This window comes from Carassius carassius, chromosome 37 (genome assembly GCF_963082965.1).
Source record: "Carassius carassius chromosome 37, fCarCar2.1, whole genome shotgun sequence".
Classification (NCBI taxonomy): domain Eukaryota; kingdom Metazoa; phylum Chordata; class Actinopteri; order Cypriniformes; family Cyprinidae; genus Carassius; species Carassius carassius.
This window is the reverse complement of record NC_081791.1, coordinates 10,550,475-10,613,784: the sequence shown is the minus strand read 5'-3', so window position 1 is coordinate 10,613,784 and position 63,310 is coordinate 10,550,475. Positions and strand designations below refer to the sequence as shown.

The 63,310-nt window shown below is 38.0% G+C and overlaps 1 protein-coding gene across 4 annotated transcripts; it reads left to right on the top strand.

Moving 5' to 3' along the window:
* Positions 1-17,092: 17,092 nt before the first annotated feature.
* chl1a (cell adhesion molecule L1-like a) lies at positions 17,093-62,708 on the top strand. 4 transcript variants are annotated; one of them, XM_059527423.1, is made up of 31 exons: positions 17,093-17,219; positions 28,298-28,482; positions 28,672-28,780; positions 29,477-29,667; positions 29,962-30,084; positions 31,775-31,945; positions 33,307-33,333; positions 33,640-33,739; positions 33,847-34,028; positions 34,308-34,442; positions 35,398-35,538; positions 36,014-36,125; positions 37,365-37,531; positions 37,607-37,766; positions 39,270-39,394; positions 40,001-40,102; positions 40,387-40,584; positions 40,888-40,958; positions 41,374-41,596; positions 43,234-43,349; positions 43,587-43,791; positions 44,129-44,251; positions 45,012-45,185; positions 45,696-45,749; positions 45,977-46,015; positions 46,869-46,934; positions 53,743-53,850; positions 54,891-55,049; positions 57,265-57,390; positions 58,197-58,269; positions 62,170-62,708. In XM_059527423.1, the coding sequence occupies exons 2-31, from the start codon at positions 28,401-28,403 to the stop codon at positions 62,369-62,371; spliced, it is 3,864 nt and encodes a 1,287-aa protein (XP_059383406.1). In that variant the 5' UTR covers positions 17,093-17,219; positions 28,298-28,400; the 3' UTR covers positions 62,372-62,708. The 4 variants fall into 4 exon arrangements, with proteins under 4 accessions (XP_059383406.1, XP_059383407.1, XP_059383408.1 ...); XM_059527424.1 differs by lacking the exons at positions 45,696-45,749; positions 45,977-46,015; XM_059527425.1 differs by lacking the exons at positions 45,696-45,749; positions 45,977-46,015; positions 46,869-46,934.
* The last annotated feature ends 602 nt before the right edge of the window (positions 62,709-63,310 follow it).

The following is a 63,310-nucleotide window of genomic DNA, read 5'->3' as shown; positions in this document are numbered from 1 at the left end:
GAGTTTAATTCAGAGTTAACTGATGGCATGTTAAGTCATGTCTCGAGAAACCTCATTTGTTTATTCTAATTAATAACTTTTACAAAAAAAAAACATACCTGTGCACTTGAAGTAACGTAACTGCAAAACAGCTGCTTAGATTTATATGTAGCCTATCCATTAATTTATGTATCTATGTAGGCATATTATTTATTAGTAATCCATGCATTTATAGCAAAATAATAGAATTTACTTAGTGTGTTAATTATGGCCTGGATGGAAGTGCACAGCAGTGATTGTATTGTGAAGGTTGGGGCTCTTATCATGCACATGAGAAAGAGGAGGTCGCTTAGGACAGGGGCTGTGGTTTGTTCTCTGAAGTCTGTCTATTCAGGCTGCTACAGCTTTTCACAGAGAAATAGGTCGAACCTTTTTCATTGTGACCCGGCTTGAACGGATAATTGGCAAATCCATAAATACTCAAATATCTATCTATCTTTCTATGTGTACATATATACAGTATGTGCATTTGAAATCATTTACACTCATCTGGAACAAAATATAATTTATTTTGAAGAATGAAATCGACTCCACCGACTTTCAAAAAAAAAAAAAAATGTTATTTGATATTTTAATGTGTGACAATATTTCAAATTATATGATCATGATTTGAAGTTATACTGGGAATTTTACAGTGCACCAAAAAAATAAAAAATAAAAGTAATAATAAATAAATAAATAAACTGGAGCAATAAAAGGATGAGAAAATGATGATTGAATTTCCATTTTGGGTGAACTAACCCTTTAACTGAATAACCCTCTAAAGACAAGACAGCAATAAACACTCTTACATAGCATACAAAAAAAGAAAAGAAACGGTTCTTATAGAAAATGTGCTTTGACCATCCAAAATGTGAAGAACCAACACTGCATCAAAATACTGACAATTCTTAAAGAGGTACATCAGGTTCAGTCATGATTAATCTCTATCATTATGTCCGGAAGCCTTTCAGCTGCTCTATACTGGAGTCTGATGCACATAAATACCATATAAACCTGTAATCCAATTTATCAACATCTATCTGAACTCCACACATCTCTCTACGTCTGCCGCCACCAGCAGATTTTCTCCTAGGTAATGTCTGTGTTTGGATTCTTGCACCGTCTCGGGGATAAACTTCTTTGTGTGATTCCTGCTGTGGTGAGAATGGATTTGGGGTGATTTTCTAAAAGTCAGTGGGCAGTGGAGACTGTACTGTTCTCAGTAAACACAGAGGTAATCCCATGAGGCACTAGGGCTGAGTGCCCACTTAATGGCCATTTAACATTTAGCCAGTTTCCAAGTGCACAGGCTGTTCATTATAGACCTAACAATCTTTAAGAACATTGATGAATACATATTTTTGACTCTTTTGTAATTAATTTTTTTTAAAAACCAATCCCAACTTATATTTATAACAACAATACTGGAATAAGAAATCTGGAATTGAACTTTTTGTGACATTTGGGTTTACAGAGCTTTGCTATGCAGTTGCTAAGATGTAAGCGTTTTTAGCACATTATTATGAAAATGTTATGGGGTTCAGGGAGGTTTTGAGGGTGTTAGTGGATGTTAGGTGGTTGATTCATGACCCAGTCAAAAGAGCCCACCACCAAGTCTTCTGAGGCCTGTGCCATGTAGCCGGTTTAACGTGCAAGCCAGGTAAGTTTCAGTTTAGCATGAAAGAGGCTCAGTTTTAGACACCATGAAAGTCCTTCAGATTCTGTTGCTCCAAATGAACGGTGACTACACAGAAAAATCATTTCATAGATGAGAATGATATGTCCTCTTGACAAGTATTTTCTATTTGGTGTGTTAGTGCATTAAAATTCTTCACATTTTCCAATCTCTTCCAGTCTTCTGCAGAGGAGAGAATTGAATCGTGATGACTTTCTTGAGAAATGAATCAGAGTTACTCAAGGCTGTGATTGGCTGGTTACTACTGATGTCATACAAAGTTGATGATGAGTGTCATAATGCCAACAAAACGTGATTAGATTGGTTAGATTTTTTTTTCAACTCTAAAGTAAACTTTAGTTTGTTCAGCCACCATCATGGTATAAACCCCTGGTCACTTATACTGTAGTGACCAGATGTCTCCGTTTTCTGGTGACAGTCTAAGTTTTTGGTGTCTAGTCTCCAGTTTACAGCACGTCTAAAACAGCCTGCAAATATACAATTGCTGTGAGGTTCAAAGTTCATTTAATTGTTTTGTGAGGCATTGTAACATAATAAACAGGTAAAACAGATCCATTTTTCTATCCACATAATTATTTATATGGTGAAAAACGGTGTAATATGTGGTATGACATTATCCCGTACATTATGCGGCTAAAATATTTCAACTCAGATCAATATTTTGTCAATTTTGTGGCAAGTACTTATATGATAAGTGGGATCATTTTGGTGCTGTCAATTAAGGTCTATTCTGTTATAACATACAGCGGGGTGTACATTATCTCACTTAAAAAACAACAACAACAAAAAATACATATTCCCCTTTTTTATTTAAAGTTAATAAGTGACATTTCAATTACACAATGACAAGTGAACTAGGAAATTTCCCATATTTCCATTTTAGAAATCTGGTCACCTTAACTTGTACACAATAAAGGTTTCAAAGTTTCAAAGCTCAAAATGTCCTTGTTAGTTAAATTTAATCTAAAAAAAATGTCTTTAATTTGTATAAACCAAAAGAGTTTCCTCTGAGCTACTGTATATGTTTTGTGATGATACACATTAGCAAAGGAAAGTCCTAGTTTGTTGATATTCAGACAGTGCAAGTATTCTATCTTCTTAGTATTTCAGAGTTGGTAAATAGAGGGAGTATTTTTTCAAGCAAAAGCTGGCCTTTACACCCGGCTTTCTCTGAGACAGGTCTGTATAGTGCTGACAGTGTCCTGCTGTGGGGTTCACAGTCAGAGCTCTGTGTCCGCTGGGGCCTATTAGGGAACTCTTCCCCACAGGACAGTGAGTAACAATAAAGAGGTTCTGTATTGTGCATTCTTCAGATGAATATGAATCATCACTGAGTCTCTTTAACAGACTGTTTGTGAAAGGGGTTGTTATCTTAAAGATCTGGTAGAACTAGTGATTTGGCGTGGTCTTCATGTACTCTGCTTTTGAGATTTCGGATGCTTTGGATGTCAATTATATTTTCCTGGCTACTGTTGGGCGTCCAGAAGACTGGTTTTGCAGCATTCTCTCTTCACATCTGAGGCCATAAATCATGTATTCTTTCTAAACTGACTCTAACCTCCTTGTACAGCTTGATGTATCCAAACAATCCCCATTAGTGTTTGTGAATATGAATAACATTAGTGATGTACAAATGTTAATGAATCCATTGAGCTTCATGGAATATCGCATTCATGGGTTGATATTATGTATGGACATATTTCTACACATAATATTTGTTCTTCCATTCAAAGGCGCACATTTTAATGTAGTAAATATGCTCAGAAGCTCCCCTGTATAGCAGTTTGAAGCGCATGGGCATGAGTCCTGTGAAACACAAGTCACAGTAAAAGCTAAAATGACACGATTGCTTCACTAAATGTTTGTTTTTGTTAACACTACTGATTAGGTTTAGGGTAGGGTTTAGTTTAGGTGAAATGTTATTTTCACCTTAAATAACCTTTTAGTGCTACTTACTGGACATTTAATTCTCAAACTGCAGCATGAATAAACTTGGAACATAATAAAATGTTGCATGCACTTTGAAAGTGTTGTGAAACTAGCTATTGTTTACTATCCATTGTACACAGAACTTGCAAAGAAGCATGCTGTTGAAAAAACAACAACAACAAAAACAGCATATGCTGGATAGGTAGGTATATTTTGAAGCATGGCAGCTGGCTTGAGCTGGTTTAAGCTTTTCCTTAGCTGGTCATGAGCTGGTTTAAGTTGGTCATGTGCTGGTCCTAAGCTGGTCCTATTAGCTCCAAACCAGCTCAAACCAGCTGCCATGCTTGCCATGCATGTTATTGGTCATTGTCAGTAGTTGCAATATTGGCCTATCAAGGGGATTGACAGATATTATTTATTTTTAATTTTTTACTCGACAGGACACTCAAAAATAGCTTTTAAATACAGTATGGAAGATAAAACCCATACTAGTCAAAGACTAGTCAATCATCATGACCTGATCATATAGTTTTCATTGTCTGTCCTAAGGTACAAAAAAATACATGTAACCATTAAATATAAATTCCTAAGACTACTAATAGCATTTCATTTATTATACCAACAGCAATTTTTGCTATATCAATCTCTTTGGCGTAAGCATTATACTGATTTTCTGTCATCAAAGTAAGTAGATGGAAATGGGGTCATGACTTCTCCCGCTGACCGTAACTAATGTAATTACCATCTCACATGGTTTCCACTGCTTTCCATGGCACTTCTGAGTAGAGGAAACAATATTCTATAATGATGCCACCCATTGAGCAAGATCTGGGCTGGTCTGTCTCCAAACACACATGCAAATCAAGACTCCCACTCCCAGTGTCCTGTACATTCTTTGCAACCCACTTGGATAACGTCCTCCCCATTGACAGGCACAATGGTCCACATTCCTTCTAAGTGCGTATGGACATGGTTTGCTGGCACTTCTAGTGTACTTCATACCATATCAGTCTGACTCACACAGATCAACAGGAGCTCTCACTGTGTGTCCTGATATAGAATAACTCACTCACACTTCCCTCTGAGGCCTCACATGACAGTCTCAAAATAATACCACTTTTTCCCCTGACTGCCCACCTCCCCATATTGACAATGTTACTCTTCTGCTGGAACATAAATAAGTTTTCCTTTCGTCCATAAGACATACTTCTCTTTTGGTTTGATTCATATGACTCAGTCGAATCCATTGAGGGTAAAGAGACAATAATTTGATAGTCAACCCTCTGGTTCAAATGAAAGTCTGTGGTTTCAGATGGTAGTTATTTCACATATTGCCCAACAGGAGTAACAAAGATGTCAGTTATCACAGAATAGAAAAGTAAAGAACATGGCTGCTACCAAAAGACATTTAAAAATATTTTTCCCTACAAAAGGGGAGCCCAGCAGAAAAAGTTTTCGAACCACTGGCCAACTAAAACATACAATATTGAATTTAATTTAATTCATACAGGCCTACCTCATGTTGCACGTTTGCACTTTTTGAACAAAAAACAATGGCACAATAAAAAAACAAAAAACTTTTCAGGTCTATGTCCAATCCCTCACCTTTTCTAGTCATTTACGGTTAAAATATTTTCCCTTTAATATTTCTTAATATATATATATATATATATATATATATATATATATATATATATATATATCGCAATATAATATTGATATAGCCTGGACAGTGTAAAATATAGTGATATGAATTTTAGCTAATATCATCCACCCCAGTTCACTGGAGGTTATGTTAGGTGTGATCTGCATGGTTTATATTAGATAAAAAGAACTTCACATCACATTGATGTTTTACTGTGTGAAAGGCACCAAATGTTGCTTAGATTTCTGACTTTCGTGAATATTTAATCATTTCAGGTCTGTTCCCCAGATCTGTTCCTTTTATGTCGAGCTGAATAACATTCATATGCTAATGAGGCCAATCTCTTGGGGTCCCTCTTCTCAATCTAATCTCACTAGCACCTCCTGAAGTGTGTGTCGCTCACAGCCCCTTAACACCTGTATTCACTTTTCCCCCACATTAGAGACCATGTTATGTGATGAGAAAAGTCAGCCTATGTCGCGTTTCCACCTAAATTACCCAGAACATTTGTACCAGGAACTTTTTTCACCAGGGACTTTTTCCCCCCAGACCTTTTGCTTGCTGCGTTTCCACCGCGGTTTAAAGTACCGGGAAGATTAGGCAAATAGACTGGTGACGTAGGTCTGCACGCATTTCTCAATACAAAGAATGCTGATTTTGAACGTGCATCCTCGGTAGTTCAGACTTTGTGCATTCGACCCGGGAGTGTGATGTCCGCAATGATGCAAATCCGGTAAATTCTACAAACAGCAGTGTACTTGATAACTTCAGTCAGCTGACCATGGCTTCTGCAATTTTCCTCACTGTATATTTACAATAAAACGAAATAGGATATCAAACACCTCTGCCTCTTTTTGTTTTCATTTAAACATAATAACAGTGGCAGAAATTTACTTAGTTTAGGGATATGTGTATATATATATATACAGCCATTACAATGAAACGAAAAATTATATAAATTTGCCTTTTTTATTTTAATTTTAAACATATAGATAAATTGAATACAGACCAAAGATAACCTGTTAGATTTACCCAAAACGAATTATATTTTATGTTTAACCACTAAAGAGACATCAGAGCCAGCGGCACATATCAGAAGTTCTAGCCGAGGAGAGGCTGCTCTTGGCGGATAGATGATCACTGAGCTCCCGCTGGTCGCGTGGAGCTCACCGTCTCCGAGATCAGCCAATCACATTTTTAAATAGGCGATGTCTTTATAAATAAACCACAGATTTGAGTTTTAAACAACTACATTCTCGCCTGAAATACTTTTAAAATTACATTTCATGACACAATAACAGTAATATTTTGAAAATGATCTGAATAAATGGTGGTTGAACCAATGCTGCGTGAGCTCAACCAATCAGGATGTTTAGCGCCCAAGTCCCACCCTCGAAAGTTCCAGAACTTTGAAAAAGTACCAACTCGTCTGCAGGGACTTTCTGAGGGGCATTTTTTTTTACCCGGAACTTTATTTAGTTCCTGGTTCCTGCGGTGGAAACACACCAAGTACCAGGCCAAAGTCCCTACTTCCTGGGTAAAGTTCCTGCGGTGGAAACGCGGCACTAGTAGAGTTAAACAATAATTAGACAGAAATGTTTGCATACACTTTTTTGTGTGTTCTATTGATTAAAATATTTGAAATGCTTAAATATTTCAAATCAAGCAGGAGTCATTTTACAATGGTTAACATGGTACAAGTGCTGTTCTTTGGCACAATGCAAATAAATAAGCAAGTAAGCAAATAAATAAATACATGAGCAAGCCAAATTAAAATTGAGATTTTTAAGCTAGAATTTAATACTGTTATTCAGCAAGGATGAATTCAATTAAATTAAAGTGAAAGTAAAGACAATCGTAATGTTACAAAATATTTACATTTCAAGTAAGGGCTGTTTTTTTACTATTATTTTTACATTTAGTCATTTTGCAGATGCTTTTATCCAAAGCAACAAAGACAACAACTGTTGCTTGAAAATCATCAGGGATTCAGCATTCCAGATAGGGGTGGGAAGATCATTCCACCAGCCAGGAATGGTGAACGAGAATGTTCTGGAAAGTGATTTTGAGACTCTCTGTGATGGTACCAAGAACTGATCCCTGAGGAACCAAAGTGACAAGTTCATGTTTTTTTTTTTACTTTCTATTTATCAAATAATCTAAAAATGCTATCAAAATGTCCACACAAATATTAGGCAGTAAACTATTTTTGAAAATGGAAAATAGTATATATATTCTGTCACAGGAATAATTGCATTTTAAAATATATTCAAATTGAAATAAATTATTTTAACTGATAATATTTCAAAATGTTACTGATTTTATCATATTTCCATTTCATTTTTATTGTATTTCATCAAATAAATGCATCATAAGATGCAATCATTCAAAAACATAAGAATCCCCAAACACTTCTGAATAATAATGTACATAGCCTATTTCACTTCAAACATGGCTCATCCAAGCTGATGTTTTTGACCTTTTAACCTTTTGATTACAGATATTTCAATATGCTAATATGCATGAAATTCACTTGCTTAATTCAGTACTCAGAAGAGAAGATGAAATTTAATCAACTTCAAATGATCAGTACATCTTTTCCTATACCACAAAATTTTATAAACAGCTTTCTAAAGCTCCTTTTAGTCATTCAAATAAGTATGTCCTGAAGGTATAGATTTAGATGAAAGACTGGACTTATCACAACATTGGCCTTTTCATAGTTAAGCTGCTTGTTAAATCATTTAAAAAAAAATAATTTAGAATTAATTTATTTGGATTTATATTTATTCAATTCCATTTACCATTATAATTATTCTATTCAATTTAACCTTCCTAATAAACACAGCATATTTGTTTTTTTAAATAGCATACCACTGCACTTATGGGAACAACATTACACAAAAAGTGTATTTGTTTCTGCACAGAGCATGCCCCCTCGAAAGATTAAGTAGGTGAAGTGTGGATGTTGTTTGGCAATGCAGTTGCTGGGCTGGGTGTTTTCCTCGACAAGCTGTTACATGTGACAAAAATGATAACACTGTGTGAGGCCTCAGGGATTTCTGATTACTCACCATTCTCATTCTCTCCCACAGCGTCACATTCACGCACGTAGACACACACCCTTCACATTTACAATGCATGCAGGTACACACTGAAACACGCTTGCATTTAGAATAAATTTTGAGACAAAGGTATAGAAATACCTTTTGAGTTGGAGTGTGTAACTCCTATTCTTTTGTTGTCTGAGCAGAATTGTCACTGAACTATGCTTTTCAAAAGCAAGTTTCTGTGTAAAATGAAAGGATGATTCCAGGTGTAGTGATGAAATAAAGCTTCATTCTCATGCTAATTAAGAGGATTTCTTCACTGTTCCCCATCCGACTTCTCAGGTTTGGTCCACATTATTATTTCTAACCATATTTAATATTTGCCTTCTGAAATTAGAAGTAAAAAAATCCATTTAAAAATGTTTTGGCTCATAATTAGTTTGATTCTCTTTATATCAGAGGTTTTGAAATGTATACTGACATCTACTGGCCTGGATCCATGAAGTTTGTTTACTAACAGTTGCCTTTTCACACTAAAGCTTAGTTTTGTTCCTCTTGGTCTATGTTCTTCTCCATATTACAACATTTTTGGATTCAATCTAAACATATTTTGATACAAATAACTAGTTATTAGTAATTTGGACTGTTGCTCGGCATGATTGGTTATGTGATCTCAAAATGGCGATCTGCTCCATGTAAAATCAGTTTTAGAAAGCAACTTTTTATATAAGTTTCCATCTCTTTTGAGTCATGGTGGATGATACAACATTAGACATGATTAACCGATAGAAATTTGAAAAACTCAATGGATTTTTTGTATTATCAACTCTATCGCAGTTTAACACACATGTGACGTTGCTTTGCAGCGTAGGTCATGAAAATGTATAGTTTGTTGTGCTTTTAATCATTGCAGTTTAAAAACTATTCGTCGAAATGCAATCAGCAAAAGACAACCCATTTCGCTACATGCGTGTACTGTCTTTTTCAAAATGCCTGTCTTTGCAAGTATCCTTGTAAACACAGTATTTAAGCTTAAGTGAAAGCAAACAGCTAAGAAAGAAAGCATGTGTAACAGTATATTGGATCCAGGGAGCTCTTAAAGTGACAGCAGTCTAATATATTTTTACAGTCTGTCATTCATGTTAATCAAATAACAAAAGAGAGAAAATGTCTCACTGCTCTTGAGTAAATCATTTTCAATAATCATTGACTCAATCATCAATTTGTAACTCTAATAAGAATAAATATTTGTGATGCGATCTAGGAAAACAAGAAGACAAGATGTTATAGAATAATAATTGAATGAAAGCCTAATTTTGACAAAAAAAATTACATATAACCTATTTTTTTGAATTTCCTGAAAACGTCTAAGCGTGACATCCGACGGGTTTTCCCAGATCACATCACATTTATATAATTTACACATTGAAGAATATTTAATGTTTTTATACATATGATCAATTTATATAGTGTATGTACACACTAAAAAATGTTGGGTTAAAAATAACCCAACCTGTAACCCAACTATGGGTTGGTATAGCACCTTCCCATCTATGGGTTATTTCAACCCAACCCATTGGGTTAAAATCCTGTTGGGTTAAAAGTTACCCAACAGTTGAGTTCATTATTTATATTAATTAACATCAGTATTTTTATTAAAAATGACTGTACAAATGTGTCGATTCATATTCATATCAAAACACACAAATGTGCTAATACAGTTCACAGCTGTGGCCTAATGGTTAGAGTTGGACCTGTAACCCGAAGATCGCAGGTTTGAGTCTCTGTGCTGGCAGGAGTTGTAGGTGGAGGGAGTGAATGAACAGTGCTCTCTTCCACCCTCAATACTCATGGCTGAAGTGCCCTTGAGCAAGGCACTGAACCCCCAGTTGCTCCCCAGGCGCTGGATATATAGCTGTCCACTGCTCCGGGTGTGTGTTCACTTCTCACTGCTGTGTGTGTGCACTTGGATGGGTTAAATGCAGAGCACCAATTCCGAATATGGGTTACCACACATGGCAAATATTACGACTTTCAAATAAAATAAAAAATAAAACAAAAAATAATCATAAAATTAAGTAATAAAAATTAAAAAATATACTGCTGGACCTACTGATGATCAATAAAATAAAAAAAGTTTTTTACTGATTACTAAATACAAAGTTTTTAAGGAGGAGACAGTGTGTAGAAGAAACTATTAAAGACTGTGTGTTACAAAAACTCTCAAATATGAGCAGAGGGCTTTGGGTAGTGGATGTCATATACAAAGAAAAGTTTAAAACACAGATCGACTGCTTGTAGTATTGTCTTCTGTTCCATCTCCTCCCGTTTAAAATAATAAAATCTTGGGAGGAGTTTTCCTTGTCACCAAGCACCAGGACATGTTGATTCTGGCTTGTCTCATGATTCAAGTTCTGCAATATATTAGTGCCAACCTTAAAAGAATAAAAAAAAAAGTTCAGTTAACATGCATTGTGATGATATTTCATTGATACACTCACTTTACAAATGAGTGAATTTAAATGAAGCTATAGTGAATTTAAATTGTTTAAAGTGTTAATTCACCCATAAATGTAAATTCTGTCATCATTTTTTTTTCATAATATCATCTTGGAACGATTTGTATTGTACAACATGTGTCTTATACTAAATAAATAAAGGTGACTTGACTACACAGGGCACTGTAATTTTAAGTGTTGCTTTTACTTACAGGTTGAATGTCAATGAAGGACCGCTTCATTTCTGTGTATGATGTGAACACCATTTTTCACTCCCTCCAGAAAATTTGGCTATATTTGTGGCTAATGTGAGTAAATTTTACAACCCTTTCGCTTTGACTGATTTGGACTTGTAGGGAGGAACAAAAGTACACTGTAAATGAAAGGAAGCTTTGTTGGACGGAATGCAACAATACACTTATTTCACCTCATTTGTCTTTTTTCATAATTTTTGGAAGTCATAGTTCTAAGTAAAATTGAAAACTTATGTATCATTAATTTAAATAGGTTACTTACCTTGAAATGTTTCAGTTAACAGGCAGAAATTGTATTGTTGCAATTTTTCCTTCACGAAAAAGTCCATTGTCTAAAACATAAGTATACACACATTTAGTACAACACATTTAAAAAACATGTCAATCAATCTAGCTTCATAAGAGAAATTGCTGTAATTATAGGGTATTCCAATAGATGCATAACAATATTCAATATGAATAAATCATAAAAACAATTTTACAGTACAATTAATTAGTGCTGGTGCGCTAAGACGAATATGGCTTCTGTTTTACGCTCCCCTCTTAAAGATTGGTTGTAGGAGTAACGTTAACGTTATGTAAATTTGGGGCACTGGTATACATTTTCGCTGAAAGAGCGGATTACCTCACGACTGCGTGCTTTTCTTTTGTCTGGGTTTTGAACTTTTATAACAGAAAATTGCAGGTTCATTCAAACGATTCTCACGGAGTCTGCTGTCTGTCGCATAACTGATGTGTGAGCTCAGCTCGAGCAGCTTTTTTCACTGGTCCGATCCGATAAATGGTCCGTGCGGCTTTTCTAACATTTTTATTAACTTTAAGTAATACTTGTCTAAACATTTTTTTGCAGCTAATCTTTTAGTGTATTAATACTGGCGAACAAACAGGAATAGCATTAACTTACAATCGATCTGATTATCTGGGGGAAACAACGGACTAAAGGGAATTAATACTTTTTTAACGTATAAAAATAGATGGGGTAAATTAGGCTACTAATTTTATGGCTCAATTTTAAGTGATTGTTTAACCTTACCACCTGCATCAGTATCCCCTTCTCTATTCATCTTGCTTACTTGCTTTGTTTTCTTTTTTTCACTTTGGGTCTGCCCTGACACACTGCAGTGCTTCTAGACCTGCTGTTAATGGGGTCTTTCAGCAAACCACCCAGACTAGAACAAACACGCTTTCATTCATGCTTTCCAAAATGTTAATGCGGCTGGTTCCCAACACATTTTCAAGGAGTTCCCATGTCATGTCATGGCTATAATTCCTCACATATGCAGCCATTAGTACAGCCAGCCAGTGGCCAACAAGGCCCTGACATAGATTGGCCCTAGTGGCCCCTGGTAAACAGGCACCTTAATGCATTTGGCAGAGAAAAGGAAATGCAGCTCTATTTCTTAAGTACTTAAAGGTTATATGTGCAAGGGGTTTTAGTATTTGCTTTTATTAGAGAATCACAAAATGTTAATCTTGTGGTTAATCAGCATTAACCCTTTATGGTAGGTTGTAATAAATCAAGTCAAGTCACCTTTATTTATATAGTGCTTTAAAATTAAAATTAAATTAAATTTATGCATTTAGCAGACACTTTTATCCAAAGCGACTTACAGTGCATTCAGGCTATCAATTTTTATCATGTTTTCCCGGGGAATCAAACCCCCAACCTTGCGCTTCATAGGGCAATGCTCTATCACTTGAGCTACAGGGATGCACAAAACCAACACCAAAAAATTGTGTCAAAGCAACCCGAAAAACATTAATTAGGAAAACAGTGTGTCAATAATGCAAAATGACCGTTAAAGACAGTTCATCTTTGAATTCAGTGATGTCATCATCTCAGTTCAGTTTAAATGGTATCTGTGCAATCATTTACAATCACAATTTCCTTCTCTTCCTGGCTAGTCAGAGTAACTACATCACACTGCATTGTTGGAAGGGCTACAATATTATGCTATTTTTTGGTCATTATAGGTATTTTTAAGGTACCTAAGGTATTTCTGGAATTTATATGAAGTTACTATAAATAGCCACTCGTATGTCAGTTCTAAACCACTATAACTGCAAAATGGGAATTTTATAGTTAATGTGACACAATTATATTAATGCAAAGTTATTTATTAATTTCCAAGTGTTTATAGAATTATATATAATTATGCATGTAAACACAATTATGATTATTTTAATTATTGTGATGAAAAAATAATAATATGAGGCCAAGAAAAAGAATGCACAATATTAATCTTGAGTTTTTAATAATTGAATTTTAAATGTTTGAATATATCATTTCATAAAATAATCATTCTTTATTTAGAGCATAAATAAATATTCTTCTTCTTATTTAAAATACTCTTATGTAATAATATGTTAATTATAAAGACACAGCAAGTGAATTAAGAATTAAGTGAAATTTTGAAACCCTACTTCGGTTTCATTGCTTCATTCCACATTCTTTTTTTCTAAATGATCATATTTCTATTTCTATTATAACTATTTAATATAAAAAAGTGGATATGCCCTGGTTAGAACATAATGCATACCATAATAAAATATTTTATGCACTGAATTTATCTTTCTCTTCAGTGTTGTGGAGACACATCTGGGTTTAACTCTTGAGTCTTGCATGAATTTGATTAATAGGCCGTGGTTTCCTGTTTATCTGCTGTGGCGTTCTGTCATAACATGTTGTGAAGATAATCATTTAAAAAAATATATTGGAATAAATCAACAACGAAATGCTTTGCAAGTTGTGACAAAACACTGGCATCCAGATTTTTACAGCTGATGATCTTAATGCCATCGTAAAACAAGAAGCTTTGAGTTCAAAGTAACCATCAGGTTCTTTCTGTTCTCTAGCTATGCATCCAGCACTCTTATCTGAAACACATAGCAGCACCTAAACATCTATTGGGTAGCACTGAACAGTTTCTCTGGAACTCAGTCTTGGAGGATCCTACAAAAGGTCCATTCTTATCACCCGTTCTTTACATTTGAACCAAATGTTTATCAAATCTGATTCAGGCCTCCTGATCAAGACAAAACATTCATTTCTTAGTCATAATCTTGTTTTGATTACACAGACAGTGCAGACCCATCAAATGAAGAAATAAAACTAAGAGATCCTTTTAAAGAGGCAGGTTTCATAACCTCAAGCCAGATCTGATATTTCTGCTTTCACAGTTCACATTGTATTCTCTAAGTAACGTGTGTCTATCATCAAATCAAAGTATCCTTTCCTTGTTCCTAGCTCCTTTCATGTGATGTCTGCATATACTCATTGCATTTTTAGAAGCTGGCACTAAGTGAAAACAGCAGCCTTCTTCTGTTTATTCATTTACATATTTAATCTGATGATATTGCATAGCACTAAATCTGATACTAATTATATTTGGAAATAGGCCAAATCAGATTGTAAAATATTATATCTGGATGGCTTATACAGTACCTTGTATTGAATGTATCATCAGGAATGTGAAACGTGCTTGTCATTAATATATTCATATTTATATCATAAATGAAGTTGTTGCTGTTGATTTTTTAAAGGATAGTTCACCCAAAAATGAACATTTGATGCAAAGTTACTCACTCATGTAGATACGTTTGTTTCTTCATGGGAACAGATTTTGAGAAATTTAGCATTGCATCATTTGTTTATCAATGGCTGTCCTGCAGTGAATGGGTGCCATCAGAATGAGAGTCCAAACATCTGAAAAAACTAAAAAACAACCAAAAAAAAAACCTTTCCAATAATCCACAAGTAATCTTTTGAAGTCGAAAAGCTCTGTTTGTAAGAAAAACATCTATACATAATATTGCTTTCTCCAATGAAATAGTCATCTAATCTGAATCAGGACAGAAATATATAACCAAGCACTATTTTAAAGCAAAAACAGTCTAGATCAGTTCTAAACAAATATGTTAGTGGATTTTGATGTGAGAGGACAACAGTGAATTGACTTTTCACTGTTAAAAGCATTATTGTGTATTATGGACTTTATTTGTCCAGAAGCAATGGTTTGAAGTTAAAAGTCTGGGGTGAACTATTCCTTTACATAGTCCTTCCAGATCTCTTAACCATATCAACTCTGGGGACCCACCGGTGGGTCCAATATTGCATATGCCTAATTCTCAAAAAATCAAAATAACAGCTCAAGTGGTTAAAGCAAACCTTAGTTTTGTGCATTTGGGAAAGGTCTGTAATATCAATGAATTACATGTATTTTGCAGTAAGGTTTTTATATTACCACACATTTCATAAACTAATTTCATTTAATCAGGCTAAGCTTTGCCCTACCTCAGGGTAGTATCTCATTTTTAGTTTTTTTTTTCTTCCTCTACTAAGACTGAGATTACAATATCTCTGCATCTTAATGTGGACTTGCATACAGTAGTATTGAAATGTGGCAGTAGTTGCATAAGAGGGTCTTCTCTTGTCTGGCTGTGTTATTAAAATGATTAAAGCAGACATGGTGCTGTGCAGGAGTGCTGACAGCCCAGGATGCTTCTGAATGGTAGCGAGATGAATGGGAGGTTCTGTCACTCGCTTCATGTCTGTCCCAGATACTTCCAAACTTTCACTGCGTTGCTGTGAGGCACAGATTAAGAGCTCCTTCCCCTCCTCTCTCCCTCTTTCTCGCCCCCATCATCTCTTTCCATCCTGCCATCCTATATGACTGCTTGCTGATAGAAACTCTTGATGCATTTTACAAAATTCTGCAGTTAGCATTAAAAATGCTGTGCTGACTAAATTCTATGCGAATGGTTAGATGTGCAAAAATGGCAGCAGGTCTGGCCATTCTTTAAAAATAACACATGAACTAGCGAAGTATTACAGACCATTACAGGCAGTTTTAATTGTGCTGTTGGAACTGCGATGTAGTGGTTTTCAAAAGGTTTTGCTTTAGTATCCAAATTTAAATTGGATATGAACTGGGGAACAGCCCAGTACTAAATGGTATTTAGAATAAGTTATTGTAGAAAAAGGCCTTGAAATGAAACTTAAAAAAAATAGACTTAGACTTTTTTAAATCAATTTATTAAATTGCAATTACATAGACTGAATAAAAAATATTAAATTGTATAAATGCATTTGCATATGGCTTCTAAATTTGTTCATATCTGTTGGCTCTCAGCAGCCAGTAATTGAACACAAAACACAATGTGGTAGTCACAAGCTGTGTTTATCACTCAAATGAACCTGCATTTACTATAAGGTCATGGTTCATGTCTTTTGTTATCTGGCATTGTTTTGTTCATAAATAAATCAATAAATGGCACTCAACCATGTTTGCATTTGCATTTGTTTTTTTCATTCATATGCTTAAGACGCATTCTGCTGTGGTCCTTATGTCCATCTTTACTGATGTTTATGTTAGGCACAAATTGCACAGTTATTTTAACTTCTAACAACTATTTCCCAATGTAATAATACAAATAAACTTGATTTAAATATTTTTATGTTATTATTTAATTACTTGTAATATTTTTTTAACTAAAGTTTAATTTGAACATTTTTGTAAAATATTTCTGCAATTTTATGTAACTTTCACTTTATTTTTATTTATTACTTTGCTGTGTTCTCTGCAATATTATTGTTTTTACAAGGACAAAGAGTAGGTTAGTGAGTCAACATCTGGAAAATGTTTAATAATGAATGGATTTAGTGAATTGACTGGATAATGGGACACACCTCATGTAACTGGGATGTTTGGTTTCCTATCCCGACATTTAAAACATTAACTTCATTATAAGATGAAGAAAGACATTAATGTCTTTGTATAAGATCACATTGGTCTTGTCAGACTGAATTAAATGGACTTGTATTCCAGATGCTTCCCTATTATGTAATCCACTATAGCTTATCATGATTCAATGGTATTCTTTTGAAATGGGTTTTCTAGAAACAGGATAGGTAGCCACACGCTTCCCTTTGACTTGCCATGTCTCTGTGTTTGTTTAGCCCTGGAGTCACCTCCCTTCTTCTGGTATTACTGGTTCTAGCTTTCCGTGAGCTGTCAGAGGTTTGTTATAATGCACATGAGTGTTTGTGCTCCAGCGAGCTTGTTTGGTCTGGCTGTATTGGTGCAGGTCAGAGGGACGATAGTGAGAGAAGGAGGATATCCAAAGGTAATTGGATTTGTCTGTTTTGCATCTTATGCATTTTGTGGGACTGTTATTTTTCTGTATTATACTGCTTACTATACAGAAATTGTCTCTTTTGGTGTAATTTCAAGCTTCATGATGAGCATGCTATAAAAATGATGGTATGACAGTGTAACTTTGGAATTTTGGTAGCAAACAAGCACATGCCAATTATTCTAATGGGGAAAGAATGAAAAAACTATAAACAAACAAAAAATGCTTGGAAGCTGACATGAAAATCATAAGCATGTTTCAACATGCAAATCACATGTTTCATGCACATACATGTGTGCATTTCAACACTGTTCTGTCTCAGAAGAAATGCTGTTAAATTATGAGCTGCATGATTGTGACTGATAGACATATATATATATATATATATATATATATATATTTAAATAAAAGCATACTTTTCCATCAAAACATATATATGGCGATATGTTTTAGCATAATGACTGTGGGCTATCCAGGCTACTAACAATATAGCTTACAATTGTCAAAGTGAAGACTCAAGATAATGCAAGAAAGGATGACAGCCAGAATCACAAACTATCCAAGTCTGTTAAAAGTATGGTAGAGGTAAAGTGATTATCTGGCAATAGCTGTGAATTGCTTGCGTCTATTCATATTAGACACAACAGGACTATATGAAAACTCTAATCCCATATGCAATTGTGAAATGACGCATACGTCCATCTCGCGAATGTACAGTCTTCTGCCATCTTCACACATTAGACGCTTTTCCACTGGCCAGTGCAAGCTGGGGCTAACAGCGAGCAGGACGGAGCTAATAGCCTCGGACCTCGAGCACAGAGGCCGAAATCATGCCGCTTCATGCCAGTATCCTCGCGGTACTCCTGTAAAACCCGCCCTGAACACGCCTTCACTGGACAACGTTGCACAATACAAAGTTCCACCAGCGAGAGTTGGATTCAGCGGTGTTAGTGGGTCATCTTGTTAATTCTATAAATTAATTATGATTATTAATTAATGAACAAGAACATGAACAACATTACGTTAGACACAGGAATTCCAAAATGACATTTCCCTTACATTCAACTTCCAAAAGTGCATTCATCTTTGTCATGTTACATTCATTTAGTTGACTTAATCATCTAATGAACGCGATATAGCGTAGCTTGTCAGTGAACTATGGCTCTGTGTATTAAATACAATAAATATTCTTTTCTACCAATTAGATTGCGTTTTTATTAAAGTTTACACCTACCTCAACCCTAAACCTACCCTACACATTAAATATCATTGTTTAGCATGAGAAAAAGAACGCGATATTGATGTGCGCATGCGCAGTAAACCCGGGTAGGAAAATCCGACAGGTAGGATAAAATGTTAGGACACCGGTTTTACTGACGAGATGTGGATGACAATCACATTCAATTTATCATGCAGCCCTTGTTTGTTCATCACAAAGTACAAAGTTGATGAGGAAAACTAAGATGCGGAGTGTATTCAAAGCGCTGCCATTACTGTCTAGAGTGCGTGGAATGGTGCGGTTTGGAAAAAGGGAGAAAACATGACCTAATAACTTAAAAATTAACTTTTCAATAATGGCAAAATACAATACTGATTTTGGCGGAAACTCAATATATATTTTTTTCCAAATGGCGTTCAATATATATTTTTTTCCAAATGGCGTTTATCGCATTATTGAACCAAACCCTTCATATATAAATGTATACACTGCATTGTAATGACATTCATAAACAGTGCTCTGTTCAAAAGTTTGTGGTTAGTACGTTTTAAATGAATAAATGAATAATTTTATTAAGCAAGGATGCATTAAATTAATCAAAATGACAATTTATAAAGTTACAAATATTGTAAAGACATTTATAATGTTACAAAAGATAAAATCTGTTCTTTTGAACTTTTTATTCATGTTTCTTGAGCAGTAAATCAGTATATTAGATATTATGATTTCTGAAGGATCATGTGTCACTGAAGACTGGAGTAATGATGCTGAAAATTCAGCTTTGATCACACAAATAAATTACATTTCTTAAATATATTCAATTAGAGAACAGGGGTGCGTTCTCCGATAACGTTGTCTCTTAGCGCGCTACGAATACTCAAAAGGTACACCTTAACTACAGGTATACCTTTGCTACGTGTGTTCTCCGAACTATACCTTAGGATGTTGCTTAAGGTAAACCTTCTTAAGTTCGACCTTAGCAGTTGCTGTCCATGGTGGAGGTGCTGAATAAGTTGATATCAACGCCTCGATGATCGATTGTGCGCTCTTTCCTTCACAGCGGTAAAGGTAAAGTATTGAGAAAACAATGTTCTTTATAAAGAAGCGTTTTAGAAATAGTACAAACTGCATTTATTGGGGCTTATTGAAATAAGTACATGCAGAAATAAATACGAGTATGTGTTTATAATTTAGCAAGTGTACAATCCCAAACCCTCACGGCCATAAGTGTGTTAATGTTCTCCACAACGTATGCTGATTATCCACCAGCCGTATCACATTATTGGCGTAAATCGCTCATTTGTGTAATTGGATGATTTCCTCAATAAAAGCGCAAACATGAGAGACATACCGACATTCACTATGTCAGGGAAAAAAGTCCGCAAAAAGAGATCGCCCAGCCACACTGAGGTCTTACTCAGCCCATATCCATCCCCAACAACCTCCAGAAAACTCCACCACGGCATAACAACGAAGAGCCGCCAGCAGCTGAATTTCGGGGCTGAGGGGGTAGCTCCGTCGAGTTTGTCTTGACAAATCTGGGCCAACAAGATGCAAGAGCTGCAGAATTTGCTCCCGTGGCAGGCAAAATGTTTTACAATGGTCTCTTCTGACATGGTAGTCAGTGGACTAAAATGTTCTCTCTTATAAAGTAGTTGACATACACTAACTGGCTCCGCGGACGCCGCCGTCTTTGATTTAAAACAAGTACTCGCTGTCTCGCTGCCATAGCTATAAAGTTTGTGTAAACTAATCTTTCTTTATATAGACTCCTAAGCCTTTTATGTCAAATGGTTCGCCAGCTGATGTGCCTTAGGATAGTAATTAAAAAAGCTAACAACCATTAGTGTATGGAAACTTTATTAATGAAAACACTTCCATACACTGGGTGTAGGCTATAACAACTTAAGTATTTTATGTGTATAATTTTAAAGTAAAGTAAAAATGTAATTTTATTACTAAATCAGATTTTATATTAAATGTTCATATACAATTTTCTATGTGTAATTAAACTGCGATGTAAAAAATCTTTTTGTGTAGTGGTGGCCACTAGCGGTATGAACCGTCAGCAGCGATAAGGTATAGCTAAGAGCGCTCCAGACCAACCTTACGAACGCATGACTTACAGAAGGTATACTTAACTAAGAAGGTTTCGGAAACCACGTATTAACGATAAGGTACTTCTTAAGGTACAACTTAAGAACGACATAGCGTTAAGGTAGTTTCGGAGAACGCACCCCAGCTATTTTAAATTGTAACAATATTTCACATTCTTACTGTTTTTAGTGTGTTTTTGATCAAATAAATGCAATCTTGGTGAGCAAACTTTAAAACAAAAAAAAATGTTTAATTGTAACTTATTGATGTACTGCATATTAGTGAGAAACAGAAAGAAAGGAAATGGAAAAGAGAGAGAGTGGGAATGTGAGTATGAGTTGTGACTTGTTAAAAAGCCTCGAAGTTTTCACATGCGAAATCAGCCAACACAAAAAACCACAACATGACTAATCTCACAAAATCGGTTTCATGTGTGGCAGGTGTCCTAATGTAACTCTAACCCTGCGGTTGTAAGAACCATGTACAGGTCATCTGTGGGCCGACATACAGGTGCTTTTACGTTGTGGCATCTAGCATGAATGAATGTTACTGTGTCAGGGCTTATTAGTTGTCTTTCTAGGCCGCTTGCATTGTCTTTACTTCCTCTGGTGCATTTTTAAAGGATTGTTAGTGTTGTCTAAGTTTTTGAATGATGTCGTAAACCTCCGGTGTAATGATACAAAGTTGTGTTTGTGGTAACGTGAATCATGATGAATTAATGAGTGTTTGCTCCAGACAAAGGTCAAAAGGCAGCTGTCACAGCAGGCTGTGTTTTGTCATGCTATGGACATGTTGAAGTTGACAAATCTTTGGAATTCAGGGGCAGTGTCTTGGTAAATTATAGGCTTTCTGGCCACTTAATGAGAGACATGGCTTAATTTAGGTACATATGGCTCATTATTTGATGATCTTGAGCATCTGTTCATTATTAAATAAAGTTATGTAGGAGGCAATATCAATAAATCAAAATGAGGTTAAACTTTGAGTACTGCAGTTTAATTCCCCATTAGCACTGCTATCTATCTATCTATCTATCTATCTATCTATCTATCTATCTATCTATCTATCTATCTATCTATCTATCTATCTGTCTATCTGTCTATCTGTCTGTCTGTCTGTCTGTCTGTCTGTCTGTCTATCATCACTCTTTAAAACTTTGGAGTCAGTGAGATTTTTTTATTTATTGTGGAAACTGATTGATGGATTTTCAGGATTCTTTGATTATTTTTTTACAGCATTGATTGGATATACAGATATCTCTCTCTCTCTCTCTCTCTCTCTCTCTCTCTCTCTATATATATATATATATAGATAGATATAGATATAGATATGTATATAAAATATTATATAAATAAATTTAAATACAATCAAATTAATGTGTCTTTGTTAAATATAAGTATTTTAAAAAGTATTAAATTCAATGACTGAATCATATGAATCATTTACTCGACTGATTTGTTAAAGAACACTGAATCATTTAGAAAGTAAGCACCACTACGCAAAGCAACATTGCAACATTTTGAACAAGGTTCACCGGTGATACAAAGACAAAGTAGCTGGCAATTTTGTATCTAAAACATATGTTAGGCTACTCTATATAAACATTTTGTTTATAGAACTGTTGTATAAAAGTTGTCAATACCAGACAATCGTTTCCCCTCCTTGTTACTCAAATAGCTATGTCAGCATTGCTAGTTGTAAAGTGCATTTCTTTATAATATTTACATTGCAGTGTACACATTGTGTGCAAGAAGTATAGTACTTTGTGTCCACTGTCTATATTTTGCTTGCTTTGTGTGTATATGTCTCAGTCTGGAATCATGTGTTGTTGCTTTATGTATGTTCAGCTGTACAGAGACATAATGTAAAGTCAATGTGTCCTTCACTCTGTTATTAAAGCTTTGTTTGTACTTTCTACATGCCATATGGTGGTGGAAAGCATTAAGTACAATAGGCAGGTCGAGCAGACCACTAAATGACACAAAGCACAAAAAAAAAATAATTAAAGGGGTCATACAGTAAGTGATTTCAATTTTTCCTTTCTCTTTGGAGTGTTACAAGCTCTTGGTGCATAAAGAAGATCTGTAAAGTTGCAAAGACTAAAGTCTCAAAACCCAAGAGATATTCTTCATCAAAGTTAAGACTCTGCCACGCCCCCACATGTCTACATCACTATGTGGAAATATGTGTGTAAAGCCGGCCAAATGTTCTCGCAAAGAAAGGTGTGGTTTCAGTAACACAGTTAGTGTTGAAACAGTCATGTCAGGGCGATGCTGTGTGTATCTAGGTGAAAGCAGAAGCACTTTATTTGGCCTTCAGAAAGTAGATGCATTTAGAAATCCGTTTACAACAGAACAGCAATGCATTTTATGGATGACTGTTTCGTGAACCTGGGAGAGGAGGTGATTCTGATTTTACTACGACAATCTGGCACTTCTGAATTAGCTACTGTAAGTATGTTTTGTTATTAGTTTAAGTATTATTGAATGTTCAAATGCAGAGTTTTGTGTGTTGTGTGGGTGTATGTGTGTTTGACAGAGAGAGATGGTCAAACAGTGGAGTCAGCTGTCTTAACCATCCGTGTCTTGTGTACTTCAAACACATACGAGCTTCATCTCTGTGTCTGTCACGCCACTCTGTTCCTCTTTTAGGCTTGAACTGATGGTAAAACTGAGGACATTATTAACTGTATTTACATTTATTTTAAAAGATGAAGCTCGAGATTATTGAAAGGGGCGTTACATTTCTGACAAGTGCTTGCAGTGTTCGGCCAATCACAATGCACTGGGTCAGTTGGCCAATCAGAGCAGACTGCGCTTGTCGGAAGGAGGGGCTTTGTAGAAAACTACGCGTTTGAGAGACACGGGGCATAGAGGACCAACAATAATGTACAATATTTAAAAATAATGTTGTTTTTTACATTAAAGCATGCCAATATATTCTGTTACAAAAATACACAAAATGATGATCTATAAAAAAGCATCATATGACCCCTTTAATATACCCCAATCATCAATTATCAAATTGAGCATAAACATAAAACTTGCCTTGTATGATTGTGATTTCAACACAAGTGTTTTGTCAACAAGCAATTGTGTGTTGTAATCAAAGCAGTATCCTACTTGACTGCTCATCAAACCACACTTTTCTGTTTACCAGTGATTATAGGAGGATACAATTATTTCAAGGTTTGTTTTTCAGTCAAATAGCTCAGTGGCAAAGTCTCTCCAGACTGCTGTGTTTTCATGTCAAGGTTGTTCTGATGTGTTGAGTTGTATAGGCAGGAATTCCAGCACTTTCAGGACTATTCTTTAATGGTTTGTGAATAGCTTGGCGGATCAGGCTTTATTTGAATCTTTTCAAAGGTTTAGGGAGCCTCCTATCCTGGTGAGAGGCTTTGCCGACATATGTCTTCTCACTGGATCCCCTTTAGTGCTTTGCTGGAGTACCGGGGCATGTTTTTGGACTCTCTCTCTCTCTCTCTGCGTGTGTGTGTAGGAATTTGAAGAGCATGCTGAGAGTTTGGATGCTCAGTCTGAATACTATCACCTCTGGGAAGTACTGTCTTGACTGCATGTGTGTCAGTATGTACTTGTAAGTAAACAGAGTTATTTTGTTCTGTTTAGTTGGCTGTTTGTATAATGGTTAAAGTGTGTGGTGACAGTGAAGCAAATGAGAAAGTTGTACTTGTAAGCCTCAACTGATGTTAGTCTGTGGTATCTTTGGATGGAATATGCAGTCATGTGCTTCAGTGAGTTTGTCTTCCTCAGGCTCATTGTTTGATTAACTTGCTTTGCATGTTGTTTTTAATTTGTTCATATAAAAAATCGATCTGTAAATAATTACAGTATGATTTGAAGTGGATGTATTTGGTTCAGTTATGCTGTTGCAGTTGATAAATGTGACATTTGTTTGCCAGAATTAAAGATCTCCGTGGTTTTGTGTCTGTGAATGCTGTCAGAAGTTTACTCTCTGTTGTTATGAGAAGCATCAGACACTTGTGAGGATCTGCAATCTTTACGATACAGATTCATTTGAGGCTCTTTAAATAGAGTATATTATATATTATAACATCATATATTGATATATTTATATATATTATATATATTTATATATATTTATTTATATTTATTTATCACATTTTGTGTACAAAAAGAAACTGTAAAATAAGTTTGTTTTGATTCAATTATGTAAATATAAGGAACCTGCAGATGCAAATACTTTTAATTATAGCAATTGCATAGGCCTATATTTTCAGCAACACTGAAGTATATACACTACCGTTCAATACTGTTCATTTGAACATTTTGTTCATCCAAAAATATCATGGTTTCCACCAAAATATTAAGCAGCGCAACTGTTTTCGACCTTGATAATATAAAGAAATGTTTCTTGAGCTGCGTCATATTAGACTGATTTCTGAAACACCATGTGACACTGAAGACTGGAGCAATGATGCAGAAAATTCAACTTCGCCATCATGGTGTAAATTACATTTAAAATATATTCTAAATTATAAAAAAATTAAAAATAAACATCCGCAGTATTGCTGTTTTACTGTATTTTCGATCAAATCAATGTAGCCTTGATTAGCATAAGGGACTCTTTCCAACGCCAGACTTTTGCATGGTAGTGTACTTATTCAAAATAACTATATGAGGAAAAGTGCACTAATATAATCCTGTTTGTCATTTCATAACCTTAGGAAAATTACGTACAATACACGTCTTGGAGCTATCTTAATAATTTTGCAAGTGAGTCTCCATGTTCTGCATCTTCATCCTCTACATCCAAATTTTATTATCTTCAATTTATAAAATACTCTGAAATAATTTTAGAGGCATTTTGACTATAATGGGTCCTTTCAGACAGCATTCCACCCCTCCAGCAATGACTTTAGATCCCAAATAATTTCATTTATGAAAGTTAAGTTATCTATAGTAATCTATTAAAGCATTTTATAAATATTCAACTGCTCTTATGAGGGCCATTCACACAGGACCTAGTCTCTCTGCATTTTTTGTTTACTTGTTTTTCAATGTAAACATGCACCAGATACATGACTATCTTTAACTATTATTCTCATTCAGCTCGATATCAGGGCATCACTGTTGTCAGTGTGGTTAGTGTGCTGATTCCTCAAGTCCATCCAGGTGTTTCGATTGCTCTCCGTGAGACAGGAGACGATTTATACACCCAGCCTCCAAATTATGTGAGGCAATCTCTCACCTCTGGCCACTCAGGGATGTTGAAAGTTAATCTGAGGTTGATGTTGGTAATTTGTGGAGGTGGCTTGACTTTTTGCAGCTTGTGAGTGTAAACGATTATGTGTGGAATGAGCCTGCAGCACGAGCGCACTCACAGTTCATCAGCCTTCACAGAGGCGTGAAGGCAAACAACGCTCACAAGTCTGCAAAATAAACAATGTCAAATTCTTTTCCCAGCTGATGGCTTTCATTTTAGCCTTTCGACCTTTGTGTCTTGACTTTGCACATGCTAAGTATTGTTCCGAAGGTTTTTATTTTTTATTTTTTTGAAGCTGCACATACTTTCTGACTTTCTCACATACTGCAGACTTTCTACCATATTTTCCATACACCTTGATTACATGTGACCATAAATAAATTATATCTCGCTTTTTTCTGGGAGTGTGTTAATGATGAAAATTAGGCAGTATTTTGTTGAGTTTGTTTTTGAGCTCGTACCTTGGCTGGTTTAGGCATGTTATGGACAGCTCACACCCAAAGCTTTTCATATTCTTTAAATTCTGTGTAATTGCTGGTTAACACCAGTAAAATAACTTTAAAGCCTGATATTTGCAGCCTTGAATGTATTTTCAGGGGCATTTCAGTAATATTTCAGTAATAAAGCATCATAGAGCTGTTACCAATCAAAAGAAAGTAGCATCAGCTTAATAAATTTTTTCACTGCCAAAGTGGCATAGAGGTTGCACATGAATAGTTTTTTGAGTACTTTTGCACAGATTGCATGAATGCATTAACACTGCAATTAATTGCATAACATGCTATGAAAATAATGTTTTCCTTTTCAGTATGTATATGTGAAATGCTCAAAAATGAAATTGTGCTTTAAATTTGAAAAGAAAACGGACAGTAGCTAGCAGCAATTAACTGTCTTGAGTGAGTCACTGAGTCATTCATTTAGCCGATTCATTCAATGGACTGATTCATTTAGAAATGGAGCAAGTGACTGTCGGGGCCACATGACACTTTATAATCTGAACTAACCTCATACTGTCCTAAAAGGTCAAATTTTCTGATATTTTAGGAACTTATTGACACTGATGAGTAATGAGGGTCTGAATGGGTCCTTTTGATATAATTTTCTGCTTGTATTTGTCTGTAGGTTTGTGCATCTTTTGTGCATCACGTGTCTTGATTCTGCATAATTATGCAGACAAATGCATTTAAATCTAATCTTGATGCAGAAATGTAAAACATTTATCATAGAAAAGGTGTGCTCAATTCACTGTATGAATGAAATGCAAGTTTAATGTATTTAATATCTATAGGGAAAATAGTGTCACATCCAGGGCTTGAAAATGAAAAGAAAAAATTAAATCGGTTCACTCTGAGCAGAATCGATATTTTAACGTTTCTGTTCTGCGTTCCTCTGATATTGTTACCGTTCCAAAACCGGTTCAGGTGGAAGAAATACTGGTTAATAACGTTATTTAAAAAAAAAACAATATTATTTGCCTAATAATTATAATAATAATAATAATAAAGTATACCGTTTTCTTTACTCAAAAAGAAAAGGAAAAAACAGAGATCTAACGCTTAGTCACAATAAATAAATGATTTTTTTAACCGTTTAACTGATTATTAATCGGTCAAAATTAGCTGATACAGTTTGCTGCATTCATGCGCACTCGGAAACCGGTGACTGTGAACGAATCAGCAGAGCTTGTGCGAGCTTTTGTCATCACTGAATCTTTCTCAGATGTTTCCAAATGTTGAAATTGGTTAGCGCATCTATCTGTGCATGATGATGTCCAATGCCCCCGGCGAGCGGAGCTTCTCAAAGTTGGGAATAATCAAAGGAGAGCTGCAGTCCTCAGTTGGGCAGGGAAGGCTAAGCATGCTGGCGCTTGAGTGTTGAATGCACAAGCACCAACGGCGAGAAAAAAAGGCCCTTTTTGCGCTGCGTCATCAGGCCTAATTTGGTCTTAATCCAGCCCTGAAGGCGGTTCTTTGAGACTTGCCTATGATGAGTTCACAGCTGAATGGACATTTCACTCGCTGGCTTCAGCGTCACATTTGCATATGCTACTGGAATTCGTGATTGGTTGACAGCAAATTTCAAATATTAAATGGAACGATAAAATAACGTTATTAACCGGTTATCGGCCATTTCAAATTTTCGATTCTGTTCGGAACTATAAAATTTGATTTCATTTCTGTTTCTGGTTCTGTTCCTGTCAAAATTTCGTTCGTTTCCGGTTTTCGTTTTCGTTCCTTGAACCGATCCGGAGCCCTGGTCACATCATTGACCCAGTTCCTATGGCAGACTGCTTTGATGATTTGCATCAATATAATCTTGCTTTTACTTGAGGTAAAAATGTTTTAAAAGCATCTCACCTGCTATAAATCCAAAATGTTGTAAAACACCAAAGACTGCCGGTTCAAAGAAAACAGCATTTCAAATGCCCTATCAAGTTTTGCTGTAAAAGGATTTATTAAAATTTGTTCTCTGTTCTTACTCTTTTACTCTTTTTTTTGTGTCTCTTTAGATCTTTTCCTTGGAGGAGTCAGTGAAGAGCTCTTGATAAAATAACAACTCTGTGAGGGTGTTTTCTGCATTTCCTTCACCTTTGTCCTTATCTGCTGGCTGGGATGAGGGGGCTCAGGAGCCTTATTGTCGGGCTCCTGTCGGCCTTCTTCTCCACTGCCTTTGGTCTTTATTTCCCTCCTCATGGTAAGTGCCAGGACAGTTAAATTGCTCTCAGGTGTTTGTTCTTACCAATGCAACTTCAACTTGAGGCTATGATCATTATTCAACAGTATTAAATGTTATTATCCAGTAAACTCTTCCAGAAACAAGCATCCTTTTTAGCACAGATGAGCATCTCAACAGCTCTTTTATCCTGTGATATGTTTCCTGTAGTGGAGCAGCTGCCGACCATCACCGCTCAGACCTCAGGCTCTTTCATTGCCTTGCCATTTGATGAGAACTTCCTGTTCAAGTGTGAAGCCAAAGGCAACCCAAGACCTACGTGAGTGAGATGTCCGGCACTTAAGGATGTCAGAAAAACAGAAGAAATATCCAAATGAAATTGCCTTTAATTGGCTGAAAGAAGCTTAGCCAATTTTTTGTGCAACATGTGAACATTCAAAATGAAAATAAGCTTTTTTCCTGTCACTCTAAATATTCATTTTGCATCCCCCAAAGAGTAAAACAGACATTGTAGATAATGTTTATTTATGTATAAATAAAACATATTAAATTATGTTTCGGTTTTAGATTCCAACTTTTAATTTCATATTTTTTTTCTTCTTTTTTTAATTTGTTAAGTGTCAGTATGTCTTTAATTATAGATGCACAAAAAACACAGTTTTTTTTTTTTATATAATTTATGCATTTAATGAGAGGAGAAAGATTAAACTTACTGAAACACAGTTAACTTAAATTCATAATAATTAGAAGAAGAGTAAAAGACAAATAAAATATAGACCAACTATACACTCTTGAAAATAGTTAAAAATATATATTTTTTTAATGGGCATCGATGGTTTCATGAAGAACCTTGAACATCCATGATTAAAATTAAAAAAAAAAAAAAAAAAAAAAAAAAAAAAAAAATATATATATATATATATATATATATATATATATATATATATATATATATATATATATATATTTCTTTGCATGCCCAAGAAGTGCCTGTTGTGTGTTTTTAATTGAACAGGTACCGCTGGACAAAAGATGGGATGGATTTTGACCCGCATAAAGACCCTCGGCTCATTAAAGAAGAAAGTAGTGGGACCTTTGTGATACCCAACACTAAAGAGAGAGTGAAATACCAGGGAAAATACAGATGTTATGCCTCAAACAAGCTCGGAACTGCAATATCAGAGGAATCAGCATTTATTGTGCCTGGTAAGTCACAGTTCATATATCCCCTGTTACACGTTATCTCGGCCGCTGATCATGAAATTTATATACAGTATTAGAATTCTAGAAACTCTTGAATTGAGAATTTCCTCAGATCTGTTCCAAGAAATTTGCATATTCCATGTAACCCCATAAGCACATCCGCCATGATGCTGCTCAACTGGTTTTTAATCTTGATGTTGTCTTACCGACAGTTTCACTGGTATTATGCTTTAATAAAAATGTGACTGCTATGAGTTTAAAGGAGTTTATTTGCATTGTTTTTGTGCTTGCTCACAGTGGTGCCCAAGTTTCCCAAGGAGAAGACAGAGCCAGTGGTGGTTGCGGAAGGTGATTCGGTGGTTTTGGAGTGTAACCCGCCACAAGGAACGCCACCTTGGCAGATGTACTGGATGACCAATGGTAGTTCAAGACACTTTAAATCTGTTTACTGCACATAACATTTGCCAAATAGACGAATCCAAGCAGATCTTTCTAATGCCTTGAATTTATTTTTAGTTTGAATATCACTTCTTCAGATCTGGATTATTATTGTTAACAAAACAAAAAACTAAAACCATAAAACAATTGGCTGAAACGTACAACAAAATGAACAAAACTTAAGTGAAAAGGAAAAAACATCTAAATAAAATCTAATTCAAAATATAAACAGAAAATGAATAATAGTACTGTATATTAATGATACAAAAATAACACTTCTTCTGATTTGCTCAGCTGTTACAGCAAACGCTATTGTTTGTGATATGTCCATCATCTCCTTGTTTTTGGCTAAACGGGTAAACAGATGCATGCATATATTTCAACTAGCTGTATATAACTATCTTGTCTGGCGCCAGACTGGAGTTCTACCGCCTCCGCTAATAACAGGCTTTTGATGATAAATGTTACATGTAGCAATTTGTAAGGTATGCTGGGAATATGTGACATTTGAAGAATCTGATTCTTTCTTTCAAGCCAGTAAAACAAAAAATCAGTCAATCTCAAACGCTCACACCTGACAACACAACAAAACTTCAAAAGTAAACAAAATGCCATCCCAACCGAACATTAAAATTGATTTAAAATGCCATAATATGCATATAGGCCCAATAATAAAAGTGGATGTATTTTGTTTTATGTATTTTGAATTTACTATTATTAAAGGCATAGTTAGCCCAAAAATGACATTTCTGTCATCATTTACTCACCCTCTTGTTGTTCGAAATCTAAATGAGTTGAGATGCGATATTTTGAAGAATGTTGGTAACCAAAACCGTTTTTGGTAACCATTCACTTCAATAGTATAGAAAAGATACTATGGAAGTTTTAGAAATGTCTTCATTTGTGTTCAGCAGAAGAAGGAAATTCAAGGATGGAAGGCTTGGAACAACTTGAGGGTGACCGAATGCAATTTTTTTCTTAGGCTGAACCATACCTTTAATCACATTAAAAATGTAGACTAATTATTAGATATAGACAAAGAGAGAAAAAAAAAGAATGCTCTTACTTTTTTGTTACCCCCCCCCCCCCCCCAAAAAATAAAATAAAATAAATAATAAATAAATAATATATATAAACTTCCTTAAAACAAGATTCTTTTCTTGAGAAGAAAAGAAATATTATATTTCAGAGTAATCCAATGAAATATAATCAGGTTTGGGATTGTGAGGGTAGGACAAATAAACTTGAATTATCAGTTTGAATTAATTTTAAACCCAAATATCCCTATTATAAGCATGAACCTCTCTAAATATCATTAACTTTTTTTGTGAAGCAAAGACTTACTGTAGGTGCATTTTAATTTTATGTAAGTAAATGTACCTTGTTTTAGATATTTATCTTGGAAAGCAAGACAGTTGATTAAAAAAGCAATGAGAGTTATTATTGTACATGTCTTCACTGCTTGAGCTGAAGAGGCGGCTTAATCGCATCGAGCCACCTACACTTCTTGAGAGGAACAAGAATCCCTGAGCATTCAAAGCTCTACCCATGATGCCTGTTATCTGCTGTGCAGTCTGTCAGATGGGACTGTTTCTGGGCGGTCTGAATGGTTGCCCTCTCCGATGTCCTGTTGCTCATGTTATTCTAACCCTCCTCTCTGTATTGTTCTCAGATCTTCGACACATCGAGCAGAATGAGAGGGTGTCCATGGGCCTCAATGGGAATCTGTACTTCTCTAACACACTGGTGACAGACAGCCACGACGATTACTGCTGTTTTGCCTCCTTTTCCAGGATACGCACAATCGTTCAGAAACCCCCCATGGCCCTGAGGGTCAAGCCAAGTATGTGGCAAGAATCTCATAAACATGATATCTGATTTTCAGCATCATTACTTCCGTCTTCAGTGTCACATGATCCTTCAGAAATCAATGTAATATGATGATTTAATGCTTAAAAAATATTTATTATTATCAATCCTGAAAACAGTTGAGCTGCTTCATATTTGTGGAAAGATATTTCAGGATTTAAAAGAGCAGCATTCATATAACACAAATCACTTTTGATCAATTTATTGCATCGTTTCTGATTAAAAGTATTAATGTCTTACTGACCCCAAACAGGGCAGAATGAATTGGAGTCTGTAGAGTGTGTTTATACATATTTTCACAAACCTACTAATCACTGTATCAATGAAGACCTGTTATGCTGGTTTTGGGTGACCTAGGACACATTCTTGTTTTCATGAACAGCTGGACAAAAGCACAGCAGAATGTGACAAGATCGTTTTTAAAAGTATTTTTAGCTTGACACAATGTCATGAAAATGCAGCTCTTATGCTACAGACAAATCTGAGATGCCCAAAAATGGCTTAATCAAGTTTAAACATTTTTTGTTCTTTATTTTGTAATTGTGTAAATATACTGTTGAACGTATTAGATTACTTTCTAAAAGCACTGCTCAAACGGCTGTAGTGGGGATTCATTGAAGTGGATCTAATTTATAGATGCAACCTGGTTTACAGTAGTGTCTTGTCAGCATGCAGTATTTTAGCATGATAATAATTTAACATTAAATGTCTCTAATGTAATACTCTTTAAAGTCAACATGTCATTAAAATGGACTCCTTTATGGGACACAAGAACACCCATGGACAAAATACAAGACAAATTGAATTTATTTGGGTGAATACAGCATAGTTTACAATATTACATACATTTAAACTTGTTTAACAAGCATTTTAGAAATAAAATTGAAACATTTCAAACTATAATTTTAATTGTAAATGTGTATTTAACTATTCTCTGTACATTCATCCACAATTCTCGTGCCGGTGTGTCGCAGAAATCTGAGCTGGTGAAGGGATGCTGTTCACCGGGGAACCTTGCGTTTCACTCATGACTGACTCCATAACCTTCCCTTAAACAAACAGTACTGAGAAGAGAGAACTTATTTTAACATCAAATTAAATTAAACGCAGTACTAGAACTAATGAAGTCAGTTTATGATATGCAAGCATTTACTAAAAATATTTAAAAGGACCCAATAAAATAGGACCCAATAAAAGGCTGAACCCAGCGGTTTTTAGTGTGTGTGTGTATGTGTGTGTGTGTGTGTATGCTATGTATGTTCTGTATATATGATATTTATTACTATTTAAATGTGCTGTAAATTCAAACCATTTTCTTTCTTTTTTTATATTCAGGCCAGGGGGATGATGACATCACGAGGGGTGAGTCACATGGCAAAGAGTAACATATCTTGTAAAATACCCCAAAACCTTGATTTAATTTTTTTATTGTGGCTTTTGCTAAAAAACACAAGAAGTTTAAGATAAAGCTTTGTTGGGTTTCAGCGCTTGCTAGTTTGTCAGCTATTTCTGGAGTTCAGACTGTGAGATTTTCTTCAGTTTGAGCTGGGACTGAATAACTTCTTACTGTCACTTTACAAAATGTTTTGCTATAATGGCCTGTTCTCTGAGTATTTATCTTGAATCTTTATTCAGACTTTGGTCCATTTTTGTTCATTCCCCATTCAGTTCCGGAGAGAAAGCCAAACATTTTGATGCCCTCCAGTAATTCAACCACATACCTAAAAAAAGGAGGAGAGCTGGAGCTGGAGTGTATCGCAGAAGGACTGTGAGTTCACTTCTCTATGGCCATGTTGAGTTTACAAATGCTACACGGTGGCAAAGCATTTCCACTGACAGAGAGAGTGACAGCGGTTTATTTTGGTCTTTTCTCAGGCCTACACCTGTGGTAGAATGGATCAAGATAAGGGACAACTTACCGAAGCGTACACAAATCAAGAACTATGGAAAGCTTCTGACTATACCAAACCTCACATATCAGGATGAAGGGAGATACATGTGCAAAGCCAAGAATGATCTTGGTGAAGCTGAGCATCATTTTCACGTTATTGTGGAGGGTATGCAAACATTTACAAAGTCTTAAACCTGAATTTTATTTGGGTATTTGACGATTCCCATTTGTTTTGTTGTTTCTTAACTGAACTATTTTTATATGAAGCGTATTTATAATTCTCACTAGCATGCATATTTCTAGCATATTGGCTGTTTGACTAGCACTTACAAAGCACAAATGAATGCCATATTTTACAAAATTTGAAGTCATGTCATTTATAAACACAGGGGGGCAGTATTGCCCTAGTTTAATCCATATTGAATTCATATGTTGTGTGTCTCAGAGCCTCCCAGCTGGCAGGAGGAGCCAGTGAAGAGTCAGTTAGCAGAGATTGGATCTGACATCCACATCAAGTGTTCTGCTAGAGGAAAACCACAACCCACAATCACCTGGAAGAGAAATGGCCAGCCTCTTGATGGTGTGTTAAACCCCTTTCACTCCCACCCTTATCATGGCCATTTGACTAAATTTGTCGGCTCAAAGTCACTGCCAAATGTGCAATTAAAGGCTGTGAGAACAGTCTGTTGTTCTTTTCCGTTAGACTTCGTAAACAGCAGTGAAAATGTGGTCACCTCTGTATTTATGCACAATTTACATGCTCTGGTAAAACAATATATCAGCAGCAGATGAAAAAAGTCAGTGATCTATCTTCTAAATATGTACCGAAGTGCAGAAGTTTATTGCTACTTTTTTATTGCTGTACATAAGTTTATTGCTGCTTTAATGATGTCAAATATTACAATATAGACAACACCGGGGCTAGCTGAAACATTTTTTTTTACACAATTTCTCAGAGTGGGTTTATTTTTAAAAGTCGGTTTGTGTATAGATGGATATTTTCTAGTCTTAGCTGTTAAACATTTCCACTGCTGTTGCCCCTAAAAAAATCTTACATTTCTGTGGTATCATGTGAACAGTAAGATTTTATTAAGATTCAGAGCAAGGATGCATTGACTTGATCAAAAGTGACAGTGAAACATTTACTTTGGTACAAAATATTTGATTTGTTTGACTGATAATATTAAGAAATGTCTCTCAAGCAGCAAATCAATATATTAGACTGATTTCTGAAGGATCATGTGACTCTGAAGACTGGAGTTATGATGCTGGAAATACATCTTTGCATCACAGGAATAAATTAAAAACATACTCAAATAGAAAACAGTTATTTTAAATAGCAAATATATTTCACAATATTACTGTTTTTCTGATCAAATGAATGCAGCCTTAGCAAAAAAGACCATTTAAAAACATTACAAATCTTACTGACCTCAAACCTTTAAATGATAGTGTACCGTATAAGCCCATGTGACACCTAACCCCAGTCTCTCCTAAACACTTTGGGTGCCAATTCAAGTTTGTTTACTCCCCAGATTTTCCTTCTACCAATTACAAAATGCTTGATGACAGAATAATCATCCTCGGAGCAGAGCAGAAAGACACTGCCGTGTACCAGTGTGAGGCCTCCAACAGGCACGGGACCCTGCTTGTCAACACTAACGTGCTTGTGATGAGTGAGTACTTCACTTACCTGTGTAAACTGGAAGAAGATGAATATCATATTGTGATTTTCAGAGCGCATTAATACTGATGCAAAACCCACCTAATTTACATGTATCAATTAATCACAACACCAGAAGCGAGGCTTGTGGTCCTCACTGAAGTTTTCTTGCCTTTGATTATGATATGATGCTCTTGCTGACATATAATGGCTTAAGGGTTTCAGCAGCTGTTGATTCGTAATTGACGTAGAAGAATAACATGAAACCTGTGCATGAGTGTCTGTCTTCGGTCACTGTTTTCTGTTTGTAGCTGGCAGAAGAAGAAGCTCTTTTATATGCTAATAGCTTTTTTACAGTTTAATTGTGATTTCAGGAGTGTGCCTCGGTTTCATACTACAGCGCAGGAAGTGAGCCACATGCCGCGCTGGCTGTTTGATGTTTGTCTGTGTGCATGAATGTTTTGACTAATGGTCTGGCTTTCTCACAGATCACCCCCCTTTGATCCTGACGCCGAATTATCTGGAGTATGCGACCATGTTAGACAGGAGTGTGATTATGGACTGCAAAGTCTTTAGTTCACCACCTGCCACCATTAACTGGTGAGTTTGGTAACAAGCGTTGTGATTTTAACACCGTGTCATAACCAGACGCAAATTATAAGCCACAAGTGAGGTGTCTCTGTTCTGTTAATCAGAGTTTTGGTCTCCGCTACAAGTAACAAGCGACACTACATTTTGTTGGTCGCTTGGTTGCTTTCTCTGATTCATGTATATTAAACATTAAACTTGGACAATAAGAGACTGATTGTAAAAGAAATCAGAGATTATAAGGCAAATTAAAGGTAAACCATTAAAAGCATGCCGTCCGAAAATAGTAATGAAAATTGAAGATACTGAATGTAGTTTTACGCTCTTTGTCTAGTGTGTTGTGCATGTGAAACAGAGATGACACCTCTAATTGGCTGTTTTGTGCTTGGTTGTGTTGCGTCACGCACCATTTTCACATTCAGTTTCTTGTAACAGGAGACATGTCGTATCACACCTGGTTCGGACACGGTGTATGAGTGTTAATTGTGTTTATTTATGAAACCTATCCATCAAAAAAAAAAAAACATAGAACAACATAGGTCTAAAAACAACATAGGTCTATATTTAAGATTTATGTAGTTTAATTGCATCTAAAATTTTAATTGATTCGGATTACACTGTTTTAACTTAAGCTAATAAACATATTGTAATCCATATTTGTATTAAATGCACAGTAACCAGGTTTATACATTTGACAAATCATGAATAAAAAGATAACAAAAAATACAAATTGTGTTGTCTGTATTATTGTCCAGTAAATCTACCTTAAATAGATTTATTTTAATCAGTATTTTATTAGAAGTACACTAAATGATTTTTGACAGGGGTTTTAGCATGGTTTTACTGTAGCTGGTCTTCAGATAATGGGTGAATGAGAGTTGTTGGGGACAGGGTGCCTGATAACAGCAGTAGAGAGACCCACTAGGGGTCAAGTGAATTAAGTGAAGCAAAAGGGACAAAACATTGAGAAAAGACACTGCAAGATCTATAGGCCTTTTGAAATGTCTGTTCTCTCCAGGGGATCCTCCTTTTGCACTCGTATTCATACTCTTTTCTTCTTTGAAAAGTTTCCTTTCAAAAACCTTTGGTCAATTTTGAAAGTCATAGTAAAAAAAAGTGGGGGGAAGGGGGGCGACAAGGCTACATTGATTCGGTTTTATCAACAGAGCATCTGTAGTCATTTCAGTAAAGGCCCTTCCCATGGGCCTCTATTTCAGAAGACCTCTGAAGGGTTCAATGTTTGTTTTGTAGGAGAAGAGAAGACCCAGAGGGCTCTCTAGATGGAGAGAGATATTCGCTCTTGAAGAATGGCTCTCTGCAGATTCACAAAGTCGAGATGGAAGATATGGGCAAGTACAAATGTTTGGCAAACAACTCTGAAGGCACCGCGGGCCTCACCACTGAACTATTCATTAAAGGTCAGCCACCTTCCTTAATCAAAAAGCTTTCTGCTTCCCGATCATTACTGCAACCAAGGCGTCTTCTGTTGATAGATTCAACGAGGATCGTCAAACCTCCTCAAGACATGAAGGTCAAAAGAGGATCAATGGCGGAGCTGGAGTGCCAGGTAGAGTGCGATGCCACCCTCAGAAGAGAGCTGGAGATCTTGTGGATGAAAGATGGGATGAATATCCTCTCAAACTTCTCTGAAGGGTGGGTGACCTGTTTTCCTTAAGTAGTAGGATTAGGTAGATTGCCCCTAATGGTTCAATTTGGAATTCATTTGAGCCATTTAAGTAAATCCTTGTTTTAGGTCGTGCTGTCAAAATAGGAAGGATAAGTGTGGGATATGGAATTTTTGAAGTGAAGACATTTTATTTAAAGTTTCATCAGTGCTGGAATCATGGGTTAAGTACTTACACTTTGTAGTCATGTAACAGAGCCGAGCTGGATGTAATTGTAAGCTTTTATCATTAATATTAAGCTCTTATGGGGAAAATGTCTCGCTTGAAAATCAAAAGGTACTCCAGCTAATGAGCAGGAGCTTTAACCTCATTTCTACTGGCTGGAGCATGATGCCCAACAGGATCTTTTGTGTAAATGCAGTGTGTTTTGTTGTTGTGACTGTTAGTTATTTGCTTGCAGACAAATTATGTTTGCATCTCTACCTCAGGTCACCAATAAGCAGGCCATGATTCAGTTCTGTGCTGCAGATTAGTTCCAGTCGAACCACAAATCATTTTTTATTAATTAAAAAACATGGAGACAAACACTTAGTGAACATAAAAGAGATGTGCATTGATTGTCATGACAACATTTAACGCAGCTCTAATTTGGCATTTCAAACACAACAAAAGCCACAGATCCGCCTGTGACAATGTGTCTATACCGTCCTGAGACAAACAAGAGCACTTCCATTATAATCAATGGAGCTGTCTGCACTATAAGTGGTGGCTTCATTCGACGGATGTGTGGTTTCTATTTTTGTAAGGCTGCATAGCAACTTCAGCCGCTTAATTTTTCCGGTCTGCCTGGAAATTTGGGAATTGATTGCTTTGAATTTTGCTTTGAAGTTCATCTGTGATTCATAGTCAATAAGACTTCTAAATATCAGTTCATTTGACCTTTTATGATGAAAAAAAAATGTTGGATCAGGTTGTAGAATGTAGGTTGTAGTCATGTGGTGTGATTCCCACAGAGCCTGTTGATTAATTGTCAATTAATTATTCATAATATTTATTTAAAAATAACGATTACATTGAAAACAATAAGTGTACACTCACATTCAAGGTGTAAGAAAAATATTTGAATCCTTTTTTACTTCAATTAATACTTGGTTACATCACATTTTAGAGGCATTCCATATAAATATTGTTTTAAGTTTTTAGAACAATATTAAAGATGAAGAATACATTTCTAAGAACTCCATTCTGGACACTCTTATCTGTCAATGACTTATTGTTTCTTGTCTTGTTTTACCATTGACTGTTGCTGCCAACATAGAGAGATACAATAAATATTCCTGGAATGCGCATTGTTTATTTCATTCAAGATCTAAAACAATGTAAGATTCTTTGTAACATTGTGAAAGACTTGGAACTACTGCATAAACAAAGTATTCCTCATTTAGGAATTCATGAATTTTAATTTGACAACATTTAATCAATAAACTACTAACTGTGATTTTATATTGTACCTATTTTGGGTTATTTGCAGATATTTCACATATGATGGAATCCTCCAGATTGTCAATGTGAGCCACAGTGATCAAGGGAATTACACCTGCATTGTTCGAACATCACTGGACCAAGATTCAGCTTCTGCATACATAACTGTGTTAGGTACGATTGAATGGCCTTTTGAGATCAGAATGAATACCAACTAGATTGTGTTATGTTTATATCACTTTAATACCACAATATTCATTATTTGGAAAAATATTCAAATAACACTGTAGCAAATTCAATCTTTGCAAACTATATTGTGAAGACTTTGTGATCATTATTGCACCAGTTATTTCTTTAAGCGATTCTGATTATCTTTTGAATTGTCTTAAAGGAATAGTTCACACAAAAATTTGACAATTTTGTCATCATTTACTCACCCTCCAGTCATTCAGATCCCATTTAAGTTTTTTTCTTATGTTGAACACAAAATAAGATATTTTGATGAATTTTAAAGAGTTGTTGATCCCCATTGACTTTCATAGCAGTGAAAGAAAGAAATACTATAGAAGTCAATGGGGAACATCAACTGTTTGATAACCAGCATTTTTCAAAAATCTTCTTTCATGTTCAACATAAGAAAGAAACTCATACAGTACAGGTTTGAAACGACATGAGGGTGACTAAATAATGACAACATTTTCATTTTTTGTGTGAACTATCCCTTTAAAAAGTTATGATATAAGGCTTGTCTAAAATGTTTGTTTCCTAAATGTGACACAGATGTCCCAGATCCACCGGTTCAACTGACACTCACTGATCTGAAAGACCGCAGTGTGAGGCTCCACTGGGTGGCCGCCAGTGATCATAACAGTCCCATAACAGGTAAAACTCCTCCTACAAATGTATTGTACTGTTAGGGTTACAGAACAAATGCAAAATGCTTCCATTAGTTTTCCCTTCATATGTATTGGTACCCATTTTCAGTGCTTCTGAAGCTGGCTTTTGCTTTAAGCAGATTGTTCTGAAGTCGTTTTCATGGATGTTACTCGTACTAAAACATTGCTCTACAATATTTCAAGAGGACTTCCACTGAGGCCAAACCACAGTGTTTTGAGAGTGTGCGCTCTGCATATTCAATGACCACTGTGCTCTGTTCCTATGACTAGAGTTCATCATCCAGTACGAAGAGAACCACTGGGAGCCAGGGAAGTGGAAGGAGCTTCTACTAATCGCAGGCAGCCAGTTCTCTGCCCCCTTGACGCTCTACGGCCACATTAACTATCAGTTCAGAGTCATCGCTGTTAATGCTATTGGGGGAAGCCGTCCCAGCATGCCCTCCGAAAGATATAAGACACCTCCCTGTGGTAGGGATACATGTGATCCTTGAAGACTTGCTTTCGTAACGTGTTACCATCCAATGTCTAGGGCTGTTTTTGGTTCACCTTGGACTTGTTTGAAGCCTGTCTTTGTGGGGATATACCCTGAGAAAATTATACAGATGTCTATAAAAGCTCCATAAATTTTAATGCTCTTTTAAGCGAGCGCTGCCTCAGACTATCAATGACTGCATGCTCGTCATTATGTGTGATACACATTGGCAGTGTTAGAGGGCAATGGTATTATTTACTGAGACAGATGTTAAATAATTCATATTCACATTTGTACAGCTCCCGACAGGAACCCAGAAAACATTAAGATTGAGGGTCACCTGCCATATCAGATGGACATCAGCTGGCAGGTAATAAAATGCAAACAGCATTGTCAAACAACCTTAATGCATATGCATATATGCATGGTTTAGAATAAAAAAAAAAGGCAAATACTCTTATGCAAGGAGGCTTGGGAACTAAAATCTCCTGGAGCTCCTATAAAGTCTGATGTCTTGTAGTTTTAAAGCAGTAACAACTTAATTTGCACTGGCAGTCAAGTATATGAGCAAATCTCCTTTCACAAGCCAATTTATGCTCTATTTATGAGTCAAAATTCCTTCAAATTGCAAGTCTGAAAGAAAGCCAAGCGAGGCACCCCAGAAACTAGGTTCCCGTGCCAGATTTTGCAAACCCATCAGCAAATGTCTCTCAAACTCTTCCATTCTTTCCAAATGCTCAGTAATGCTTGCAGTGCCCTGACCCACTTTTCCCTTTAATCACCAGCCGCTCTTGCCTGTGGAGCACAACGGTCCCAGTCTGGAATACAAACTGAGCTACAGGCTCCTGGGTGTCGAGGACAGTTGGAAAGAACAGATGGTGAAGAGACACTCATTTGTGGTGCGAGACACCCCAACATTTGTCCCCTACGAGGTCAAGATCCAGGCCTTCAACCGTCATGGGTGGGCACCAGAGCCACAAGTAGTGACTGGTTATTCCGGAGAAGACCGTGAGTCAAACAGCATGTTAATGCATTCATCTCACAGTCGTGTGACACTAACACGATTAGCAAAAAATAAACACTTTTAAGATTAGAAGATTAGTTGGGAGAGTGGTTTAATCCACTCTCTACCAGGATCAGCCATTTCTACTGAGCTTTTACATTGTGCTTTTAGGGATCAGGCACATTCTTTGCCAAGCACTTATGTGATTATCTTTTGTTTTATTCCATTTTCATATTTTTCCTTCTCATGCCCTTGTCTCTAGTCGACATTTGGCATTGTGTTGAGGATGATGCAACAGGTTGGGCTGCTTTTGTCCCTGCTATTCCTGAATCACTGTAGATACACACAAGCATGGTTGCTTTAGCTGTAGGTAGATCTTGACAGTTTTCATGCAGTTGTTGCACAGAGCAGGGATGCACACTTGACACTTTTCAGTGATAATTGCTGTTTTGAATTCATAATACTCTCAGAATAAATGTGCAAAAATGGTACCTTTAGGGGTATAACAGTTTGTCCCTGTGGCAGTACCTACAAAGGGACAGCTTTGTACCTTCTGTACCCCTAAAGGGTGCATATTACCCACTAAAGGAGCACCTTCTTTACCCCTAAAGGGTGCATACTATGGAAAGCTACTACTGTGCATCCTTTACAGGTAAAGAAGGTACAAAGGTGTCCCTTTGAGGGTATTGCCCCAATATCAAGCAGTTATGTTCCTAAAGGAATAACATGTGCACTTTTTTTTTTATTCATCCAAGTGCACTTTGTTTTTATTCATCTAAGTTTTTGAAATTGGGAGGACAAAAAGAACCACTACTTTTGACTTGTCAAAAAAGTAAAAAAAAAAGTAAAAAAAAAAGATAATATATATATATATATATATATATATATAATATAAAAGACCTACTGTAGCATCTGTGCTTAAAAATGCAAATGCTGCCCCACATGAACATCTCTGCAAGTGAGTGAGTTTTTCGCTTATAACACGCGTTTTAAAATGCAACACATTACCATCTTCCTAAACTTTCAATTAAAATTTTTTATATAAAAAAAAAAGTTATCTCTGCGGTTTTCTGTCAAAACAAAATCTCTTTGGGTTATAATATAATAATAATCATTGAAAAATATATTTTCAGTACAGTAGTTGTACATGTATTTATTGGTTTCATTTTTTTATTATTAATATTATTTTAATAATAATAATTGTTCTTATTATGGTATAGTAATATTAAATGGGTTCCTTAAAAACAGTGTGAATGTGGCCTGAGACAACGGAAGTAAAAGAGAGCCTAGGTTGAGTTTTTCCACTATATCTTATATCCACTATATCCCAATATATCCGTAAATCCCTAATTATAAAGCTAACGGGTGTTGCATCTCTGTCACTTTTTTGTTCAATGAGTTTGCAACCCTGAAAAAGCCTTTGCCATGTACCCACATGTTTTTGTGGATAGCTTCCTGTTAGCATGTGCACTTTTCCTGGAAACAGTCAGTGTGTCATTTAATTACAGTCCATGTTTTTCCTCGGTGGCTCCAGTTGCATGAGGAAATGGTTGTGTATATGTGTATTTGTGAGCTGTTACCCTCTTGCATCTGTTAGGAAAGTTTAGCCTTAAACACATCTGCCTTCTGATGCCCTTTCCAGTGCCCTTGATGGCTCCTGTAAACGTATCTGTGGAGGTGTTGAACTATACGATGCTGAGGGTCAGCTGGTCACCGGTGCCCCAATCTGCCTTGAGGGGCCATGTTGGAGGATACACTGTGAGTTCCTAACCCCTCCAGTTCAAAGGTCCTGTGGTCATTCACTAACAAACAAGCTGTTTGTAGTATTTAATAGACTCCACTGGGTGTTTCCTCATTCCCTTTTTTCTCTCTCAGCCTCTATTTTCACTCTTGTTTTCTTTTCCATATATATATATATATATATATATATATATATATAGATAGATATCTCCACATCAACACCCTCTTTCTCTTTCTTCTGTCTCTTGTTCTCAGGTGCACTGGTGGCAAACTCAAAGTCTGTTGACCTCTAAGAAAATTCCCTCAGAGAGACAGTCTCTCACCATCCCTGGAAACAGGAGTCACACCATGGTGCCAGGACTGAAGCCATTCTCTGAATATAGCCTGACTGTCAACGTCTTTAACCGAAGAGGGAATGGGCCCAGCAGTAGTCCCATCTCTCTCACAACTCCGCAGGGAGGCAAGAATGCTTTGACAGTAGACACGTTTTAAAATTCAGTGGTTTGGGCATTTGCTAAGTTCTAAGATTCAGTTGAATTTTACACGGTTTGTTGTTCACCCAAATGTATTGCTTAGTCATGAAGACTAATTTAGTCAGGAGCTGTCAAAATAATGACATTGACTTAATTGAAATACAATGCAATGCTATTTCAGCAGTTGAAACTAAGTTTATTGCGGGTAGTTATTAAATTAAGACTCTGTTGTTGTTGTTTTTTTGTTGTTTTTTTTTGCATGCCAAACAGTTTTTCCTAATTTAAGGTACATACTGACCAGTAGCGCTTGACATCTTCCCACAGTTCCTGAGCAACCTCCCATCCTGAGAGCCACAAACTTTCAGAAAGACTCCATCACACTGGTGTGGGCTCCTCCACATGAAACCAATGGATTTCTCACGGGATACTTGTTGCAATATCAGACAGGTATGCCGCTCACAGATTTATCTCCTGTTACATCATCTATCTCAGTGAATTTTATATAATCAGCGTTTAACTGTACTATATTCTGCTGTATATATGTTTGGGGTTGACATTGTTTATGTTTTTATAGATGTTTTTATGTTTTTTAGAAGAGTTTATGTGCACCAAGGCCACATTTATATATATAAAAAATACAGTCAAAAACAACAATATTGTGCAATAATACTACAATTTAAAATAACTGTTTTCTATTATAATATATTTTTAAAAGTTTTTTTTCCTGTGATGGCAAAGGGGAATTTTTTTGTATCATTACTCCAGTCTTCAGCGTTATATGATCTTTTAGAAATCATTATAATGCGCTAATTTGTTGATTTCTAACTATAATCTAAAAAATGTCTAACTATAAAAAAAAAAAAAAAAAATAATAATAATTGTGCTGCTTAAAGTAGGAAGAACCCCGTGACAGATCTAGACAAGTGGTGCTGGGGAGGAGGAAGGCTAAAGAAAATGATCACCGTGCTGGACGGCAATATATAAGGTTGCATAGACAGAAAATAGAGACCGACTGGCAGATTGTGCCAGAATTTCTTGACTAAACCATACATTTATTTGAAATAGAAATCATTCTGTCATTTTTTAATAACTTAATGCATCCTTGCTAAATAAAAGTATCGGTTTCTTTAAAAACTTCTTACTGACCCCACACTTTTGAATGTTTTAAATCTTTTAAAACTCAAAAATATTCTTGTTTTTCTTGCAGGTAATGAGACTCTGGGTGAGCTGAAATCTGTAAACATCAGTGCATCAGATACAACACAGTGGGTCTTGCGTGATCTGCAGGAGGACAACTGGTATAAGTTCTACCTGAGCGCGTGCACGCAGGTGGGCTGCGGATCAGCCATCAGTGAGGAAGGAAGCACCGTCTCTAAGGCGTGTAAGTGTGCCCGGCAGAAACTATAAGCAGAGTCCCAAGAGCTATAATGGATCTGGTATCAGAATCTAAATTTAAGTGCCCATGCTGAGACACAAACATCTGATACTAGCAAAGTTAGTTGTGTTCTAATTAGCACAGCCGCAAGGTGTTCGAAAGTGATTAAGCAGCAGTTATGGAGCTCTAAGTGGCTGTTGGCAAGATCTTGTTGCATAAAGGAGAATGATTAGATTATTGCTAAAATGCAGAACTCACAATGATCCGATGAACAAAAGGGTGTAATGACCAATACATCGACCAATCAGTGAGGGGTCTTGGTAAAAACAATTACCTACTGATGTGTTTTTACTTACTCTATAACTGATTTTGCATCATCGTCACGGTTTTTCTATAGGCCACAATTTTGTTACGAATTGCGTGTTTCTTTCTGTTATGCTCATATTCTCATACTCCATGGGTTTGTTTAAACTGATCTGTCTTCTTATCAACCAACTTCTGTTTCCCATGAACTAGTTACAATGCCCGAACAATTTTCTACAGTCTCAGCTGAAACTTCGACAGAGAGCTGTATGTATCACACACTGTAGTCTATAGCACTTTGCAGCTTACACAGCAGTGGCATTTCTAAAATGTAACATTTTGAAGCATTTCAAATGTCTTCTGCCATTTTTAGTCAGATAAATGCAATGTAAAGCTAATTTATCAGTAAAATATGTCAACTTATGGACATAAAACATGAAAGTGATTTATCTTCTTATTATATTTGTTTTATTTTTAAATGTTGTCTTTTTAAGATGATCTGTCAACATCTGAGATGACATATTTTGAGCTGAGTATGTACCAGCAGATTTGTATTTTCCATAAACTGAAAAATTAATTACCGGTAGTATATTAACTCCTACATTACTATCTACAATAACTCCAGATGAAGTTATTAGTTACATAAACTCATAACGGCACGGAAAAACGTTTAAGTCTTAACATTAGTCATACTAGTAATAGTGTCAGTAGTTGTAGCATTAATTTTAGTCACATAAATAGCATCAGTTATCATTGTTGAAATTCAAACGACCCAGCATAACTCTATATTAAGTGAAGGAGATAATTGTTTACATTCTGCAAAATGAGCATAGTCTTCCATCAAAAATCCACATAGTGACAGCTGGTTCAAGTTTGCTTAAGCTTGATTGCCATTGGCATTTGCTTTTGTCTTTTAAGAGCTCCTCTGTGAGGCTGTAGTACTGTCCCTAAACCCCTGCTAAAGACAGCAAATATATGGACAAAACCAGCGTTGCTGCTGACAGGAACACATCACTCAACAGTGTTAATTTTTGCAAAGACCAGCTGTATATTCATAGTACAAATGCAAAAAAAAAAAAAAAAAAACCTTTAGTTACTGTCAAGCCGTCTCACTTTTCCCTTGTTAGACCCATTTTATTTTGATGTCATGCCAATGATTAGATGCATGTATTTGCGTTTAGCATTGTTTTGTTCCCTGCTCTCCATGACCCTATGGGACACATGGGTCATTTTTGAGTCCTACTGATTGACATAAATAGTTCCTATTCATGTTGATTTGACACTATAAATAAAGATTTCATGATATGCAAAAGCTAAAATTTTCCACTGCTGCAGTCAATCCTGCAGGGAAATGAATGTGGTCTGAACACTCTCTCTCTCTTGCAGGGCAACCTTTCTCTTTCACCTCATCTAATACAGACACTCCTGTCAATACCACCTTTCATACCTTAGGTATTCATCCATTCATCTACCTAAATAATCATTTTCATGACTCCATACTTAAATGACATGAACATTTAGAGTCAACATGAAAACGTACTCGGTTACTAAACGTAACCTCGGTTCTCTCTAGAAGAGCGAACGAGTACTGCGTCTTAGCTAAGACGCTACGGGAAAAGTCTCTTTTCACGAAATACTGAAGCAAAAAATTATCCTTAATTTTGTATTTTTGTAAAGCGCATTTGCAGCAGTACACAGCCATAGGCGAGACGGCTCGCTCGCTCACTGGCTTGTTCTGCGGCAACTGCACAGCCTATCGAGCGCAGGCTGATGCAACATCAGACCAATAAGGGCGCTTCGCGCCCTTCTTGCCACTTCCCGCCGAAACGGGTGTGGCCCAACCTATAAAAGGAGCTCGAAAAGGCTGACTCACCTGATTTATTTCATCGCCGAAGCGAACCAGAGTGAATCGTACGCACGGCAGAGAACGCAGTACTCGTTCGCTCTTCTAGAGAGAACCGAGGTTACGTTTAGTAACCGAGTACGTTCTCTTACGAGAGCTCTCTCGTACTGCGTCTTAGCTAAGACGCTACGGGAACCCGATGTAAAACGCCGTGCGCGCAGGGATCACACACCGATAAACCTGAAGCAACGCCCAGGATTTACAGTGCACAGTCACCTGAGGGACTCACAGAGAGTCCGGGACAGAAAAAAGGGGGAAAAACCCTCCGTCCCATATCTAGCAGCATCCGTAGATGCGGCAATATGACATCACACAGCCGAGGCAAGGCCTGACCAATGTGGCAATGCGGGTCTTACGCAATACTGCCCATATAACAGTCGGCAGCGCCTAGCGCTCATGAATTCAGAATTCCCCTCAGGGCCCTGATTCTTCTATACCGACAGCAGCCTTGCTTGCAAGGCGGGAACCTCCAGGTTATAGAACCTGATAAATGTAGACGGCGAGGCCCAACCCGCCGCCATACATATATCCTGCAAGGAGATCCCAGTAGACCACGCCCACGATGAGGCGACGCCTCTTGTGGAGTGTGCTCTGACGCCCAACGGGCACTGAAGGCCCCTGGAAACGTAAGCTAACCCTATGGCGTCAACTATCCATCTGGATAGAGTCTGTCTCGAAACAGCCATTCCTTTGGAACGTCCACCGAATGAGACAAATAGCTGCTCCGTCTGCCGAAAGGCAGCAGAGCGAGACACATAAGCTCTTAAAACCCTGACAGGGCAAAGAAGACTCGAGTCTCCATCCTCCCCTGACACCGGCAGGGCAGACAGGGCAATAACCTGAGCCCGAAACGGTGTGCTGAGGGATTTCGGCACATAACCGTGCCTAGGTTTGAGTATGACCCTTGAGTCATTGGGCCCAAACTCCAAGCACGACTGGCTCACCGAGAGCGCGTGCAAATCACCCACACGCTTCACAGAAGCGAGAGCCAACAAGAATACTGTCTTGAACGACAGATGCTGAAGGCTAACCGATTGGATAGGCTCAAAAGGGGGACCCTTCAAGGCCTCCAAAACCGCCGCGAGGTCCCACATAGGGACTGACGGAGGTCTGGGAGGATTCAGCCTCCTAGCTCCTCTGAGGAACCGGATGACTAAATCGTTCCTTCCTATTGACTGACCGGACGCCGTTTCAGAAAACGCCGCGATGGCCGCCACATAAACTTTGAGCGTGGATGGGGCTCTGCCCTTATCCAACAGCTCCTGTAGGAAGGAGAGGACCTCCGTCACCTCACAACTAAGGGGTGAATAACCTCGAGCTGTGCACCAGCTGGAGAACATCGACCACTTCGAGGCATACAGACGTCGTGTCGACGGAGCTCTAGCCTGAGTGATGGTATTTAGCACTCCCACTGCGAGATCAGCGGGTAACCGTTGAGTGCCCATACATGGAGGGACCACAACTCCGGTTGAGGGTGCCAAATCGAGCCCCTGGCCTGCGAGAGGAGATCTCTCCTCAACGGTACCGGCCATGGGGCGACATCTGCTAATTGCATCAAATCTGGGAACCATGGTTGGTTCTTCCAAAGAGGTGCCACAAGCAGTATTGAACATCTCGTTTCTCTCACCCGTTCTATCACCTGCGGAAGGAGGGAGACGGGAGGGAACGCATAAAGCGGGCAGCACGGCCATTTCCGTGACAGCGCGCTTTCGTTCTTGGAAAAGAATGCGGGGCAGTGAGCGTTTTCGTGGGACGCAAAGAGGTCCACCTCCGCCATGCCAAATCTCTCCCACAACAGCCGAACTGTTTGCGGGTGTAGAGACCATTCGCCCGTAGGGACATTGCCTCTGGACAGCCTGTCTGGACCCAGATTCTGCAGTCCAGGCACATGCACCGCTCTCAGCGAGCGCACGTTGCGTTGAGCCCAAATCAGGAGGCGTTCCGTCAGCCTGTACAGGTTTCGGGACCCGAGACCGCCCTGGCGATTTATGTAGGACACCACGGACATGTTGTCCGAACGGACTACGACGTGGTGATCCTTGATATGGGGACAAAAGCGCGTCAGCGCATTCTCCACTGCCAGCATTTCCAGGCAGTTGATATGATGGAGCTTTTCCCGTTCTGACCATAGGCCAAAGGACGGTCTGCCTTCGAGCAGCGCTCCCCATCCCGAAGTGGAGGCGTCTGTCGACACCATTTTCACACTCGGGGAAGTCCCCAGGCTTACACCTGATCGGTACCAGCCGTTCGCTGTCCAAGGTGCTAGAGCCGCAACACAGCTCTGATCGACCTTGAAATGCAGCCGGCCAGACGCCCACGCTCTGCGCGGCACACGAGCCTTCAGCCAGAACTGCAGGGGGCGCATGCGGAGCAGGCCCAGCCGCAGAACCGGAGATGCTGAGGCCATGAGACCCAGCATCCTTTGACAGTGTTTGAGCGACACAGTCGCGCCGCAGCGGAAAGAACTCGCTGCGCGCTGAATGCCCATCGTGCGCTGTGGTGACAGTCGCGCCGTCATGGAACACGAGTTCAGAACTATACCCAGAAACAGGATCGTCTGACTGGGGTTCAGCGAACTCTTCGCCCAATTGACACTGAGGCCGAGCTTCTCGAGGTGATCGAGTAAAACAGCCCTGTGGTCCACGAGCTCCGCTCGTGATTGGGCCAGAACCAGCCAGTCGTACAAATAATTCAGCACTCGTATGCCTCTGAGTCTGAGAGGAGCGAGCGCTGCATCCATGCACCTCGTAAACGTACGAGGAGCTACGGACAAGCCGAATGGCAGGACTGCAAACTGGTATGCCTGGCCCTCGAAGGCGAATCTCAAAAACCGCCTGTGGTTTGACGCTATCTGTATTTGAAAATACGCATCCTTCAGATCTATTGACATGAACCAGTCCCCTCCGCGAATCTGCGCGAGGAGCTTCCTGGTCGTGAGCATTTTGAAACTGCGTTTCATCAATGCCTTGTTCAGCTGCCTTAGATCCAGTATGGGCCTGAGACCCCCGTCTCTCTTGGGCACCAGAAAGTATCTGCTGTACAGCCCCCCCTCGCTTTGAGCTTGAGACACAGGCTCTACAGCCCCTTTGCTCAACAGTTTCGATATTTCGGCCCGAAGTATGTGTGCTACTTCTGTTTTGACCGTAGTTTCGACACGCGCTGAGAAGCGCGGTGGGCGTCGAGAAAACTGTAGCGAGTAGCCTCTCTTTATAATGCCTAGCACCCAATCCGAAACCCCTGGAAGCGCTGACCATGCATCTGCATGAATGGCTAAGGGCTGGATGTGACACGCGCTCTGTTGACTGGGCAACGGCGGCGCTCGAGTGTGCTGCGCATCTGAGGCGGGGAGCGCGCTGATCACAGCGGGCAGATCGCTCATCCTCGACCCCGTTCCGGCGCTTAACCGACTGGAGGGAGGCTGAGCGGGTCCCGTGGGACTCAATATATCTGCGAGTAACTGTGGGCTGCATGTGTGCACTTTTACCACTTCCAACTCGCCGTCTGCCTGTGCAGAATGTACGTGCACGGGCCTCGTTTTTACAGAAGCCCCGTGCCGTAAGTGACATAGTGTATGTGGGCACTGGGAAGTGGGCACGTTTACTATGCGGCGCGCTCGACCGATCTGTGTCGATCTTATGTGCGCCAGCCCTGTGTGCAGGGCTGTGCTTACATGCGGGGATGGGCACTGGGTAGTGGGCATCGTCACTGCATTTAAAGCACCATCGGCCGTGGCCGGACGAGCGTGCACGGGTTTCGTTTTTACAGAAACCGCATGACGCGTGTGACATATTAATTTTGGGCACTGAGGGGTGGGCACGTTTACTATGTAGTGTGCGCGACCGACTTGAGTCGACATTATGAGCGCAGGCCCTGTGTGTAGGGCTGTGCTTACATGTGGAGATGGGCACTGAGGAGTGGGCATCGTCACAACATTTATAGCACCATCGGCCGTGGCCGGGACACCAGAAAAAACGCTGTTTTTGTGAAACATCTGGGTAGCCGTGATAATGGCTTTTGTGTGCAGGCAAGCGGGCACTCGTGCAGGCTTGCGCATTGCAGAAGACACTGAGGCAGTCGCAACTCTTGGAACTGCAACAGCGGCGCGCTTGGGTGAGAGCTCGGCCGCAGCGGAACTCGAAAACCGGCGCTTTCCCAGCAGTGCTAGGATGCTTTCAGGGCTTCTGGCTTCACCGCAATCCTCTGCCGCGGCTCCCGCGGCGCGGGGCGACGGCTCGAAGAGCGAGAACGGGGTCCCGAGCTGCGTTGCTGACGCTGTCGTGATGGCGCAGCAGGAGGCGGTGGGCGTGACTGAGAGCTCTGTGGGGCCGGTCTAGAGCGGCTAGCTACAGAACTGGAGCGCTTCGACAAGAAGTGCTTGAACGCCTGTGAAGCTTTCTGGTCCTCGGCGAATCTCTCCACAAACTCGTTGACGGAAGATCCAAAGAGGCCGGCAGGAGTTAGCGGAGCGTCAAGAAACGCAGCGCGCTCAGACTCCTTGATGTCAGAAAGCGTCAGCCACAAATGCCTCTCAGCCACCGTAGCGGAAGCCATAACCCGTCCCATGGCCTGTGCAGCGGACTTAGTAGTGCGGAGGGAGAGATCCGAAGCACTCCTCAGATCCGCGAGACAGATCGCTTCAGGTCCCATCTCATCCAGCTTGCGGAGAAGATCGCCCTGGAAAATCTGTAGCGTCGCCATGGTGTGTAACGCAGACGCAGCCTGCCCAGCAGCGGAGAATATCCGTGTGAGCAGCGATGACGTCATGCGGCAGGCTTTGGATGGCAACGCCGCCTTAGTCCGCCGTCCAGCAGAGGGCGGGCAAAGGTGCGCTGCTATAGCCTGTTCCACCGGCGGAAGTGACAGGTAGCCTCTGTTCTTAGCACCGTCCAGTGTGGAGAATGCTGGCGAAACAGATGAGCGGATTCTCGCCGAGAATGGAGCGTCCCAAGCCTTCGCCACTTCTTCGTGAAGCTCAGGAAGAAAAGGGGCGTGTTTTGAGCTTGAGGAAGAGCGCTCATCCGGAAGATAGCTACCATCCAGCCGGGAACGCGAAGGGGGCGCTGGTGCAGACCACTCGAGGCCGAGGCTCGCCGCGGCCAACGAGAGTACACGCATCAGCTCCTTATCGATATCCCCCCGTCTGCTGGGCCTCTGAGCAGCTGGCGCGAGATCCACGGAGCTCGTCCAACCCTCACTGCCCGAAGCAAGCAGAGAGCACGTGTCTTCTTCCTCCGACGCGGGCCTGAGATCCACTTCCTCCGATGACGCGTCGGCAAGCAGCGGACACTGAGCATCGGGAAGCGATGCAGGGGAGACCGGCGAAGCGAAGGGAACCGGCGAGCTCGGCCGAGCTGGAGGCGGTTCTGGTAGGCGCTGCGAGCGGCGCTTCTTACGGCGCTGCGGCGCAGCGGATGATGCAGGCTTCGAGAAGGATGCCAGGCGAGTCCTCAGAGTCACCATAGGCATCAGCTCGCAATGAGGACATCCGCCATCAGCGAGCGCGAGCGCTGCATGGTCTTCACCCAGACAGGAGACGCAGATGACATGACGATCTCCTTCGCTGAGCGGGGTTCTGCACGAGCCGCACGAAGGCATCTTTAAAAAGACGCAGCTCTTTTGTGAATGTGCGTCGCAGGGCGAACACACACACAGAGTATAACAGAACAAGGATTATAAAGGATATGGGCGCCGGATAGCGCAGCAGGAACGGCAGTGGAAGGCGGCGGTGCCAGCGGCTTCAGGATGGCTCGTCCTGCTGATATGCTCTTCCAGACGGCGCTTGCTTCCTCGTGATCCAGCGATGCGTGAGCTTCGCTGAAGAGATGAAAAATCAGGTGAGTCAGCCTTTTCGAGCTCCTTTTATAGGTTGGGCCACACCCGTTTTGGCGGGAAGTGGCAAGAAGGGCGCGAAGCGCCCTTATTGGTCTGATGTTGCATCAGCCTGCGCTCGATAGGCTGTGCAGTTGCCGCAGAACAAGCCAGTGAGCGAGCGAGCCGTCTCGCCTATGGCTGTGTACTGCTGCAAATGCGCTTTACAAAAATACAAAATTAAGGATAATTTTTTGCTTCAGTATTTCGTGAAAAGAGACTTTTCCCGTAGCGTCTTAGCTAAGACGCAGTACGAGAGAGCTCTCGTAAGAGAACTTGCCTTACGATTTTGTCTAAAATAAATATCCTCTTTCACTCCGAAATGTTACAGAAGAGCCGTTTCATGTTGACAGATTTCTATATCACTGTATTATTTCTGTAACACATACCTGTGGTTACGGATGCACTTGAATTCTTTTGCGGGAACTAATCTTTGAGAGTCTTTCCTGTCTATTGTTCTATATCTCCTTCTCTATGTATTTCTCTCAGTTGTGCTCAACATATCCACCTTTGTAACTGACACCTATGCGAGAATCAGCTGGAGAACCAGAGGAGAACGTTCTGATTCACAACTCTATGTTGCCATAATGAATCACAGTAAGGATCTTACTCTTTGAAGTGATCTGTCAGCATCCAATGTTTGCAGCATTGAGTAAACTAGACATTTTTGTAGCGTAATTGGGAAAGTATCATTAAGGGCTGCAACTAAAAACAGTTTGAACTATTTTACATTAATTGGCTTTTCAACTATTTGTTTAATGTGCAAATTTATGTATAATGTACTGAAAACTAAAATGATCAAAACAGAAATAATATTAAAGATTTTTCTTTCAGTAATTCCATATTTTTTCCCGTAATGTTCAAATAATTATTTGAAATTAATTTAAGATTGTTTTAATGAATAGTGGAAGGAAACATCTGTAGAAAATGGATAATGTCCTAGCAGAAATGTATCAGTGCCTTTTCCGTTGAGTTTAAAACAATACAATGAAATGTAAAATTCCTGTGTACAATTAATACAGAAAATCCCTAACATTTGCTATTTAAGAACTAAAAGAAGTCACTCAGCAATTTCTAAATCTTTGGTTTGACTGCAGACCTTAATTAACTCTTGAATAAAAACAGCAATTCTGTTCTTCACTCTTAAAAATAAAGGTTATTTATTGGCGTCAATGGTTCTACGAAGAACCTTGAACATCCATCTTTCAAATAAAGAAAAGATTCTTTATAGACTACAAATTGAACATCTCTTGTTAAAAAGTAAATATGATGTCCAACAACAATTATTTATTTACATATATAATTACACATTTTTCCTCCATTATGCTTTATTTGACTGACATAAAGTTTAACAATTACATTGACATTTAATTACTCACTTCCTAGCAAATGTACAAGCAAAATGACACATTAAAAATATTAAATTAGATTAACATTCTAGCTAAAAACCTCTAAAACTCGCAAACAGCCCAAAATCAAGACCAACTGATAATGAAATTCATTTTCAACTGTTTTCATTGTGGATCTTTATTTGATTAACTTTTCTAACCTTTCAAAGTGTTGCTTTTCACATGGATATCACCTCTTTCTGCTTGGTTGTGAGCTAACACTATCTGGTTATGCGGTTATTCTTTCAGGTGATGGTATCTGGCAGTTTTCAGAGGTTTTAAATACATCTAAAGGTTTCCACCTCGTTGAAGGGCTCAGCCCAGGAACTGTGTACACAGTCCGGCTGCAAGCTTCAGAAAGGGTTGATGTCCCTAGCATTTTTGAAGAGGTTTTCAAGACCAGGAAAGGTGAGAAGTTAGAGAATTTAGCCTGTAGAATAGCATTAGAGGTATCACTAACATAGTATAGTATTTGATAGTCTTTCTGTGGGTGCATTAGCACTAGGGGTATATAAAAAGGTCTCCCATTCCATTGAGCAAGCAGTTTTGTTAATATTATACTTCACAATTATAGGTTTATGGAATGTGTTGTAAAAAAAATAAAGCTGTGTGAATCGCGTAACCAAGTCTAATGTTCCGCATGAGCCACCAAAATGGACTAGGGAGCGCTTGCCAGACTCCGAGAGACTGTGCAAGTGGAACCAATGGAAATACCGACGTACCCGTGGTGGGGCAGTGTGGTGAAACACAGGGACCCAGCCTGGGGCCTGTATTGGCCATGCCTGTGATTGCATTCTCCATCCGGAGACGGATTTTCCACCCTGCCCTCCGAGGGAGTGGTGCGGTCACCATCTCAGGGCCACATGAGTCACCTGTCTCAGGGCCTCTTGGACTTGCCGCCAGGTTTGGTGGGGTCTGGACGAGCTGCTGGGCAAAGTTCCCGACCATGTTGCTAAAAAGGCAGTTTTTTGATATGGGAGCATTCAGGAATTGCACCTTATCATGCTCCATCACAGACACAGCCAGAGATGGCATGTGGACATTGCATGACCCAGAGATGGTTACCTTCGTCTCTTTGAGCACGAGGTCTGTCGCAGTACGCAGTTCATGTTGAACCACCAGGTCATGACCACCCTTGTGCAGGTCCCTCAGGTTTTTGGTCTGATGAGCCTGCAATAGCCATGGCATAAAGGGCAGAGTCCACCTCCCCACAAGCTCTGTAAGTACTGCCAGTTAGGCCTGATGAATACTTACAGGCCTGCGAGGGAAGAAACGGGTCACCGCACAGAGTGGTAGCGGCCGTGAGACACAGTTGCATGGCCACAGACCACTCGACTGAGGGAATCCCTGTGTGCGACAAAGCTGCCCCACAGTCGAGGGTATTGAGGGAAGAGGAGCTGCATTATTTTTTTCTGGCAGTAAAAAGGGTGCCTTCCATGATCTCGTGAGCTTCTCATGCACTTCCAGGAAGAATGGCACTGGTGTGGGGTGCAGAGAACCAGGGCTACCCCCACCGACGAACCACTCATTAAGCCTTAAATAACCAGGATGTGGTGGAGGTTTCCACCTTCCTGTGGCCTGGGAAAGCATAGCCATCATCCCTGGATCTAACTCCGACAACGCCACTCTCCCATAAGGGGACAATGCAGCCAAGTCATCATCTCGGAGAGAGAGAGAGAGAGCCATCCGATGCAACGGTCATCATATGGTCATCAGGGAGAGCACCGAAGGATACGGGCAGTACACTCTCTCCTGCAGAAGGCCCAGCGCACACCTCCGGCAGCCTCACCAAGGCAGCAATTGTTTCTGCAATCACTCAAAGAGAAGAGCAGTTGTTATGTACTACTGTTCGAAATGAAAAATCGAAAGTGAAAATGAATGAATGCAGTGCACCCGCTGCCTCTTAAACCTACGCTGCAGGGTGTGGCAGTTAGATGCGAATTCCACATGCCAATATCCATTGGCTTGTTTAGTTACACTCGAAGTGGATTGGTCTCTCTGACAACATTCCAATTCATCACTGATGTGACGTTGAGAGTGACCAACTGAAAGGGAACAGCTTGTTATTTGCAACTTTCTGATATCAGACAGACAGACAGACCTTTGGACATAACGGCCAACAACTACACGGCAACAATGCCTACTCTGTTTTTGACAGAAACTTGGCCCATCTATTTGGTGTGAGGTAATACAGAGGAAGTAGGGTAGATAACATTATTCAAAAACACCAGAAGAACTAATGATAATGCCACTGAATTATGTATGACTGCTAGATGTAGCACTATAGCTCTGCATATGCATCCGATGGACAAGTAACTGAAATTTATTTGCAACTGGGTTCCTGATCATTTCATTTTGTCAGCATATCCACAGCTTTAGAAGAGCAATTTATGCCAGAGAATTGGTGGCAAATGTGTTCAGTTGTTCAGAAGTGAAGTATTTTGGCTATAAGGACTAATCTTCAAGTAATTACAAATGTTTATGATCCATTTGAATACTCTTTGTGCTCTAATTGTTCTCATTTGACAAACCAGATCAGAATTTGGCACAGGAACCATATTTAAAAATGGCATTTAAAATTTGTTCTTCTAACCAAAAAGCAAACTCTTTCTTGTCCTTGCAGTGCCTAGTAAACAACTCATGGCATCCCAGGACTGGTTTGTGGTGATGATGTGCGCAGTGGCATTACTAACGCTGCTTGTCCTTATCGGCTGTTTTGTGCTCAAGAACAAAGCCGGCAAGTACGCAGGTAAGACACAAACAGCTTCAGTAGTCAAAGCATTTACACCTTAGCTTGGTGCTTTTGTTAGCTTTGTGTTGTGTGGCTCTGTCACACCAACCCATACACTTATTACTAGCAGTGTCAGATGGATAACCTGAGATCAGTGCGCTTTATTGGCCTGTCCTCACCAGCTCCTACTGGTCTCCCTTTGTTCTTCAACTATATTCGATGTGTATTTAACCAATATGAAATGCTATTAATGGATTCAAGATCAAATGATATCCTGACTGGACTATTGCAACAGACACTTGCATGCATTAAAATGCATAAGAACCCTTATTGAGCTTATGGAATAAAGCCTAAGGCATTACTAGACCATTTTAAACACTTTGTTCTTACATCACTGTGGCTTTCAGCTATACTTTACATATTGGTTATTTATGACTTACCAAGCTAAAAAGAATACATGTTTTCTCCAGTATGGCCGTGTCTTACATTCAATTTTAGCACACAGTAGTTTATCTAAAAGGCAGTCAGTGTCCTTGATGTGCTTCCACAAAGCAAAATAGAAAATATTCACCCAAATTTGGAGAATATGATGTATTGAATGTTTGCTCAGCAATTGCAAAACAAGTGGATAACACATTATCTCTTATGAATAACAATAATGTCATTTTTGAAATGATATCAAGGCAAGATATTTCAAAAGCAACCGAGAAAATGGTACACAATGCACTCTCCTTCAATGTTGTAATTTCACTGCAGTCAAATCTCCCAGAATATTATAATGATATTTGATGATAAATAACATCTTTGCATTTTTTTCTTTGCAGTGAAGGAAAAGGAGGAAACTCCCGCTGATCCCGAAGCTTACGCCATGGGTGAAGAATCGCCTTGCGAGTACAGGTCAGAGAGCCAGACTAGTTCTTCATGTCACTGAGTTCCTGCAAAATCATTTATTAATGCCTTTATTTCCTGCAAATAAACCATACATGTATGCCATTTACTTGGGGAACCACATGGAAAGCATTGCTCTGCAAGTTTGAAATGACTCTGTGCACACTAGCCACCACACAGGTAGTACACAGCAGCTTTGTTTAGCACAAAAGTCAGATTTTCAGTGTAGCTGTGTATGTTGATAGTTGTTATATTGTGTTTATCCATTAGTACAAATTTAGTGCCAATTTTCAAAAGTAAACATTTAAGATGTTTTTCCAGGCCTTGAAATGTTATGGAAGTAAAAACAAAAGTCAAGGCAAATTAATGAAACTTTCTAGTGAATATGTAAATATGTTTTTCTTCATAGACTAGATAAATTTATATATTACAAATGCTACATTTTGCTCTTTGAGAGTTTTTAAGTCACAGTCTGTTGATTTGCAAATTGCTATTATTTTAAAAGATTTGTATCTGACATACAAATGGAAATCTGTTGATATATTTACAAAATATAAAATTAGCCAGTATTTTTTTTTATAAAGAAATAAATGCTTAGATTTAACAAGGACACATTAAACTGATCAAAAGTAATACGATTTGCAAATAAATCTTTTATTCATAAAATAATCCTGCATATATATATATATATATATATATATATATATATATATATATATATATATATATATATATATATATATATATATATATATATATATATATATATATATATATGTAGTTAATGTTGAAAAACAACAACCAATCATGGCCCTGAAACCCTGAAACTGTCAAACCAGGTGCAAAGTGAAAAGGGGGCTGTGCACAGTTAACTTGTATTCTTGCAAATGGAGTAGCTCGAATTCATAAATATGTTTCCATCTCATTACACCAAGACACAGAGATGCCCATTTTGTTCCTCCTTCAGGAAAGAAATGCAGCTTCAGTAGAGGCTCTGAGTCTGATCTGTACACTACCAGCTCCAGACACACTCAAACATCTGCTGACTGATGAAACCAGATAGGGAAGTGTGTCCCGTACCAGCTGTGGAGTATGACGGTAGCCTCAGAGGCTTTCAAAACTGCTTTACTCTGGCTTACACAAGGAGGCTACTAATTTATTACACTTCTGGGGAATAGAAGAGCGGGTTTATCGTGTTATACCATTTGGTGATATTCATTTGATGCACTGAAATATGATATAGAGCATTGAATTCTAGGATTCAAAGATCCTAGAGATATTACAGGATGACTGATAAAATATTTTGTAAATACTGATCACTAAACTGAGAAAAGAAATTGAGATTGAGTCAGTCAGTTAGTTAGTGAAACAAACATATACACAAATAAAAAGAAAACGGTTTTCTATTGTAATATATTTTAAAATGTAATGTATTCCTCTGAAGGTAAATCTGAATTCTCAGCATCATTACTCCAGTCATAAGAGTCACATGATGCTTTAGAAATCATTCTGATATGCTGATTTGGTGCTTAGTTATTAATAAATGTTTTTATTATTATTTATGTTGAAAACATGTTGAACAGTAATACTTTTAGGACTCTGAGGGACAGAACAGAATTTATTTGAATAATAAATCTTTTGTAACATTATAAATGCATTTGGGTCATTCCATGAAATCCGTGCCTTTTGTGTCCCTAAGAAATAATCAAACATAGATTTAATGTAGCAACAAAAAAATAGTAATTTAACCACATAATGATACTATGTATTATTTAATCAATATTACCTAAATAATAAAATAATAATAAAATATTATTTAAAATAATTTAAATAACATTTATGTAGGATAAGGGTAAGGTTTTTGGCTTGTCCCTCACTATGATTCTTCTTAATTCAGCAGGACTTTTAATTTACATAATGAAGGCAAAATGATATAAAAAACCATTTGCATATTGTTTTAAATATATAGTTAAATTGTTAAGCATTGTTTTTGGCACAAGTATGCATTTTTTCTTTAAAATTGAAATCTTTATATTAGTGTCCCTTGATTAAATGTCACCCCTGTTTTCCTTTGTATATAATGTTATAATGTCAATTTAAACAATTATTTATTAAATTTAATATAATCAGTATCTACAAAAATCCTTTCAAATTGTACAACATGTGCTTTTGAGAACTTGACTATTAGTTATAAATTGGCAGATTAGTTTGAAATTGTCAAACCTGTTACTGTCATCCCCTACATCCCATTTTGACCTTTGGGTAAAAGGGGTGACAAAGATTAGGTGTCACCCGGTTTTTAAAGATTGTCTGTGTAAAATGATTTTTTTTTTAAAGGAATAGCTATATCATTCAGTGGCATTTAAGCATGAGTTACATTTTAGTTTGTATTATTGGTACTGTTACTATTAGTGTTGTAGTTAATGATCAGGATAGAATGATAAGTTTCAATAAAACTCATTTTCCCCCCATAACTCATTGTCAACATGCATCCACGTATATTCAATCACAAACAAGAGCAGCAAAGTGAATGCAGACCTTCCCCCCAGTCTTGCAATGTTCAATAATGTCACAATCTCGGTCTGGTTTCAGATGATCACAGAAAAAAACAAGATCTGATCATCTTCTTTTCCTAATAATTGAACCAGATCAGTATATTTTAAGTTTTGTGAGGGGACACAGACAAACAGATGGACGTATTATCTAATTACAATACCCTTAAAACATTAGATCTCTCAGAAATGTAATATGATAAGTCAACAATGAACTGACATTGTAACTTTAACTATATTTTATATTGCATAAAGACATTTTTTAATGTCTATCTTGTAAAAATATATTTTTTTCTTAATTGACGTGATCACCCTCCAAAATTAGGATGTTCTTGGTAATCTGAATAACAAATACAAAAAAAAAAAAAAAAATTGGAAACAACAAAGTGAAAAGAGGGAATAAAATGCTGTTCAAATAAGTGAGATCTAACTAATTAAACTATAGTATCTAGTAACGCTTGTGTCGGTAACGGTTGACAAAAATACAAAAACGTGGCAGAAAAATAGTCATAAAATAATAAATTACAGTATTGGTTTCAATAAATAAATATTGATTAACCTTGACTTTTGAATAGTACTGGAAGTAAAGCCGTTTTCAACATTAATAATAATAATAATAATTTTTTTCTTGAGCAGCAAATCAGCATATTATGAGAAACATTTCTGAAGGAAATATTTTTTTACTTATTTTAAATTGGAGTTATTTTAAATTGTAGTAATATTTAACAATATTACTATTTGTGATCAAATAAATTAAGCCTTGGTGAGCATAAGAGATATTTAATGATAGCAGGTTGTGCTAAAATTAGGGATTACATTCCCTACTGTGAATTGTTCTCCTGTGGTCAGCGGGACTGTTATTTTCTAAATTAAAAGATGACAAATGTCAGTTTATCCTAATAAATGTTCTGTCTGGATTTATTTTATCGCTTTCCAAGATGTTTCGCTAGATCTCACAGAAACCAGGAGCTTACGTGGTGACCCCCTGTCTCCTTACAGACACCTGCTTACTGGCAGTGTGCCTGCTCTCAAATTGGCAGCTAATTTTGGTTTGTCCCATCATTCCTTAGGGACTAAAGTAACCTGACAGGCTGTTTGTCTACAGGCACACAAAGCATCTCTTAAGTCGGTCCTCTCATTGGCTGGCATGACCGGCGCTCTGCAATTTTCTCCCTCTCTCTAGTTTTGAAAATTGCCATCAGGCCTTGAAGTCTTTGCAATTAGTAATTAGCAGAAAGCAGTGATTGTGTCCTTCCCTTACACCCTTCTTCACCCACTCTGTCTGCCAGCCTCGACTAGTATCATCATCCTAGTCACTCTGAGCTGAATTTGACTCATTTTTCTTGCTGTTTGACAGTGACAATGATGAGAAGCCGCTGAAGAGCAGCCATCAATTGTTCACAGACATCGAAGCGGATGATAGCAGCGAGGACAGCTCTGTGATGTCGGACGACGATGACTGTGAGTTCAACGAAGACGGGTCTTTCATCGGCGAATACTCGGGGTACAATCGTAGGGTGTCCACAGAGGTGAACGGACACGCCCCGGTGACTTCTTAATGCTGGCCCAACCTTAGGAACTTTGCAACTATTTTACAGGGAGAACGAGAAGTTCGTTTGTAAGATGTTCCATGAATGTGCCTGTGTTATGCTTTTGCGTGAATGGCCACTTCTTTACAGTATTCATATGAAGGGTGATGACAGGTTATAGTTCCGGCCATCATGATACTTGTGCCATCATTTACTCATCGCTGTACTGTTTCAAACTGGTACAGCTGACTTCTATAGACATTTAGTAAAATGTTCATGGTGCTCGTTTCTTACAATAAAAATAAATGGTTACCAAGGACCGCAAAAGAAAAGGACAAAAATATGTCTATACCCTTGTGGAAAAGAAGTATGCTTTATCATACTTTAAGAAAGTACTTACTATGGAAATAATACTGTATATATATACTTTAAAGAATACTTAAGTGCAAACTGACTGTAATGGTTTGTAATGGACACTTATGTTCTTTCCGGTTAAATAATATATATTTTAGTTAAAATTGATATTAAATCTATTTAAATTAAAGAATGTTTCTTGACCCACTTAAGTGGTACTTCTTTATATATAATTTCAGAATTGTTTTTTTTTTTATGGTTAAAGTGTACTGTTGAAAATATTGACAAGCATTTATGGTAAACTAAAATATACTTTAATGTCATTTCTTTTGAATCTTGTTTGTCATGTATATTAATATATTTGTATTTACACATTTGTAATAATAAAGTTACAATTAAATCCATTTAAAACATATTAACTTTAAATGTAATTTTAAAGAAAATACAATATTTTAAAATGTACTTTTAAGATATGAAGTACTGTACAAGTGCACATTTCTTTTTCACAAGGTTATTCAAAGTCTTCCATACAATATGACATGTAAGTCATTGCTCACTGATTATCTTCTGCAACTCTCAAATCTCGACAACATTTACACATATTCAAATATGGCA

Coding starts and splice junctions, on each gene's coding strand:
- chl1a (XM_059527423.1), top strand. CDS start 28,401: ATGAGGGGGCTCAGGAGCCTTATTGTCGGGCTCCTGTCGGCCTTCTTC. Junction 40,585..40,887: donor ATATAAGACACCTCCCTGTG/GTAGGGATACAT, acceptor ACATTTGTACAG/CTCCCGACAGGAACCCAGAA. Junction 45,750..45,976: donor TGAAACTTCGACAGAGAGCT/GTATGTATCACA, acceptor TGTCTTTTTAAG/ATGATCTGTCAACATCTGAG.